Source organism: Cryptomeria japonica, chromosome 4, assembly GCF_030272615.1.
Source record: "Cryptomeria japonica chromosome 4, Sugi_1.0, whole genome shotgun sequence".
NCBI classification, from domain to species: Eukaryota; Viridiplantae; Streptophyta; class Pinopsida; order Cupressales; family Cupressaceae; genus Cryptomeria; species Cryptomeria japonica.
In genome coordinates, this window is record NC_081408.1 from 419688558 (window position 1) to 419760646 (window position 72089).

Genomic DNA, 72089 nt, shown 5'->3' on the forward strand with positions numbered 1-72089 from the left:
CTCTTTCAAGAGAAAACAGTATACATCTGATGGATTACTAGATCTTGTGCATACTGACCTATGTGGACCTAAAAATGTTAGAAGTATGTAGGATGATAGATACTTTATGTTACTAATTGATGATTATTCCAGGATGATGTGGGTTGTCTTTTTGAAGGAGAAATCAGAAGCATTAGATAAATTCAAGATATTCAAAGCAATGGTTGATAATGCGAAAGGACTGAAGGTGAAATGTCTAAGATCTGACAAAGGAGGAGAATTTTTTTCCAGTGAGTTTGATTCATTCTGTGAGAAACATGGGATTAGAAGACAATTATCTACTCCTATAACCCCTTGGCATAATGGAGTTGTTGAAAGGAAGAACAAAATAGTCTTGGATGCTGCAAGGACTATGCTGAGTGAAGGGAATATTTCGAAGATCTATTTGAGAGAAGTTGTTAGCACTGTTATTTATACTTTCAACTGAGTACATATTAAAGGTGATACCGGTTAGACTCCTTATGAGATATGGTTTGTTCATGTTCCTACTATGAGATATTTCAGAATTTTTAGAAGCAAGTGTTATATCAAGAGAGATGAGGATATAGGAAAGTTTGATGCTAGAAATCATAAAGAAATTTTCTTGGTATATTAAACAAAGAGAAAATCCTACTGGTGCTACAATAAGAGACTGAGAAAGATAGTGGAAAGTGCAAATGTGAAGGTTGATGAGAACTATGAAAAAGATATCAAAGCTTGTGGATATGATGATGGTCAACATGTTGTTCTAATGCCTATTTAGATTGAAGAATTGAAGAAGAATGATCTGGTAGAGACTGTTAATCCAGATGTTGCTGCTGTCGGTGGAGAGGTGCAGGAACCTAAAAATTAGAATAATCAGAAGACTCCGAGGTATGTAAGATTTAATCATAATTAAAATCAGATTATTGGAGATAAAAATAAAGGTGTGATGACTAGAAGAAGGTTAGTTGTTGAAGAGGTATGTTTGATTTCTAAAATTGAACCTACAGATTTTGTTGAGGCTTGCAAAGATGAAAATTGGATGAGGAATATGGAAGAAGAGTTGAATTAGATTGAAAAGAATAACACATGGGAACTTGTGCCTAGACCTAAAGATAAGAATGTTATTGGTACTAAATGGGTATTTAGGAACAAATTGAATGAAGCCGCTGAAGTTGTTAGGAATAAAGCAAGACTAATATACAAAGGATATTCACATAAAGAAGGAATTGATTATGAGGAGACTTTTTCTCTAGTAGCTAGACTTTAAACTGTTAGACTATAACTTGCATATAATGCCTATAAAGATTTCAAGGTGTATTAGATGGATGCTAAGTCTTCCTTTTTGAATGGTGATCTTGAGGAAGAAGTCTACATTGAGCAACCTGATGGATTTTCATTATCAGATGATGGTGACATGGTATGCAAACTGAAGAAAGATATTTATGGATTGAAACAAGCCCCTAGAGCCCGATATGCTAGATTGGATAAGTATTTGTCAAAATTAGGATTTAATAAAGGTACTAATGACAGTAATCTATATTTTAAGATTGAGAATGATAACATCTTGACTATTGAAGTCTTTGTTTATGATATTATTTTTGGAGGAGATGATAAATTGAGTATGAAGTTTGTCAGTGATATGCATAAAGAATTTGAGATGTCTATGATAGGAGATGAAATTATTCTTAGGTTTGTAGATTTCACAAGCTAGAAAAGGTATTTTATATCTCAAACTAAATATGTGAAGGAATTTCTGAAGAAGTTTGGGTTAGATGACTCAAAACTAGTTGGAACTCCTATGGTGACTGGCTGCAAATTATCTAAAAAAGATGAATCTCCAAAAGCTAATCAGTCTTTGTATAGATCTATGGTTGGTAGACTACTATATCTTACTTAGAATAGACCAGACATTATGCATGTTGTGTGCATGGCTGCCAGATATCAAGTTGATCTGAAAAATAATCATGTCACTGTTGTAAAGAGGATATTCAAATACTTGAAGGGGACTATGGATTATGGTTTGTGGTATCTCGGGAATGATGATTTCATACTATGTGCTTGCACTGATGCTGATTGGGCTGGTGATTTTGATGAATGAAAGAGTACCTCTTGTGATGCATTCTTTTTAGGTAAGAAATTGGTTTCATGGGCTAGTAAGAAACAAGATTCAATGTCCTTATCTACTGTTGAAGTTGAGTACATTGTTGATGCTAGTAACTGCACTCAAGTAGTTTGGATGAAGGAAATGCTGAAGGATATCAGAGTTATCTATGATGAGACTATTGTCATATATTTTGATAATTCTAGTGTTATTAACATGTCAAAGAACTTGGTGCAACACTCAAAGACTAAACATGCATCAATCAAATATCATTTCCTGAGAGGAAAAGCTAGTGAAGAAGAAGTAAAGTTGGAATATGTATCTACAAAGCAACAAATTCCTGATATTTTCACTAAGCCTTTGCCCATAGATACATTTTTCTACTTGAGAGACAAATTAGGGGTATTCACCCCTCCTGATGTGAACTAGATGCATTGAGGTGCATCAATCCAATGGACTTCACAATCTTATTTCTTTATCCAGATTGATGAGTTGGTGCTCTAGTGGAGTAGTCTATTGGATTGGTTATCTATTTGTGATGGAGAGAATAATGACTTGTTTATCGAAGGGGGAGAGTAAGTTTGGTTTTTTGTTTTCAGATCTTTGGCATTGTTGTCAAAGGGGGAGAGAAGCATGTGAAAAATTATTTTATCTGCTTGATCTTAGGGGGATCCTATTGGAGATGTTTTCTTTCTTTGCATTGATTGTTTTTCACATTCATACATTTCCATCAATGCCAAAGAGGGAGATTGTTAGACATTGTTGCTGCTAGGATATGTTGTTGTCATTGATGTCAACATATTCCTACTTCTGTGCTTGCGGATTGGTTTATTGTGATCATGGTTTGGTGTATGGAGTATTTCTAGTGTTAATACATCTTTCTATATTGGTTTTGGTGATCCAGAAAGATTAATTGATCATATCATATGATCTAGTTTGCAATTTGTTTTTCTGATCAGTGCTTTACAGAGTTTAGCATTTCCTCTGGTATATTACAGTGTGATAAGATCTTGAGCTAAGTTTCTGAGATATTGTTTGGGATTGTCTTGTGTATCTTCATTTTGGATGGTTCATGATTTGGTGCCCCGCAAGTTATCTTTCTTCATGACAGTTGTTGTTGTTTGACTATTCTTGAGGTTCAAATGTTGATCAATGAAGATTTGATAAGTGGTGTTCATGCAACTATTACTAATGATTCTAACATGCTTTCTAGTGTTTCCTGATTGTGTCCCATTTGTTTTGATCATTTTTATTGATCGTTGTGCGAGTTTTTGGTGATTTTGTTGATCTGGTGATGTTCTTCGTGTTATGCAGTTTTCTTGGTGGTGTAGCATGTTGCGGTTGATCTTGGTGTGATTACTGGTGATGTACATTTGGAAATTTGATCTGGGTCCATGTTATTCCATGTATATCATTATATTGGTCTGGTGGTTGATATTTTTATCATGTGATGTAATTTTGTAATTGTGAGTTGATGGTTTAGGTGACCTTGTTGTCAAGGTTGATGAATTGTAGAAATAGGTGATATTGTGATGTAATTTAGTGATCGAGGTTGTGTCTACATTATCAAAGAGTTATGTATGTGTGAAGAATGATTCCTCTTTCGGTGTGATGTATTGAGTAGAGGTTGGTGTTGCAGAGAAAACAAATGTTCTTAACCAAAACTGTCATCAAGCATTTTGAGATGTTATTCTTTTAGTTCATTACTTTTGGATTGTAGTCCGAATCTTGTTGTAAGTTAGTGAGACTTCCTTGAGGGTTGTAGCCTTATGGGTTATTATCTTTTGAGCAGTGATCTCTAGGTAGAATTCCTAAATGCATGTGCATTCCTCATTTTAATAATTTTCACATGCTACTGCAGAGTATCATATTATTGTGGGTAGATTCCCATCATAGTTTTTCCCTTAACCAAGTTTTCCACGTCAAAATATTGGTGTTGTGTGTTGTTCTATCTATTTTCTTATCTTTTTTGTTGCTACAATTTATCAAATTTGTGTTTGTGATAAGTTTCTAGATCTAGTGAAAATGGATTCACCCTCCCCTCTTAGTTTCACTTCATTGTTGTTGCCAACAGATACTCTGTTAGAAGTATGTGAAAAGATTACATAGGACACATGCATTCAGACACACTGTCTAGAGATAACTGCTCAAATACAATAAGGGTTACAACCTTGGAAGGCTCACTACCTTACAAAGGAATTACAAAAGGGTAACACCAAGATTGAACTATTAATTAACATATACAAATTCCTAGGATAGTTTTGGTTTAAGCACAAAGTACAACTATCTCACTGCACTGAGACTCACTACTCTATTATGTTGATCTGCTTCAATCGAGAGAAAAAATAATTTAATGACACATTAGAACTATGCATAATCACACATACACACCACTCACATACTTTCTGATATACAAAATGAACTTTTCAATCTCTTATATATGTCTATAACATGAATTTAGCTCACCAACAAGTCAACTTCAAAAATACTTGCAAAATATGAAACATGTAAGATGTGTTGGTTGAATCCATTCCCCAATGCATATGAAAACCAAAACAAATTGATTGCATGCTACCCACAGGTCAGATAATAAACCTCAAACACATAATGAACAACAAAAATTGGTCCACAATATCCGCATACCCGGATACCACACCTTACCATAGATATGCACTGTTCTTGCCAAAGCATGATTACTGAATCTTCTAACTTACACAAACTTAACATCAAAGGCCACAAACCTAGAATAAGGTAAATTGCATATCTACAACACATCTCCTAAATCCACAAAGAAAAATAATCAACCAAAACACTATACACTCTGCTAGATACACTGTTCTCATCGAAGCTCACCAATACTTGATCAATCTCCAATCAATCTTTCAAAATGATGAAAACATAATTGTGAATGCCAATTTTGATATGAGTTGCCATTATTGACAACATGTTAATATACATGCAGTGTCTCTTTCCAACAATCTCCCCCTTTGGCATTGATGGCAACACTTTGTGAAAAATGAGTAAGTGTCAGATCAAAACCAAAATATATACACTACAACCAAAAATCTAATCATGAGATTCCAAAGAGTCAAATAATCAAAGATATCCCCCTAAGATCAACATTTTTCACTCCTATGCACTCTCCCTTTGACATCAATGACAAAGGTAAGATATGAAAATGAAGGATTGAGGCCAAAAATGATATACGGTCCTCACAAAAACTTGAAAATATCTATATACAAATTCTTCAAAGAGTCCAAGTGACTATCCCAACCCTTTTGCAGATTCTCAAAAACTATTATAAACCCATTGAGAAGATAAAACTATGATTTTGTAGTCTTGAGATCAACTGGATCATCTGTCTTGAGAATACTTTGAGCATCTTGAAGAGCATTGAGCATTACATCCAACTTAGGGACAATATGACTCCTAAGTTCTCCAACTCTGCCAATTAACCTTTCTCGATCATAGCTCTGACTATGAATTACTTTAGTTTCATGTTGTCTTAATGAATTTTACAAAGGATCAACTGACTAAGATAAGCTTTCCAAGTGATCCTTGTACTCCCAAGACCTCTTCTAAATATCCGTAGTGAACTTGTTCAATGATAAGCATGATTTATACAAGTTTCCATCTACAGTTATTGCATCCTTCATGCATCTTATACAATTACTTAATGTGGGTCTTTCATTTGAGAGCATTTTCTTCAAGGTGTAGAGCCTTTTAGCATCAAATTCATTTTTGACCTTTACCTCTACATATTTCTCAAAAAATTCAAAATTGGAATAACAAAATCAATTAGAATTTTCAATTTCCCGGATGAAGTATTAGATGTATCTTTTTGGATGAGGGCATTAACTTCTCCAAAGAACTGACTGCCATGTTCATTAACAAGCTATCTTTAGTGTGAGATTTTAAAAGATCTTCACTAGCTTTGGCTTGAGAAAAAGATGCCAACTGAAGTTTTTGCATGGGAGATAGGGAAGAAAGGTTGATTGGTCCTTGTATAAAATATGGGTCATCTAAGACCTGCTTACCTTTCACAATCTTTGTAGTGTCTCTTGTTTGAGTTCCAACTTTATCTTTGATCTCTTTCTTCTCCACATTTTCTTCCGTAATTTCTTCCTTTATAGGTGTTGAAGGGAACTCAACTTTATCTATTTTATCAGCTTCACCCACTCCTGGATCATTCTGTACTCTACCTTTTCTCGGAACATTGGATTCTACATGTTCTGCTGATTGATCTTCTGAAATAGAAGTATCACCCACTACCTACTCAACTCGTAGCACTTCTAGAATTGAAGGCATATCCACCTTGGTTTTCTTAGTTTTTGGATGAGTGTCATCTTGTGTATTGTCCCTCCTTGACTTGTCTTTTGTTTCATGAATGATAGACTTCTCTAGATTTATTTATGATGTTTTGGACTAGGACTATGACTCTATTTTACATTTCAGATGTTTATGATGATGTTAGACACTAGATGGATATATGCTACTTGATGATCTATATGGTTGATGATATTTGCTATCTATGATCATGCTATATGATGGATATATGTTGATGGATCCTATATTCTTTTCTATGTGGAATGGATTATATTGATTATAGAATTGATGGCATTTTGGTTATACTAACCCTATTTCATGATATATGTGACGATTGACATTATGATGTAAATGTGTGTTTTGTGACTGCCTTCGTGATAGGGATGATATCACATCACTCATTGCGAGCATGATATGACATTGTGATTCTCTATCACTTTCTTGTCTATGATATATTTGCATATGTTGTATCATGGCTTTGTGAATGTAGGAACTACAGGTACTTGACATTGACTCCACCTAGCCTCATGGGTCTGAGCGTATCTTTAAATCCCAATGGCAAGCTGTCGGAGATGGCATGAGTTCCCTTCATATACTCTAGGATTAAGATATCTACCTTGGGTTGTCAGCTATCTTGGCATGATTCACCATGGCACTCAGTGAGGTGTGGTCCTTGTTGGTTTGTGAGTATGTAGTTGTTTATTTACTTGTTTAATTAATTGATGGATTATTATAGTTTGATTTGATTATTTATTTATTGGGGATTTAGTGTTTATTAATTATTGATTTATTGTTTAATGTTGCTTTTATATTTTAGTGTTGATTAATATTTTATTAATAGCTTTTATTTATTTATTTATACTTTGGTTAATTGTATTTAATTATTTATTTATTTAATTGGCTTTATTTTAATTAACAACCCTTGGTACTTTAATTGGGCATGGTTATTATTTATTCATATGGTGAATAATACTTTATATTATTTTAGTAATACTCTCTTGTTACTTGGTATATAGTTTTATTATAATTCCTACTGATCGTTAATCATTATTGGTTTAATATGTATTGGGAAATTAAAATATTATATGAGGATGGGTAGGTAAGATTTGTTGGTTTTTGGATTATTTTCATTGGCCGACTTTGAGGCTTGGTTTTGAATGTAATTCCTTTTATTCGACAACCCGTGCATTGTGTTGGGTTACCATCTAGTTCTAATTAATTTTAAAAATAGGTTTTTTAGGACCCGAAACCTTTAACACAAGATATTAAGATAAGACACCAAAAAGATCAGTGCTTAAGAACTACATACAGAAAGACTAGCAAGAAAGCCAGCAAACCAAAAGGAAAGCAAAACAAACAACAACAAAGAGACAAAGAATGCGCTACACAGTAATTTTCTTCAATGGGTCCTCCGCCTTTATCACTAGCTTGTCGTAAGAGGCCCCGACAGCTTTAAGGTCTTTCAGATCTTTGTTAGGTTTTTTGTCCTTCTTTTTGCCTCTGGTATGGGTTCTGGGGCCTTGAGCTTCCCTTGTTCGTTTAGTCTCTGGGTCAATGTCCAGGATTTCCTTTTCTTCATCCAGTTTACTAATGAGAGTGTTGGTGTTGTTAACTGAAATATTCAGGATGCTTAGGCTCTATTCAAAAATGTTCTTCAGACACTCCTCAATTTTACCCATTTTTCTAACAGTTTTTGAGAGAGTGTGGTCGTTAGTGTCGGCAAGAATTTTCCTTTCCAGCAAATCCTTCTCAATTATTTCAAACCTGGGGTTGAAAGCATCTCTTATGTCTTTGGCTTTGGCAATGGTGCTTTTCAGGTCCTCTATGTAGTTGGCCATGGTCTTCCCTTCCCCAATATTGATGGTTTCCAGGATCAAGATTCTGTTACACATTTTTTTATTTTTGTCCACAGCTTTCTTGTAACCATTAATAGGCCACTCCATGGTTTCCATGAAACCTTGCAAACCCTCGGAAGGAGGGTTAGAGGGGGGTCAACTTTTCTAGGGGTTTCCTTTTCCTCTTTAGGGGTGTGATGGGTGGTAGTTGTGTCAATAACCCTAAGAGCCTCTTCCATGGTCTCTTTTTCCAGATTCTGATCAGCTTCCAGGGCCCTTACTTGCTTGTGGACTTTTGGTTCCTTAACAGTCTCCTCTTTCTTCTTGTTCTTTTTCCTGGTCTAGGTGTGAGCTTTTGTCTTCTTCTTTAGTAGCCCTTGAGGGTTCTCCTCCTCAGAGTCGTCTGAAACCTCCTCTTCCAAAGAAATACTAATCAGGGGTCTACCTTTAGGCTTTTTTCCCTTAGAGGATGAAGGTCTAGTTTTGATGTATTTCCTTTTCTTCCCACTTTCATAATCTGAGACATCCATGCTATCCTCAGTGTCAGTCGAAGGGTCACTTTCAGACTTCTCTTCCTCTGAGAAGGTAGGGTCAGACCCCTCATCCTCAGAATCCATAGAGGGTTTCATCTGAGCAATTTGGTTGGCCTTAAGATGGTCATAAATTAGGACCATAAGGCCTTGATGCATGGCAGTATCACCCAGTGGGTTCTCTTTGTAGGCCTTAAGGGACGCATTCATCAAACATAGCAGAAAATAAGGAAAGTTAACCTTATCATTGTGCCTAAAGTGATTCAGCAGAACAAAGTGATAACCATAAACTTTTGTGAACCTACCATCTAGAGTGATATAACGCATTAAAACAAAGAGGACCTCCCGCCAGGGTTTGGCAAAATCCCTAAGCGGGTACTAGGTTTTTCTCAACTTTACCAATCATTTTTTCTCTTTCTCGGTATCTGGGTATCTTTCAATAGCTTCCTTACTGACTTTCCTATCTCTATAGAAGTTGCACCCTTCTCTTGTGAGGCCCGTAGCTTGAGCAATTAAATCTTTATCAATTTCTATAGTTTGGTCTCCCATTTTCAGCATTCCCTTTTTCCAATTTTTACAAAAAAAACTGGTGACCATGTCATCTCGACTGTGGAGTCTCTCCATGAATTTTGAGAAGCCACCCTTCTATAGAAAACCCCAAACTTCCTCCTTCTATTTCCATTCTTTACAACTACTTGGTTCATATCGCCTCCTATTACCACCCATGTTGTCACTATTCAACACCAAATTTTGAAACTTGCAGAGCAAATTAGCTAGAGAGCTTTTCAGAACAATCAAAGTTACCCCAAAAGTGTGGGAACTTATGGCATTGGTATTATAATGAGTGAGTATCTCATTATTATAATGACTTGAGGTACTCAAGTCAATTCTTTTCATAATTATCCTATCCATCAAGTATTTTTGGAGTACTTCTATAATGATCATTGTAAATGATTTGCCTGACATCTTCGGGGAGTCCTTGTTCCCCCGTCCACATGGTAATTTATTCTTTGTTAACCGCCACATTGGCAACCTAGTCAACAGAGACATTGGCCTCCTAGTAAATGTAGATTTTTTTAAAGGTGCTAATAAGGTCTATAGCAGAGATGATTATGTTGTAGATCAACCATGAAGGTTTTGAGACCCCCTTAAGACAATTTATAATATTGTTTGAGTCCCCTTCAATCCATAGGTAGGGACAATTCCATTTTTTTGCTAGGAGGATACCTTGGAGAGCTGCCATAGATTCAGCTTTATGGTTAGTTTGGGTTCCAATAGGGATAGCTACCATTTCCCTGCAAATTCCTTTGTCATCTCTTAGAACAGCTCCACAGCCTGAAGGACCTGGGTTACCTTTGGCAGCACTGTCAAAATTAACTTTGAACCAACCATGAGGGGGGGTTTGCCAATTGGCTTCAAGCCTTTTATTATGGTTGAGGTTAGGACTGTCAGTACTCTTCATATTCCACACCCTTAAGATATTTGATTCCAGAGAGTTGTTCGAAAAACAAGGACCCTCAATGATCCCTATATTTTCCTGAATTGCCCATTGGATTTTCTGGAACACAATGTCCTGATTGAGGGAGACATCCCTAAAGATTCAATTATTTCTTTCTTTCCATAGTCTCCATAGGATGTGAGGAAGAGAGAGCTACCACAAAGATCTCAAAAAAGAGTTAGTCCATTTTATGTTCCAGGAGGAAAATAGATCATTAATGGTTTTGGGAAACACCCAGACAATGCTAAAACTTTTGAGAAAACTTTCCCATATTGAGGCCGAGAAGGGGTAGTGGATGGCAAGGTGCTCCACAGACTCTTCTTCCTAAAGGCATGGAGCACATCTATTAGGGAAAGTAAAGCCTCTACTTTTTAGGTTGTCAAGGGTCAAGATTTTATTGTGGAGGATGGTCCAGAAGAAGAAATTGATCTTGGGGGTAAGGCCTTTAATCCAGACTTTAGACTAGTAAGGATTACCTAAAGGATTGGGGGACAGAACACAATACATAGAGGAAATAGTTAGGGTACCTTTGGGATCATGTTTCCAAATTAGGGAGTCTACCTCTTTGTTCAACCATACCACAGACAAATGGATCTTGAGCTTAGAAAGGCTTGTATGGATGCTTTCAATATTCTGCCATTTGTTTCCAACCCAGTACTCAACAACTAAGGAGCCAAAAGATCTTATACAAGAGGGAGCATGGGGGGCCCATTCATTGATTTCTATCAAAGGTTTATCAAAAATCTAGGGATCCTCCCAGAATTTAACTTTCCTACCATTACCAACTTTCTAGATCACTCCTTTGGCTATACTTTCTTTGCATTTAGAGGCATAATTCCACATGTGGCAACCATTAATGCTAAGATCTGAATTGATAAAAGAAGAAAGGGAGGAGGACTGAAGAGAGTACTTACTTCACCAAATTTTACACCATTCGGTATCTAAATGAAACATTCTTCAGACTTTTTTGGACATAAGAGCTTCATTTAGGGTTCGTATCCTCCTCAAGCCCAGACCTCCATGGCTCTTCGGTTTATAGACCTAGTCCCAGGCCACCAAGGATATTCTTTTCTTGTCCTCAACCCTAGACCAGAGGAATCTTCTTTGAATTTTCTCGATATCATCAACATACTTAACTGGGATTCTAAAAAGGCTAAGAGCATATATCAGAATACTTAGCAGAGAGGATTTAAGAAGTTGGAGCTTTCCAGCCTGACTTAGGAGGGCTCCTTTCCAACCAGCTAACTTTTTCTAGAATTTGTCCACAAGAGAACTCCAGAAGGAGTCAGGAGGAGCAGTACCCATTAGGAGGCCAAGGTTAGCAGGAAGATCAACAATCCTACACTCCAGGATTCTATTGATTCTTTGTTGTCTTCTATCCAGGGTATTGATGAAAAAAACTTCACTTTTTGTTCAGTTGATTAGCTGACCAGAAGTAGAGGAAAACTTGCAAAGAGTACTCTTCAAAATTTTAGCTTTAGAAATACTAGATTCCCCCATGATAATAGTATCATTGACAAATTGTTGATGAGAACAAACAAGATCCACAAAGGAAGGGTGGAGACCCTTAAAGGAGCCTTGCATAACCAAATTTTCCATACTCCTTCCAAAACATTCTATCATAATAATGAAGAGGATGGGTGAAATAGGATCCCCTTGCCTTAGACCTCTAGAAGCTTGGAAAAAAGGAGAAGGGGAGCCATTGATAAGGACAACAAAAGATGCTAAGGTGATAAGTTGGGTGATGAGATCCAAAACTCTGGAGGAGAAACAAAAGACATGAGAACCTTCAAGAGAAAAGACCAGTTAACCCTATCATAGGCTTTGGAGAGATCAAGATTTAGGATGAGACCCTGCTTCTTAGCTTTAACAAGAGAGTGGATGTTCTCATGGACAGTAATAATAGAGTCAAGAATTTGATGACCAGGGACATTGGGTTACCATCTAGTTGATTTCTTCTGCATTTTGGATTTTGGAGCTTGAATATTTTGGCTTGAGATTGCTTAGATTGTTGGACACTTCTTCATATTTTCATCTCCATCACTTCTAAATTTCCAAGTTGGAGGATTTTGCACTTTGTATTTTATTTTTCAGATTTTGTCTTCTCCATGTCTTCACAAAATATTGTCTTTTGGGCATGGGAATGTAAAGCGGAAAAATCGAACCCTAGTCATTCTCCCCTCCCCAACTCCAAGGAGAGAGAAGGGAGAGTCACTAGGGTTGATGGTTTTCACTTAGGAGAGACTTTACATTCAAAAGAGGGGTTGAAACCCACAAGATCCAATCCCATGCAATGCAAGATTGGATTCTAAATGAGTTTCAAGGGTTAAGACATCAAGGATACCCTCTTTTGTAAAGAAATGTAGAAAGAAAGATTGAACTAGGAATGCATGTAAAGTAGGAAAGATTCGCTTATAAACAAAGATAGGGATATGGGATGAAGCTATGGACCTGGAATTAGTAGTAAAATGTCGAGATGGTGCTGTTCTACAAATTTGAGTGAAAGTTGACGGGATGATGGCGCCCGACATGCACACAGTCCTCCGAAAAATCCGCGAAACGAAGGGGGATCTATTCATCTCTGCACAAGGATTCTAGATCTTCAATTACAGCCGCGTACCTATAACCTACACACAAAAAAGAGAGGATGATTGGGGGGTTAGGGATGAGGGGTTTTCCCTTAGGTCAAACCCCGGTTTTGAAATTAACCAAGAAATGAGAATGTTGTAAATGTAAATGTTTGTAATGTAAACAAGTACTGATACCTTGTTGTAAGAATGTTTGTATTCTTACATGCGAAGGTGTAATGTATGTAGTATGTAATGTGTTGTAAGTGATCTCCTCTTCAATGGTTGAATCCTTGTCTTTAATGCAACACTTAGCCTTGAATGGAGACTTAGAATGATCAATTGCTTGAAGGAATGCTTGAATGCTTGAATGTTTGAATATCACTTTCGCCTTTTCATACATCTGTCCTCTCCTTTTTTGAGAGAGGAAATGTAGTTTATATACTTGTCAATTAGGGCTGATAGACTAATTTTCCCGACCTTAGGCCGACCAGGAAATGTTATTTTCCAATTTGCAAACATAAAGACCTGAAGCCCCATAAGAGACCGGGCCCAAAATAGGGCCAGGGACCAGGGCGCTGGGCGCCATGGTCTTGGGGGACCAGGGCGCTGGGCGCCCTAGTCCTAAAGGACTAGGGTGCTGGGTGCCATGGTCCCACCTCCAGGGATAGCAAGGTGCAAGGAGGATCAGGCCAGGGTGCTGAAAAATGCAGTTTTTGGTGTCGTGAAATGGTTTCAGGGTCTCCATTCAAGTTCCGTGTTGCATCGCCATCATGAAGACCCAAATGCAGTTGAAATTGCAAGTGTCACAATTTTAGGATGCTACATTTAGCCCCCACTTTAGCGGGAGTATAAGCGTACGCCAATACTTCCGGTAAAGTACAAGGAAACAACATTGAAAAACTTTCACCACGTCAAGGAGGCAAGATACACCAAGCCCCCAGTGGACTAAGGATCTTACGACTTCGATTGACAAAGTAAAAGGGAAGATCACGAGGGAGAACCATGACTGTCAGTAGTAAGGCTCCCTCACTATGAGTCATGCAAGAAAGATATAAAAAATTTTCAAGGCAAAGCTAAATTTGTCAAGAAATTTTTAAGTATCTTGAAAAGATATGAACGGGATGTATGCCCCCCTACGTTAAAGCGATCGCACACGCCTCACCGGGGGTGATTTCTTTAAGGTAGTGATACATATAAGAATGAGAAGGAGCACGTTATCACAAGGATTTAGCCCCCAAGTGTGAGATAAGCTCAAGGATAATAGACACAGAACACAAAGCACAAGGTGACTTTGCTTTCCTCAGGGTCAGTATGTTGTATGATAATTCATGTATATCATATGTATGTATGCATAATTGTTCTTCATTCCCCAATCAAGGAAGGTCACCTAGAAGAAGGGAACACATGTGTCTTTTGAGTCAACATGACAGAGACCAAAAGAGATCTCAATGCTTTGCATCATCCTCAAGTAGACAACACTAAGGACAACAAATAGAAGAATGAGAGTAACACATAGAAGAAGTAACAAAAGAGAGGAGGAGAGAATCTGCTATGCTAATGAAACTAGTCTAGCACGTCATCTACCCCCCGATCTTGCTGATCAATATTTCGGGAAGGTAGGAAACACGCTAGAGGAGGAACATCCAACACAGCAGATGGAGCTATCACAAGATCCAAACAAGGGCTATGTTCATATCCCAAGCCGCGGTGTTCTTGTCTAGGAGCTAAGATAAGTGCTTTAGAAAATGCGTTAGATAAATGGTTATCAACATCAACATATTCATATTCACTATCAGAATGAATAGGAATATCATTTTCATCATGAATAACATTTTCATCTATATCATCATCAAGATTTATAAAAATAGGGTCTTTAACTTGCATAGGATCAAGACCATCATGCATCTTATGTTTAGGAGATTTCAGCTCAATCGTCGGCTGAGGAGAAAATGGAATAATGCTAGCTGAAGGTGTTTTTGGGGATTGCAAAGTTTGAGAAGCAACTCCCTGAGCTCTAAGATGACGCTTTCGTCGGTGTTCATGTGCAGAATGATTTCGTCTAGTCTTAGTAGGAAGTTGAGGAGAGTGAGGAGGAGGAATGTTCTCATCCTTATCACTTGGGTGTTTAGGTTGTGGTCTCTTAGGTTGAACAATAGGAGAAGAGGAAGGTCTCTTCTCTCCATAAGAGGAAGGAGGAGGAACTGCTCCATATAAGGGAGGAATATTTGGTTTAGGAAGGAGACCAAGTCCATCATGACGAGGAGGGATAGGTCTACTTTTAGAAAGTTTATTAGATATAGGCATAGTCACATTCATAGGAATGGGTTGGGAATCTTCTTGAGGAAAGACATTAGTTTTATCTTTCAAAGGAAGAACTTCCTTCTCAAGAACGATAGGAATGTCAAGTTTGGGTGTTCTAGGTTCACTTAGAGATAGGATCATATCTTTTTTCCACTTTTGATAAGATTTAAAAAGATGATCACTTCGCGGAGGAAGAGATTGAAATTGTTTAGGCCAAAAGTAATCAATAGGAACACTAGAAGTTCTTTCAGCTGGTTTAAAGAGACTATGATTGACAGTAACAACTTCACCATTATGGGGAAATTTCAAACACTTGTGAATAGGAGAAGCAATAGCTTTCATGGAAGATAGCCAAGGATAGCCTAGCTTCACACGAAATTGTTCGGATGATGGAATAATAGCAAAGTCCACATCAAGGGATTTGTTATGGACCTCGATAGGTAATGTAATAGAACCAATTGCAGGAGAAGAAAATGCATCAAATAGTTTCACAACCACATTTGTTTCGTCATAGATCACTTGATTCAATTGCAAAGTAAAAAGAAATTTTTAGTAATGACATTAATCATACAAGAAGGATCAATAAGCACTCCATGGCAAGGTGTATTCTTGACTTTTGCAACTATATATAAAGGACCATCAGGTACCCTGATAGTTTCACTGGAATCAAATGTGATGGAAGGTTCTTTAGGGATTTTCTGTTTCTCTACAAAGTTAATCACATTCGGAGCCATAGACACAAGATCATCAGGTGAGATAGATGAATCATTAGTATCAATCGCATTAGAGGTATGAGAAGGTAATGGATCAGTAAAAATCTAAAGATTTTGGTTAGGAGGAGCTACAGATGTGTTGCCTTTATCATTCACACCAGAAACAGAGATAGTATTATTATCAATCAAATCTTGAATTTTACCCTTTAAAGCAAAACATTTTTCAGTATCATGCCCAAGATGACGATGAAATTGACAAAAAGATTTGTTATCAAAATAGGGTGAATTAATCTTTGTAGGATCTATTTGCCTTATAGGAGGAAGAGTAAGCACATTTTGTTCCAATAACTTATTCATAATACTATGCAATGGTTCATTCAAAGGAGTGAACTTTCTTTCTTTCCTAAAAAACTTAGAAATAGGAGGCACACTTGATGCTGCATTCACATTGTTGTTGATGATGTTTTCATTGAATTTAATGGACTCTCTGTTCGGTTTAAACTTCCCAAATGGTTGTTGACTACTATCACCCTTATCACTTGGAGCCATAGGATTTGCTTGTTCCATTTGGCTCACAGTCAGTTGATAATGGTGAAGAGTTGCGCACAACTGTTGGAAAGAAGGAAACCCAGAAAATAGGAGTTTTTCTCTAATATCTTTTTGTAAATTAGAAATAAAGATTCTTTGAATGTCATTGTCAGGCACTAGAAAAGAAATTTGAGCATACAAATGCTTATATCTACCAATGAAATCAGTCACTTTTTCTTTAACACCTTGTTTACAATGCATTAAATCAATCAAAGTAACTTTAGGACTTATATTGTTTTGAAATTGTTGAATAAAAGCATTTGCAAGTTGTTCGAAAGAAGTAATAGAATAAGAAGGCAATGAGCAATACCATTGTAGGGCTTTATCTCTTAATGTTCTAGTAAACAGTTTTGCAAGCAACCTTTGGTCATAAGCAAAATCAGTACATATTGTTTGAAAGGTCTTAACATGTGTTAGAGGATGACCCTTACCATTATAAAGCTCCAAATGCGGAATTTCAACATGTTTAGGGGGGATAGCTCAAACAATGTCAAGAGAAAGTGGACTCGCAACATCAAATGTGGGCACACTAAACTTAGATTGATTCATAGAGGCAATTTGTTGCTGTAAAGAAGAGACAGTTTGTGCAAGATTGTTAATGGTCGCTTCAGTCGAAGAGTTCATATTAGACGTGTTAGATTGTGATGGAGGTGTTATGTTATTGAAAGAAGGTAGATAGTAAGGTGGTGGGACACTATGATAGTTAGTCATAGGAGATGATTGGATAGGAGGAACACTACAAGGAGGAATGGAATGATTAAACGAATTGCCCCCTTGCGTCATGTTCATTTGTGGTGATATAATAGGAACACTTATTGAAGGAATGAATGAAGAATTTGGATTGAATGAAGGAAGAGGGTTGATTGAAGAAGAAGGATTGCCCCCATGACTAGTGATCATAGGAGGAATGTCTTGTGTTGAAGTAGTCATTATGTTTGATGTAAAAGTAGGTATACTAGCAATAGGAGTTGTCAAAGGAATAGAATGATTGACTTGAGTAGGAGGTTGTGTATAACCTAAGGTTTCGGCACCACTTTTCATAGGCATCACATTCGAATCCACAATGTGTGCAATACCACGCAAAATATCAATTCCATTCTTATCACTTTGAACCATACGTTTTAGACCCTCAATTAAGGAAAGAGCTTCACTGTCGGGGTATTCTTGAGACATCCATTGTCGAAAATCATCAAATTGATTATCCAATTTTGAAAGTTGTTCTACAGAAACCTCATGGAGAGCTTCTTCATCATTAAGAGGATTAGAGGAATTACCCATGTCTTCGTTAAAAAGGCCATTCAAATTAGGTTCCATCTCCTCAGTAATTACACCTTGGAAGGACTTAATTCTAAGGCTTCGTCTAACGGGAATAGTGTAAGTAGGGCTTATTGTTGTAAAACTCATGCACTAAAGAGAGAGAGAAGATTTTGAATTTTAGAGGTAGCAAATTTCAATAAAATCAGCCAATCTCCTAGATTTAAGCTGTTAAATGCAATCAGGACAATCTCCCAAAATTTCGGAAAAAATGTTCGGGACCGTGGCGAACGGAGTGCACACGGTCCTTGCAACTTTTTCCGAAATTTTCAGGGATGAAAGTTATGATGATTTTAAAGCTAATCTGAAAAAATTGAGTGATTTTACGATCTGTAGATAGGCCAAATTAAAGTTGCAATCTCAAAATTGAACCCTACCAAGATTGTTGAAAAATGTAAAATTTGAATTTTGAAAAAGAGAGGGAAACTGAAATTTTGAATTTTATGATTTTAAAGGGAATATTGAAAGCAATGCAAGTTTTGAAATTTAAAAGTTGACTCGATTTCATGCAAAATTCAAATTTGAAAGTGGAAATCAAGGTTGTTGCAATTAAACACTTAATTTCAAAAGTCACAAACTGCAAAAATTTGAATAAAGCACTGAAATTTCGAATGAATGCTAACACACTTTTCAGATTTAGGACTGTAAGAAACACAATTTTGACATGAATTTTAATTTCAACAATTTTTGAATGATTAGAAGCCTCAAACCAAGCAATCGCTAGACCAACTTTGACTTTAATTTTGAAAGTGTTAAAATTGATAAAATCAGCCAAAATTCTGGATTTTAGCAGAAAAATACAGTAAGATCTAACTCCCGAAATTTCGGAAAAAATGTCGGGGACGATGGCGGTCGGGGTGCACACGGTCCTCATAACTTTTTTCCAAATTTTCAGGGATGAAAGATATTGTGATTTTATTGCGAAATCCAAAGTTACAGCCAATTTGGAGGTGTTTTGATCAGTCAAATTATCAGTCAAAGGTTGAATCAAGAAGGTTTTAAAAATTAGGGTTTTGACACTTAACCACTTAATTTTCAGAATTAAAGCACAAATATGAATTGACAATTTGCAATAGAAGGGTAGATCTGAAACAAGCATTAACAATTAAACATTTCACAAGTTTAATTACTTAAAAAGAAAATTTTAGGGTTTTTATGCGATTAGCCTCTAAAATTTGCAAAAAGATCAAACATGGAAATGTGATTAAGGAAGCAAATTTTTCAGATCTAACCATGAATAATCAGAATGAGGATGTTCACGTCGGGTTCACCAAAATGTAAAGTGGAAAAATCGAACCCTAGTCGTTCTCCCCTCCCCAACTCCAAGGAGAGAGAAGGGAGAGTCACTAGGGTTGATGGTTTTCACTTAGGAGAGACTTTACATTCAAAAGAGGGGTTGAAACCCACAAGATCCAATCCCACGCAATGCAAGATTGGATTCTAAATGAGTTTCAAGGGTTAAGACATCAAGGATACCCTCTTTTGTAAAGAAATGTAGAAAGAAAGATTGAACTAGGAATGCATGTAAAGTAGGAAAGATTCACTTATAAACAGAGATAGGGATATGGGATGAAGCTACGGACCTGGAATTAGCAGTAAAATGTCGAGATGGTGCTGTTCTGCAAATTTGAACGAAAGTTGATAGGACGATGGCGCCTGGCGTGCACACGGTCCTCTGAAAAATCCGCAAAACGAAGGGGGATCTGTTCGTCTCTGCACAAGGATTCCAGATCTTCAATTACAGCCGCATACCTGCAACCTACACATAGAAAAGAGAGGATGATTGGGGGGTTAGGGATGAGGGGTTTTCCCTTAGGTCAAACCCCGGTTTTGGAATTAACCAAGAAATGAGAATGCTATAAATGTAAATGTTTGTAATGTAAACAAGTACTGATACCTTGTTGTAAGAATGTTTGTATTCTTACATACGAAGGTGTAATGTATGTAGTATGTAATGTGTTGTAAGTGATCTCCTCTTCAATGGTTGAATCCTTGTCTTGAATGCAACACTTAGCCTTGAATGGAGACTTAGAATGATCAATTGCTTGAAGGAATGCTTGAATGCTTGAATGCTTGAATGTTTGAATATCGCTTTCGCCTTTTCATACATCCGTCCTCCTCCTTTTTTGAGAGAGGAAATGTAGTTTATATACTTGTCAATTACGGCTGATAGACTGATTTTCCCAACCTTAGGCCGACCAGGAAATGTTATTTTCCAATTTGCAAACATAAAGACCCGAAGCCCCATAAGAGACCGGGCCTAAAATAGGGCCAGGGACCAGGGCGCTGGGCGCCATGGTCCTGGGGGACCAAGGCACTGGGCGCCCTAGTCCTGAAGGACCAGGGTGTTGGGCACCATGGTCCCACCTCCAGGGACAACAAGGTGCAAGGAGGATCAGGCCAGGGTGCTGAAAAATGCAGTTTTTGGTGTCGTGAAATGGTTTCGGGGTCTCCATTCAGGTTCCGTGTTGCATCGCCATCGTGAAGACCCAAATGCAATTGAAATTGCAAGTGTCGCAATTTTAGGATGCTACAGGGAAAAATATTTGTATTGTTTTATATAATTTGGAAGGAAATATTTCATGAAATATTTTTGGTATATAGTTTTATAATATAGTTTGGGGAGAAATTTATTTATACTCTATGATTATTGTCTTGCCGTGAATGCACAGATCTGTGAATTTATATGTATGGATTTTGTTCTCATCTTGTGTTTTGAATCTAGATTTGCACTAGTTTTGAGAGTCTTAATGTCCTTGTGAAGATTTGAGAGTGTTTTGGTTTCTCTGTGAATCTCCTAAGCTAGCATTGTCATGAGAGAGGTACCTCAAAGTTTTATTCTTTTATTGAATGAGTTTTTTTGTTTCTTGGGGTTATTTCCTTAAACCTTTTATTTGAGTTTATTATCTTTGCGTTAGTATTATTTGTGTGTGTGAAAATTCGATAAAGTCTGCAAGTTGTAAGACACAACACTTCAATTAAGTCATTGCATGCATGGTTAGACATATATAATCATGAATATGAAAACCATAACAAATTGACCTATTTCCTTCTAAAATATGCAAGTATAGACTTTCTCTCAGATTTGTCTAAGCAATACTAGTGACTAGAGTACACCAAGACAAAGGATTTAATCTATATGGGCACAAGAATTAAGCTAAATGTATGCAAGATTAAGCTAGATATGCAAGATTAAGCTAGATGATTGAATATTAAGCTAGATGAATGAATATTAAGCTAGATAAATTCAAGTAATAATAATTAAACTAAATATGCAAAAAGATAAACTAAGATGCAGTAATCTCAAAGCACAATATGTTCGATGACTCCAGAGTAAAAACTGCATAATAACAATAAATCTCCAGGGTGTTTTTGAATGAGAGATGAAGGTTAAATTTATAGAGATTCAAAAGAGAGACCAACGGTCAAGATTGATTAACAATGAGCAGTTGAGATTCCTCAATAAAAAGCACATTTCAGGATAATTGAAATAATTGAGAGATTGGATTAAGTTAATCTTGAGATAGATTCCAATTATAGCTTGATTGAATGCATTCAGATTATAATTCTGAGTTTATATTAGAAATAAATTTAGTTGATTCCATGCACTTGAGATAAAAATAGGTGATTCCATGCACTTTTCTTTAATTTGCTCAAGTTTTAATTTTAGAGAAAATGATTAATTCAATTTAATTGCTTTTCTAATTTCTCAAGTTATCTCAATTTTAGAAAAAGAAATATCTTAAGTTTGATTTCTTCTTTCAATTTAATTATTTTCTTTTGTTTTCAATTTAACTCTTTCTTTTGCAAATTAATTCCTCTTTTTGTGATTAAATTATCTTTTTTTGTAAATTAATTCTTTTTTTGTGATTAATCTCTTTTTGTAAATTAATTCCTTTTTTTTAATGATTAAATGGCAAATTTATTTATTAATTGAATATGCTAGGATATTTAATTTAATAAATAGGATAATTGATCAAAATGATTTACCTAGAATGATTAATTAATTAAAGAAATATTTAATTAATATAGAGTGATTAATTTGCCATGTAACATTAATGATTGAAGAATTAATTAATTACATGCTCAAGGTTGATTTAATTGCCTTTGGTTAGGACCTTGGTGATGTTGTTGAGATTAGGGGCCCATGGTTTAGATTTGCCCCTCTTTGAATTAATGTGTGAGTGGTGCATTGGTTCAAAGAATAGTTGATGTCAAATAGATATCAATTTTGAGCTTGATGGATCACAAACCAATAAAGAGCAAGATGTTCAACTTGATTTGAAGTGATGAAACTGAACAGAGTTGATTAAAGCGATACCAATCATGAACTTGATTGAACAAGAATCGCAAAGAGCGAGATACCATTCTTGAACTTGATGGATCAAGAAACAAGCATCGATCTAGAACTTGATTGAACTAGATTGAGAAAAGAGACAAAAAATTGATTGCAAACTTGATTGAACAAGAATCGACTGAGCGAGAGATTAAACCAGTTCTGAACTTGACTGAACAAGAATCGACTGAGCAAAGCCAACCGATTCTAAACTTGATTGAACAACAATCGATTAGCAAGAGAAAATGTCCAGCTTGATTTGATGTGATGAAACTGAACATTGATTTGAAGATTGATTCAGATAAGGACAAAGATTGATATGGCCCTAGAGATTGCTTTATTTGACATCAAAGAATCTCAACTTGATACGATGTGATTTAGTTAAGATGCCCCTAGTAACAAGGTTTGGTTGATTTTCTTTGTTTGAAAAGATTTTTGCTCGACTTTAGATGAGTATTTGAAAAATAACTTGATTTTTAATGATGATGATCATTGAAAAGGTGTTATGAGTATGTTACCAGTTGGAGAGATGACCATTGCACCAGAGGATATATACAAGATTTTGAGGATTTTGTTTGTTGGAGATAAGGTTGATTATGATGCTACGCCTTGACAGGGTATTTTGGCTTTGAGATAGATATTCCATGATGAGACTATCCTTGATCGCACTATTATGTGGGATGATTTGATGAGCAGATATGGTACGCAGTACCCCCTGGCTTGCATTTTGGCTGGTATGATTGGTTGTTTTGTGATGCCTGATAGGGGACAACATGGATTTCTATGTGGTTGGGGTAGGATTATTGAGAGGTTATTAACTCATCCAGTGAGATTAGGGTGGGGATCATGCTTACTCGCTCATATGTATCATGAGATGCATGAGATTATGTATCAGGAGGGGAAGAGAATAGAAGTAGGTGTGTTAGTTTTACAGATATGGGCATGGGAGCATATCCCAGTATGTAGACCTATTGTAGATGATTCGTGGGAGGCACATCAACCTATTATATGTTATTATTTGGGTTATGTTACTCAGCCCCACCTAGGAAAGACCGATTATTGGAGGAGGCAGTTGGATGATTTGATCACTGCAGTATGGAAACCTTATAGGGGTGTAGATCTATGAGATGATTGGAGAGCATAGAACAAGGATATGTTTATGACTCAACCTCTCATTGGTAGATTGGTGTCTATTATTGAGAGATTTGTAGTATCTAGGGTGATCAGACAATATGGGAGACCACAGAGTATATCCCAGAAGTTCACAACCTATGCTCGATATGTTGGCATTATAACAGACAAAGGGAGATTGTTGGCATTTCAATAAGGATATTGAGAAGGTTGTTGATGACTATGGATATAACTGATCAAGGATGTTTACTGTCTTAATATTATTATTTTGTCATTGACCAGCGGAAAACTGAAGAAAACCCAAAAAATCCTGAAAAAGCCCGGAAAAAACCAGCAGAAAACCGAAGAAAACCCAAAAAAGCCCGAAAAAGCCATCAGGCCTTCCAGCATTCATATTTTTTCCAGGGCTTTAGCCAGGGTGTTGCTGATATCATATAGCTCTTTGATGTTGTCTTTGAAGTTAGGTGGATCCTTTACTGAAGCAGCCACAACTTTCCTAATACTAGCCCTGGTTCTCTTTGCAGTACCACCCACCAGATTAGCATCACCGCTTCCAGTCTAGATGGTCTCTCCCTCCAGGTCAAGATCCATGACCCATTTAAGAGTGTAGGTATGATCAACGACCTTGGTGATGTCCTCTAGGTTTTTAATGACAGCAAAGAGGATACTTGGGATAACTCCCATCAGATTTTTCATTGCTTCTTTTCCCTCTTCCAGCAATTTTACCTTATTCTCCATTTCCTGCTTCCAATTAATCTGCTCTTTGTTTTCATCCTCCCTCTTTTCATCCGTTTTAATCCCTTTCTTATCCAAGTTTTTTAGGGTCTTGTAGGTCCATCTATCGAAATCCATTCTGGCCTCAGAGAGCTTCTTGAGGTTATCCAGGATAAGTACTTTACTAGCACTTTCCTTGTCCTCACCATCCCTATCCTCAGTCAGGTCCTTCTCAGAATTCACTCTAATTTCCTCGTTATCCTTGGGATCTGCTTCTTCCATCAGATGGTTGTTGTCCTTACTAGGGTATTCGCTAAGGGTATGGCTTTCTTGACCAGGCTCATTGTTGCTGCTTTCTTCCTCGTTACCCAGCTCCTCGTCTTTCCAACTATCTTCACCGTTGGAGTTGTCTGTATCCATTCCGTTGCTTTCCTTAACAATGTCCTCTGTTTCCAACCCAAGGATGCTTTTCCCTTTTTTGCTGGAGGACGCCTTCTCCTTGCTAGTTTCTCCCTCTTCCATCTTTCTCTTGCCTAGAGAGGCGGAAATCCTCTTATTCTCCAGAAGGGTGAGGGTTTTGCAATGCTCATAGATGAGTAGTAGAAGCCCGCAATGGAGAATTGGGCTGGAAGGGTTAGTCCTGTGTTTGTTGAGGGACCCGGAGAGGGACTGAAAGAGGTAGTAGGGCAAGGACACCTTTTTGTCATGTCTGAAATGGTTTAAGAGTATGAAGTGGTAGGTGTGGGCCCTGGAAAAATGGCCTTCAACCGTGATGTACTCCATAATTGCATTCAGAACCCAGCCCCACAACTTTTTGATGTTTGTAGCTTCGTAGTAGCCCCCAGTAGCCTTGCCAATTTTAGCTCTCTCTTTCTCTTTTTGCGGGAATAGATTAACCACGTTGTTGGAGACCTTAAGGTCTCGAAAGAAATTAAGCCCAGAATGGGACATTTCGGTCATAGTGGAAATGAGCCCAGCGTCTAGCTTAAACTTAACTCCATAAAGTTTAAAAGAGCAATTAGACCAGTTTTCAAAAATCTTGGAAACAAATAAGCTAACCCTACCTTTGTCATAGTCCTCAAGTTTCTCCATGAAGCTGGTAAGAGAGCCATTCTCCAATTTCACCCAGACTTTTGGCATCGCTTTCCAGGTTGACGTATTGTCTGGTTCTTCCCGCCTTAGGTCTCCTCCCATCTTCAGATACGGGCTATCTGCTCTATTTCTCTGCAAGATATCACCTTCTTTTCTGATGTTGCTCAAGTTTTCAAACTCGATAACCCACAAAGCATGTGACACTTTATTAGAGATAATAGAAGATCTATCATGGCGCCAAGTAATGATGGCCTTTCCAGCGAGGAATAAATGATGCTTTTTACTTGTCATGATTAAATTGTCCTTCTCTCCCCATATAACGGTCCTTTTTAATGAACTCTTTGATATTTAAATTGAGATCCTCCTCATGCCAAATAATTTGGGAGTTAGAGTTAACTCCAGTATTTGCTAAGCAATCCGCCATGTTGTTTTGGTCTCTGAAGGCATGTTGAATAATGATTTCTTTGAAACTGGCAATGATCTCCCTAGCTTTCATGATGATATTTTCAATAGACCAGGAAGACTCTGATTCCCCCTTTAGGCACTTTATGATATTGAGTGAATCTCCCTCAAGTCATATTTTATCATAATTTAGATTTTTGGCTATAATTAAGGTATTCAAGGCTGCAGAGGCTTCAACAAAATGGCTAGTTTGATTCCCAGAGGACCAGCCACCGCCTTAAGACAACTTCTAGCGAAATTCCTGACAATGCCCCCATATCCAGCTTTACCCGGATTCCCTTTAGAGGCCCCATCAAAGTTAGCCTTAGTCCATCCCTATGGGGGAAAACACCAAACTAGACCTTCTCTTCCAGTCTCCTTACTAGTAGTAGTGGTAGAAAGGTTCCACCCGTCTTTAAAATCATCTTTAGCAGCAGGTCCCTGATCAGTGTAGTAGAGGCTTTCAAAGATACTCCTAAATATTTTATCTACAACCACTTCAGGAGAAGCCCTTTTATCCCTAAAAATCCTATTATTGCGCTCTTTCAAGATATTCCAGATAAAAATCGGCAAAGTAAGTTTCCAGGTCTCCATAATTTTAAGATTAGAATTAGGGTAATACCATTGAAGCCAGGTGTCACCAAGAGAGTTTGGGAAGACCCAACTCAGGTTCCACTTAGAAAGGATGATTTTCCAGATATCCTGGCTAAAAGTGCATTGATTGAGAATATGACAAGCTGTCTCTTCTTCCCTGCAGCAAAGAGAACACCTGTTATGAAAAATAATACCTCTTTTGTGAAGATTGTCAAGGGTTAATACCTTATTTTGGATGAAAATCTAGAAGAAGATATTGACCTTAGAAACTAACTTCTTGTTCCAGACTTTAGCCCAAATGGGAATTTCTTCCACCAGAACATTGTGAATAGCCACAATAGAGGAAACAGAGTATTTCCCATCCAGAGTTTCCCTCCATATCAATCTGTCATCTTTGTTGTCTCTAGGGATTTTGGTAGAGAGAGCTATTTGAAGGAACTTGAGTCCTGGACACTGCTGGCTAAAGTCAATCCATTTCCCATTTCTCCAGTAATCTCTTACCATTTCTCCATACCTGCTTTTGAATCGGTCTTTCCAATATTTAAGGATTGGGATTTCTTCCAGAGGTTTATCCAAGATCCATCTATCTTCCCAAAATCTTATTCTCCTCCCATCTCCAAGGTTCCAAGTTCTGCCAGTAGCAGCCCAGCTTTTAGCTGATTGCATAGCATTCCATATGGCAGATCCTTCAACATTAAAAGAGTTGTCAAAGAATTCTTCCTCAGAAGGTTGCATATAGAGATATTTGTTTTTCCAGATAGAGTTCCATTCTCTTTCCTCCCCTTTGAATCTCCATATTTGTTTGGCTAATAAAGCTTTAATCATAGAACCAATGTTCCTTAAGCCCAACCCACCAGAGGCCTTAGGGGAGCAAATTTTATTCCAAGCAATAAGGGGAATTCTATTTTTAGCTTCCACTCCCGACCAAAGGAGTTTTTTTTGGATTTTTTCAATGACTTCCACAAACTTTGAGGGGATTTTGAACAAGCTAAGAGCATACACAGGAAGATTTTGGAGAGTGGCTTTGAGCAGAGTGATTTTTCCTGCTTGACTTAGGACAGCCCCTTTCCAGCCAGCAAGTTTCAAGTTAATTATGTCAATTAGCTTGTTCCAGAAGGAATCCTCAGGCTTGAGACACAGATGAAGCCCCAAATAGGTAGAGGGAAACTCAGAGATGTTGTAGCCAAGAATCCTACCAATTCTTATTTGCCTTTGAACCGAGGTATTGATGAAAAATAGAGAGCTTTTATCCCAGTTGATTTTTTGGCTAGAGGCAGATTCATAGGTATTGAAAATAATCTTCATATTTTTAGCTTCCATGATGGTGGCTTCCCCCATGGTGATAGAGTCATCAATGAATTGTTCATGAGAGCAGACAACATTGGAAGAAGAAGGTTTTAGGCCCTTAAGATTGCCATCTTCCACATTTTTAAGGATGAATCTTCCCAGACATTTAGCAAGAATAGTGAACAGGATAGGGGATATGGGGTACCCCTGTTTGAGACCTCTAGAGCTTTTGAAGAAACTGGATGGGGATCCATTGACAATAACAGTAGAGGAGGAAGTTTCCATTAGTTGAGAGTAGAGCTAAATAACTTTGTCACCAAAACCAAACACTTTCATGATCCTAAGGAGAAACTGCCAGTTCACTCTATCAAAAGCTTTAGCCATGTCTAACTTTAAGAAGAATCCCTGGTTATTTGCCACTTTCAGGGAGTGGATGTTTTCATGAATAGAAATGATGGAGTCCAAAATCTATCTTCTAGGGCCAAAGCCATTCTGCTAGACAAATATAATCCTTGGAAGAATTTCCAATAACCTGGAAGTCAAAACCTTAGATAAGATCTTGTAGACAGAGTTACACAAGCTAATGGGTCTAAACTTGTTAAGAGAATCAGCTCTGGGGATCTTTGGGGTTAGGACAATGAAGGTAGCATTCAGTTCCTTTAGGAGTCTTCTAGAGCCAAAGAATTCCTTAACACCATTGCATATGTCAGCCTCCACTATGTGCCAGAAATTTTGGAAGAAAAACATGGGGAAGCCGTCCAAACTAGGGGATTTATCCCCCTGAAAGGAGAACATTGCCTTTCCTTTTTCTAGATTAGAGGGGATATGGGATAAAAGGTGGTTGTCAGCTTCCGACAGGATGGTAGGGATAGCTTGTAAAAGGGTGTTTTGCTTGTTGAAATCCAGGATATCCACATCACCTAGCAGGGTACTGAAATGCTCGAGAGCTTCCTTCGTTATTTCATAGTCCTCTGTTAAGATGCCTTTATTACAATTTAGTCTAGATATTCTATTGGTTGCCCTATGCTTAAGAGCAGTTAAGTGAAAGAAGTAGGTATTTTTATTGCCTTCCTTCAGAAACAAAGCTCTAGATCTTTGTCTCCAGTAAGTCTCTTCATTAGAAATGATGGAGTGGTATTTAGATAAAAGATCATTTTCAGCCGTCCTAAGATCTTCGGTCAACCCCACCTCTTGGATTCTATCCTGAACATACTTTATTTCAGATTTGACTTGAATTTTGTTCTTGAATATGTCCCCAAAAAACTTTTTGTTCCAGGATTTAATTTTGGCTTTTATGATGTTGAGATTTTTGGCAATTCTAAAAAGAGCCTTGCCCTCCACTTCAGAGTTCCACCATTCAGCAATGCAAGCTTCCAGAGAAGGATGGGAGAGCCAAGCTTTTTCAAATCTGAAAGGGAAGTTTCTCTTTGCTGAAGAGAGTTGGCAGTAAAGGAGATGGGGTAATGGTCTGAACCAATTTTGATAACAGAGGCAAGGGAACAATTATACTAAGAAAGCCAGTCAAGAGAAATTAAAGACCTATCAAGCTTGACTTGAATCAGATTAGCTCCAGTTCTTCTATTGGTCTAGGTGAAATTGATGCCCTGGAGATCCATATCAATGAGAGCTTGGTCGTTAATGAAGTCCATGAAGTCTTGTTTCCCATCAAGTTGTAAGGGGATACCTCCCATCTTCTCTTCATCTTTGAGTGGGGTATTGAAGTCTGCCATAATAATCCAGCTTTGATCAGCAAACTGGAGTCTGTCAACTGCAAGGCTTTTCCAATATTTAGCTCTCCCAAATTTGGTATTAGGTGCATAGACATTAGATAACACCCAGACAAAGTTGTCCTTAGTATGCTCAAGAAAAACAGAGATCCTATTAGTAGCAGAGATGATTTCCTTTCCAGTAATGGTTTTTTGGTTCCAAAAAATCGCAGTTCCTCTAGAATCTCCCTCCAAGTTTGATCCTATGACTCCATTTTCTTAGAAAATTCTAATCTTTTCAACTTTTTCTTTAGACATCTTGGTTTCCTGAACAAGGACTACATCCGGTTTATGATCTCTGATGATGTTTTGTAACACATCCTTCTTATGAGGGGCATTCAACCCTCTAATATTCCAGGATATTATCTTCATACTTTAACTAGGGATAGGGCTGACTCAATGGAACACTGTGTTCCATCAGCATGGTTCTTCCAACTTTCCTATTCCCTTTGATGTTTCAGGGATGGCCTACCCTGTTTTTATTCTTACCTCCAACATCTGCCTTTTTCTTGATCTTGCTTCTAGTTGATATTCCTCCATTGAATTCCTCCTTGTTCGATTTTCCTTCTCTAGATCCGAATATCCAGAGATTCCCATGCAACAAATCCACACTGTGGGAAGGGGTTTTACAGAGGTTGGGCTTTGGGCTTCCATTGGTTAAAAGCAATAGAGGCTCAGTATCAGAAGGGACTTGAGCTTCATAAAAGTTTTCTTCAGCCAGTTTTGATAGAGATAGGGCTGGAATGGTCTCTTCCTTCTCCTGACTCACTGATCCAGCCTCCTGGTCTAGAGTGGAGTCTTCCTTCTCTTGACTATCAGATCCAGTCTCCTAGTCCTCTGGGTTTTTTTAATTGTTCAACTCAGTTCCTTGCTCTGCTTCTTTAGTTCTCTCTAGTTGGTCATTGGAGCAAACACAATCTTGTTGGTCATTGCTACTACTCCCATTCCTCTTGGCTTTATTCAAAAGTTCCATCATATCCTTATTTTGGTTACTCTTAGTTGTAGATGAGTCTCCTTTTTTATTTATCATTTGCGAAGTCTTTTTGTTCTTGTTGTTGCTATCAATCTTGTTTTCCTTGTTTTTCTTGAGCGGACATGATTTAGCCCAATGCCCCAATTTTTTGCAGTGGAAACAAGCAAATGGTAGAGATTCATATTCAATAGCTTGGGACCATTTTTCAAGTTTAGAAATGATGTCTATGGATTGAGGAATATCTGTCATTTGATTAACATTTACGCAGATGCGAGAAAAGACTAACCTTGATTCAGCCACCGTCATTGGGTCGATCGACAAGAGTTCTCCAAGGGATTTCACAATACCCTTGAAGACTTCCTCATTCTAGTGTTCCAATGGAAGACCCGGGAGCCACATCCAGACTGGCACCAAAACAAAGAAGGATTCATTGAGGACAAGATTCGGGGCCCATTTCTGAAGAGCCAGGGATGATTTGCCAAACATCCAAGGGCCTTCACAAAGAGCTTTATTCATGTCTTCTTCAGAGTTGAAAGCGAAGGTAAAAAACCCTCTGGGTAGTTACCAAGGTTGAATCTGTTGTTTTTATGGAAGATTAAGGTTGTATGATTCACCCCCCCTCTCATCTTATTGGCTTGGCATATGTACTTAACATTAAGTATTAGAACTATCAATTGGTATCAGAGCTTTGGACTCCGGAAGAAACGTTTAAAGATACTTGAGGAAAAGATCCAAAGATGTATAAGAGGGATGCACCAAAGTTGAACAAGTCAAGTTTCTCTACATGGCAGAAAAGGATGAAGCTGCACCTATCAAGAGTTGGAGAATATGTTGTATATTATTTGGAGAATGATTTCATTACACTAGGCACCTATCCATTGACAATGGAAGAGATAAAGGCAAAACAAGAACATATCCAAGCAATGATTCAAATAACATCTGCATTGACCGACTCAGAGTTTAATGATCTAGAAGGCTGCAATGATGCAAAGGTAATGTGGGACAAGCTCATATCTATGTATGGCGGTGATGAACATATTCAAAGAGAAAAAGTGGATAGTCTTAGAGGACAACTTGAATCTATGAGGATGAATGAAGGTGAGAACATAACCCAGTACAGTACAAGACTAAAGGAGATTGTCAATCAAATCAAAAGAGCAGGTGGAACTATTGAAGAAAAGGATATAACAAGTAAGTTGTTAAGAACCCTTCTACCAGCTTATGCAATCTGAGTCTCTGCAATCAATGAATTGAGGTCTATACCCAATATGTCAGTTTCTTTAGATGCTACTATTGGTAAGCTACATGCATTTGAGTTAAGTAATTTTGATAACAGTGGGTCATCGGTAACTAAAGTAGAATCTGCATTTAGTTCTTTTCATATTGGTGAATCTAATGATTACAATGATAGAATGAGTAAGTACACTAAAGGAGATCACAGTGGAGCAAATGAAATATTTCGTAAGAACATGGAGGAAGTACACAAACTATATGAGGAAATCAGAAAGAAAGAAGAGTTTGAAGCACTATTAGCCAGAAGGTTACTGAGAGGCAAAGGTAAGTATAAAGGAAAACTACCTTTGAAATGTTTCAATTGTGATAAGATAGGACATATGGCTTCTAACTATCCTGACAAAAAATCTACTGAAAAGAGAGATTACTGAGATGACAGATAGAAAGATAATCATTACAAAGGACACCAAGACTTCAGAAGAAGAGATAGAAAGTCATGCTTAATAGCTGATGAGGAATCCAATGATGATAAATTAGATGAAACTGATACAGAGGAAGTAGTTTATGTGGCTATCAAAGATGGATCAGATGAAGAAAGGTATGAAGAAAAAGCCCTAATATCTCACATAAATACTAATGATTCTTGGATCATATATAGTGGATGCTCACATCACATAACAGGTGATAAACACAAGTTTGTTATGTTAGAAGATTATGATGGAGGCTATGTAAGATTTGGTAATGATGCACCATGTCCGGTAAAAGGTAAAGGATCCATAACACTTCTTGACAATGCAAAATGTAATGATGTTTATTGGGTTGAAGGTTTGAAATACAATTTGTTGAGTGTAGCATAGCTAAACGACATAGGATACCGAATAGAATTTCAGAAAGGAATTGTCAAAGTTCATGACAAGCATGGAAAGTTAGCTTCTACTGGGACATAAACAAAAGGTAATACATTTCACCTTGACTCAACTCAGAACAAGTGTCTGTATGCAAAGATAGATGATACCTGGTTATGGCATAAAAGGTTTTGTCATGTAAATTTTGATAATCTGATCAAAATAAGAAAGAAGCACCGAGTAAGAGGTCTACCGAGTCTTGAAAAACTTGAGAATGCTATGTGTCGAGGATGCTAGATGGGTAAGATGACAAGATCAAGCTTTACAAGTAAGTCTTACACTTCTAAGGGAATTTTAGATCTTGTGCACACTGATCTTTGTGGTCCTATGAAAGTTCAAAGTTATTATGGTGACAAATATTTCATATTATTTGTGGATGATTATTCAAGGATGATGTCAGTTATGTTTTTAAAAGAAAAATCAGAAGCTTTTCAAATGTTTAAATGGTACAAGGCAAGAGTTGAAAATGAAACAGGAAGACAACTGAAATGTCTTAGATCAGATAGAGGAGGAGAGTTCACATTTGATGAGTTCAACTTATACTGCAATGATCATGGTATAAAAAGACAAGTCTTTGCACCAAGAACTCCACAACAAAATGGAATAGCTGAGAGAAGAAATAGATCTATTGTGGATTGTGCCCGAACCCTGATGATTGAAAAGAAAGTGCCACAACCATTTTGGAGAGAAGCAATAAGCATAGCAGTTTACACCTTGAACCGAGTAAAACTAAAGAAAAGAACTTTGAAGACACCATATGAAATCTGGTATGACAAGAAACCTAATGTAAGTTATTTTAAAATCTTTGGAAGTAGATGCTATGTACACAAAGATGATAGAAATGGAAAGTTTGATCAGAAAAGTGAAGAAGGAACATTTCTTGGTTATTCTTTTAGAAGTAAAGCATTTAAATGTCTGATCAAATCATCTAACAAAATAGTAGAAAGTGCAAATGTGAAAATTGATGAATTTGCAGAAAGAAATGATGAAGGAAATTCCAAGGAACCAGAAGACTATGATGAATTTGTCTATGTTCAACTGACAAGTCTTACCGAGAGAACTGTTGAAGAAAATGAAGAGAATATCTAGTTACCGAGTGATGAAGAAGATCATACAAAGCCTACCGAGCCTGTATTAGCCAAGTATGTCAAAAGACATCATGCATCAAGTCAGATTATAGGAGATAAGGGTGGTCCAGTGATGACAAGGAACAAACTAAGACAGAACACATGTCTGATATCTGAATTTGAACTGAGAATAGTGAAAGAGGAATTTAACAGTGAAGATTGGATAAATGCTATGACATAAAAGATTGATCAAATCAAGAAGAATGACACATGGACACTGGTCCCAAGACCGAAGGACAAAAATGTAATCGATACGAAGTGGATTTTCAGAAACAAGCTGAATGAAAAAGGTGAGGTCATTTGAAATAAAGAAAGACTAGTTTGCAAAGGTTATTCCCAAGAAGAGGGAATTGATTATGGTGAGACTTTTGCACCTATGGCTAGACTTGAAGGAGTAAGAACATTGTTGGCATACACTGCTTACAAGAATTTCAAGGTATATCAAATGGATGTCAAATCTGCATTTCTGAATGGTATATTAGAAGAAGTTTTTATTGAACAATCTGAAGGATTTATTGAAGACAAGAATAAAGATCAGGTATGTAAATTGAACAAATCTTTATATGGCTTGAAACAAGCACCTAGAGAATGGTATGAAATATTGCACTCTTATTTAATCAAGATTGGTTTTATAAGAACAAGTGAAAACAACAATATGTACATGAAGAATGATGAAAATGGAATACTGATCTCAGCCATATTTGTTGATGATATTATCTTTTGTGGAAATGAATCTCTATGCAAGAACTTTGGAAATGAAATGAGCAAAGAATTTGAGATGTCATTAATCGGTGAGATAAAGTATTTTATAGGTTTACAGATACTACAAATGAAAAATGAGATTTTCATTACTCAATCCAAGTACATAAAAAATCTTAAAGAAATTTGGAATGGAGGATTTAAAACCAGTAAGTACTCCTATGACTACCAACTATAAATTATCAAAGAATGATGAATCTACATCTGTTGATGAGACACTTTACCGATCCATGATTGGAAAGATACAATATGTTGTTCACAGTAGACCAGACATAGCACATGCAATAGGTATAGTTGCAAGATTCTCTGCAGATCCCAAGGAAACACACATGACAACAATCAAGAGAATTTTGAGATACCTGAAAGGCACTGAGGATTATGGCTTAGTATATCAGAAAAGAAATAATTTTGATTTAAAAGTTTATACTGATGTTGATTGGGTAGGCAACAATGATGACAGGAAAAGCACAAGTGGAGGAGCTTTCTTTTTAGGAGAAAGACTCGTGAGTTGGCTTAGCAAGAAACAAGGATGTGTTTCACAGTCAACAACAGAAGCTGAATATGTTGCTGCAACATTGAATTGTACCAACATAGCATAGATCAAACAACTATTGGATGGTATAAATGAGAAAGTTACCGAGCCAGTAACTATATTCTATGATAGTTTACTAACACAAGATTTACATTACTCTACGGGATCGAGAGAGATGGAAGGCGAGCGGTTCTAGGATTCAAATTTGAGCGGGAATTCTGGATTGGCATCAGGACAACATGCGGTAGATGATTCAGAGATTCCTACGGAAGGAGAAGGTTCAGATGGTAAGGACCCCAATGATCCCATGAACTTGGGGGACCCAGGGGGAGGATCAACACCACGTGAAGAGCAGTTAGCACTAGAGAGTGGGAAAGGGCAGGTTCAAACTTCAAAAACAGAAGATGACAACTCAGAAGGAGCCCAAGGACAGCAAATGACTTGTGTTTTAGAGAATACGATGGAAGGTAAAGATCATCTGGAAAAGGTTCTTTTGTCAACAGACCCTAAAGGGGGACCCAATGGACAGACATGTAAGTGGTCCTTGTTGTTTGGGGTCAAGCCCAAAGGTAAGTCTTCATCGCCTCCTGTTAAAAACTCCTTGAATGTGTCTCAGGGCAAGTTTGCTATCGTTGTTCCTAACCAAATCATTGATCAAAACATTGCTAGAATGGAAAACATTTTGATTGGTTATTTCTTTGGATCTAGATCTAACATAGAAATAGTTCATGGATTTGTAAAAAGAAAGTGGAACCTAAAAGGTTAGGTAGATGTGGTAGCAATGAACAAAGGTTGTCTATCCTTCTCCTTTTCTTGTGATGAGGATAGAAGAAACGTTCTATGTAGTGGCTCTTGGGCAATAGGCAAATACATCATGTACATCTAGAAGTGGTACCCTAATGTAGCGAAAGGAAAGAACTTTTTGGCCCAAGTCCCGGTGTGGGTCAAACTCCCTGGGCTCCCAATGGAATTATGGGAGGAAGACATTTTTGCAGGAATTGCCAACACCTTTGGGGAGCTAATCGCCATTGATTAGATCACGAATTCTAGAAGAAGGCTAATCTATGCAAGGATCTGTGTTGGAGTAGGACCTGACACGAGCTTGCCAAAGGAAATAGAGATAGAATCAAAACTAGGGAAGTGGAAGCAGAACATTGTTTATGAAACAATCCCCTTCACCTATTATCATTGTAAAAAAGTCGGACACTGGGCTAAAAAATGTCCATCTAAAGAGGATAAACCCCATACCCAAACTAAGGTTTGGAAAAAAGTGGACGAGCCACTAAAAGTTTGGGATTCCAATGATCCTAATCAAGAGAAGCAGTCCCAGATAGTAAGGGTGGAGGAAGAAATCACTAGTGAAGTGGGTAATGAACCAAAGATTCAGATGTTGGAACAGGGTGTTGAACACAAAGAAAAAGACAACACTCAGCAAGAGGATCAGAAAGAGGACAAGACAGAGGTAGAGAAAATAGATAAACATCCCATAGATAATAAAGAGGAAGGAGATAACTTCAACCTTGTTTCAAAATCTCAAGATCAAGATAAAGAAATAGACTGGTTCCAAGAAGCCCAACCTGATACCATTTTGGGCCAAGGGCTATCAGAAATCTCATTAACCACCCTAGTAAAGGGAAAGCTGGCTAATTCGAAGGAACAAGATCCAAAATGGGGAGATGAAGAGGACATAAAAAAGGCAATGGGGAAGAATGAATCAAAGCAAGGGGACGAAGAAGTTGCAGAGGATAAAAGAAATAACAAGCAAAAGAAAAAGAGTAACAATAACCCAGTAAATAGTACACTGACTAGAAACACCAGAAGTAGGCTTGGTGATGTGGGAGTGCAACACACTTCTCTAGGAAGACACTCAAATGCCAAAAAAAGAACATTAGAAACAAGCAGGAATTTAGCAAATGGTACCCAAAGAACCATCTTTGAGATAGGTATTTCTAAAAATCCATGAAAATCATCTCCTGGAATATTAGGGGACTTAATAGTCCTCATAAACATAATTTAGTTAGAAATATGATTAGAGACAAAAACCCTGACATTTTTTTGATTCAAGAAACTAAGATGGTGAAAGATAAAGTTGAAAGTTTGAATATTTTCAAAAATGGAGTCAGTGGAGGTAGTTCAGAAGGTGCCTCGAGAGGAATTGTTACATTCTGGAACAAAAACAATATAGAAGGAGAGGTGTAAATTTAGGACAACAACCTGGCCTGTATTAGATTTAAGCACATGAAGAATTGCACTACATGGGTCCTAACAAATGTTTATGCTCCTAACACTAAGACTGGTCGTAGCGAGATGTGGAGATATCTCACTGGGCTGAGAAGATGATTGCTAAGGACAGCTGGATAATTATGGGAGATTTCAACACTCCCCTGAAGGAAAATGAGAAAAAAGGAGGGATTCATGCTAATCTGGATAGCAGATTGGACCTAATGGACTTTATAAACAATAATGTCATAAATGATCTGGAGTTGCAAGGAGTCAAATACACCTGGACTAATCGAAGAAGTTGTGAGAATTTAATTCAGGTCAGACTGGATAGAGCTCTACTTTCCTTAGACTAGTTTAATCTTCATGAATGTTCTTTATCATCTCACATAAGGGCAGGATCAGATCATTACCCTATAACCCTAACAGCTGAAGTATAAAATTGAAGGAGACATTTCCCTTATAGATTTGAAAAAATGTGGACTAGACACCTAGATCTGGAAAGTAAGATTAAGGACTAGTGGCAGGTCAGTATTGAAGGCAATGCCATGTATAAAGTGGTCAAAAAGTTGAAGAATGTTAAAGATAATGTCAAGAAGTGGAATAAGGACTACTTTGGGAACATCTTTACCTCAAAAGCATCGACCCTCTTAGAACTCAAGGAGATCTAGGATGCGATACAACACAATGGTTATACCTATATGTCTAGAAATACTGAAGATTCTATTTTGATGAGATATCATGAAATAATAGCTAAAGAGGAAACCTACTGGAAACAAAGATTGAGAAATCTCTAGTTAAAGGGGGGGGGATACGAACACTAAATAATTCCATATGTCCACACTTAAACATAAGGCTATAAATAGAATTGTACAGATTAAAGTGAATGGTAGATGTGTTGAAGATGATGATTCCATGAGCAAGAGTGCAATGGATTTTTTCTCTAATGGATCATAATCTGAATAAATAGGCCCAAAGGGAACTTCTTGACAGTATACCTACCACTTTGGGGGAAGATCACAATGACCATTTAACTACCATTCCCTCCCATGATGAAATTCTGACAGCTGTTAAGTCCTTTGAGGGCAACAAAGCGTCAGGTCCGGATGGCTTTCCCATGTTCTTCTTCCAAATGTACTGGCATATTATTGGAGATGATGTTACAAGAGCTATGAAAGAGTTTTTTGGTGTTAGAAAACTTTTGAAAGAAGTTAATGGTACTTTTATAGCTCTTATACCCAAAAAGATGGGGGTTGATTCAATGGATCTTTTCAGACCTATAAGCTTATGCAACTCTCTCTATAAGATTATCTCTAAGGTCCTTACCTCTAGAATTCTCAACTTGCTTCCTTCCATTATTTCACCTCAGCAAAGTGGTTTTGTCCCGGGGAGGCAAATTTTGGACTCTATCATCTCTGTTCATAAAAATATCCATTCTCTGGCCTTTTCTAAAAATGAAGGTTTTTTTTTTAAGCTTGACCTTTCTAAAGCCTATGATAGAGTGGATTGGGATTTTATGATGGATGTTCTTTCAGCTTTTGGTTTTAATCCTAGGACTCTTGGACTTATCATGCAACTTGTTTCTTTGGCCACTTTCTCTATGCTAATGAATGGCTCCCCCTCTCCTTTCTTTAAAGCCTCAAGAGGTCTCAGGCAAGGGGACCCCCTATCTCCAGTGATCTTTATCATCATGGTGGAATGTTTGGGGAGATGTATTGGGAAGCTGGTTGAGAAAAGGGAGTTTTGTGGTTTGAAACCTTCTTCGACAGATCAAATATGCTATCATCAGCAGTTTGTTGATGATTCTATAATAATGGGAAAAGCCACTGTGAAGGACACTAGAAGACTAAATTTTTTTTGGATATCTATGGAGAGGCTATTGGTCAGCTTATAAACTGGTCTAAAAGCTTTGTTTATTTTATCAACACCCCAAAGAGAAGGAGGATTAAAATTAGTAACATTTTGGGTGGCCAAATTGGTAGCTTGCCTGCCTCCTATTTGGGGCTCCCTTTAGGTCAGGATCCTCCAGATACCTTTGGGGAGCCTTGGTGGATAAATTCCTAAAAAGCTATCTGGATGGAAGGGAGCTCTACTTAGTCAAGTAGGTAAGGTTCAAATGCTAAAAACCACTCTTCAAAGTATCCCTCTCTATGCCATCAGTCTGTTCAAGATTCCTACTAAGTATGTTGAGCCCTTTGAAAAAATACAGAGATCCTTTTTATGGATAGGGGTTGAGGAGAAGAAGAGAATGGACTTAATTGCTTGGGAGAAGGTCTGTAAGCCTATGAATAAAGGTGGTCTGGGCCTTAGAAGAATAAGAGACATAAATGAATACCTTATGGCTAAGAAGATTTGGAGAGGATATAGAAATCAAGGAGAGTAGAAAAAAATATGGGACAACAAATATAAAAGCCAATGTCCAAATCTTCAAAGTTTCCTCAAATTGGAGATTATCCCAATTGGATCCAATATTTGGAAAAATATCTCTAGGACTAGAGACTTAATTATAAAAGGTACAAAATGGAAGTTGGTGAAAGGGAATCTTATTTAGTTCTGGGAGGATCCTTGGCTTATGGAGACCCCTTTAAATGAAAACCTTGAGTGGAACAAATATCAAAACCAATGCAAGGAAAGATTTGGAACCAAGGTGGAGGATTATTGGAAAGATGGACAGTGGAAAGACTTATCTCAAGTGGATCAGTCTTTGGGTAGTTTGAACAAAGTCATGAACTCAATGGCGAGGATTGAAGAAGAAGACTAGTTAATTTGGAAACTCACTGCTAGTGGTACTTTTACTGTGGCATCTCTTTATCATCAACAGTACAACAACATGGAAAGTCCTTGCTGGGCTAAAGCATGGATGAAAGGCCTTACCCCCAAGATCAACATTTTCTTTTGGATAACCCTCCAAGACAAAATTCTAACAACAGAGAATATAAGAAAAAGAGGTATCAGTATACCAAGTTTCTGTACACTCTGTAAGAAAAATGAGGAGACAGTAAATCATATGCTCTTTCATTGCCCTTTCTCAGCTGATGTTTGGGGAAGTTGTCTGCATCAATTCAATATTAGTTGGAGCTTCTCCAACTCGATTCAGGAGATTTTCAAGTCATGGCATCATCCTTCAAAAAATAGAACTACTACCTTGCTATAGAGAATTGCTTTACCACACATGTGCTGGGGTATATGGAAAGAGAGAAATGGCAGGATTTTCAGAGAAAAGTACACTAAGGCTAACATTGTGTTTGAAAAAATAAGAAGAAGCATAGTGGAAAATATGAATATTATAGGTGGTATTGATAATCCTAACACTAAGGAGGATCAATTTGTCTATAAAAAATGGAGATTAAAAGCTCAAGAGAGTATCCAGAGTAACCCTAGAGAAGGAGTGATATGGACCAGCCCACCTAGGGGATGGATGAAAATCAATTTTGATGGGGCCTCTAAGGGAAACCCAGGGGTTGCAGGATGTGGACTGGTCCTAAGGGATGAATGGGGAATATGTAAAATCATAAAATGTATTCCTATAGGAAAAGAGACCAACCATGTTGCTGAAGCCATGGCGGCTTATCATGGGATTATCCTTGCCAAAGAAGCCAAATGCACTAAAGTTTGGTGTGAAGGAGACTCCTTAAACATTATGAATTGTTTAAATATGAAATTCCCACCATCATGGTCGATTAGTAATGCTATTAAAGCAACAGGAAAATCAGTGAAGAGTTTGAAATGTGTGTTTTTACACATGTTTATAGGGAGGCCAACTCATGTGCTAATTGGGCAGCCAACCTGGCTTGCCAATCGGAAAACATCATCACTAATTATGGTGAAAAGGAGATTGCAAGTGAAATGAAATCCTTACTCAATCAAGACCAAAGCTATATAAGGAAACATGGTACTTTTAATCATTATTTCTAATGACCTTTCCGCCTTTTTCGATGCAGGGCTTGTTTGAAGATAATGAGCTATTAAATAGGTGTCATATCATCATTATTTGGCACGAATTATGGGTGCTCCTACAGAATAACCACAAAAACCAGAGGAAAATTTATCAAAATGAGAGAAGGCATTGCAAGGAAGGTTCTGGAAAAATGGGAGGAAACAAGAAGAGATTTGAACCTGCTTCATGCACTGAATGGAGAAAGAATGAAGAAGTCTGGAGTATCCTTCAGCAGGGGGGGCTCAATGTTTTCATGGAATGACTGAATGGGAAGGACCCCACAAATACTAGCTACTTCATGAAGAACTGGAAAAATGGAAAAGTTATGATTGGATCACATATGATGAATGTAGACGAAGAGGTTATCGCTGAGGCCACGGGGATGACTACCGAGGGTATGAAATTTTACAGGGACAGAGGGATATCAGATAAGGCTACAGACAAGTTTCCTATTATGGATGGTGAGAGAAGAAAGATGATCAAAATTGACAACTCCTACCACTCCCGGAAGAGAATTTGCAGGCCATGGAGGTTTGTCTCATTTGCTTCTATTGTACCTTAGATGGTAGGTTTACCAGGGCTTATGGGCATCACTTCATCCTTCTTAACCATTTCCATCATGGTGAAAGGGTTAGCCTTCCCTATTACCTAGCCCGTTCAATGGATCATACTATAAAGGAGATCCAGAAGGACCCTAAAGGTGATCATACCCTCCACTAGGGGCTCATGGTCCTGGTTTACAAAATGCTAAAGGGGAAGTGCATTGAAAAGCCTATTAAAGGTAAAAATGCCAGAGACGAGACTACATAAAGTAAGGATAGTGGTTTCAACTTTAATTCTAAGACCGAGGGAGAGTCAGAAGAAACTAGCAAAAAAGGGAGGATTAGGGCTAAGAAGAGGAGGATTATTGTGGAATCTGAAATGTCAGACTCTGTAATTGATTCCATTGAGGAAAAACCTGTTAAAAAGAGGAAAGGGAAAGCCTCTAGAAAGAAGGCTCAGAAAAAGAATACTAAAAAGGGTAGCAATTATGATCTCAATTATGTTCTAGTTGAGTCTAAGGAGGAGGATGATGATAATAAGAGGATTGATAGGCGGGACAAAGAAGGGGAGCGTAACCCGGTTAAGGATAGTTTGGAAACCGTGGAGACTGTGAATACCACTGGACTGCATAACGAGGAAAAAGGGGGTAAAAGTGATAGTGGTGACAAAGATACCATTAAGGCCTTCTGTGAGACCATCACTAGTCTGGTGAAAGATATTAATAGCTTGAAAATAGATACACAGGCCATGGCAAGAATTACAGTTGGTGACAAGCCCTTGGTGGAGCATGTTAAAGAGTTAGTGGTTTTTCTACATAATGCGCAAGCTATTGAATGTATGGTTGGAAAAATCTTAGCCATGAAGAAAAAGGTCAATGAGATGGGAGATAGAAAGGAAGTGGACAACAAACTAAAATATTTTGGCAATAGAATTGACAAGCTGGAGCACAATGTCAAGTAGATTGCTGATCTAAATTTCCAAATTCTTAAATCTTCGGTGGACAACATGAACATCTTTATCAATAGGTTGGAGAACAATGCAGAGAAGGAAGGTGATAAAGAGTAGGTGAACAAGAAGGGTCATGAAAGGAGGACCAGAGCCAACACAAAGAATAAGGTTGACATCAAAGGTTGTGAGCTGGAGGATATGAAGACCTCAGCAAACAACATGAAACAAATGGTTGTTCACACTGAGGAGATCCTGAATAGTATTTAGTTCCAGTTGTTGTCCTTGGTTATGTCTCTTTGCTATCTTTTGCTTTCCTGTTGCTGTCTGTTTTGAGTTTTATGTAATTATGTAATGATGTTTTAAGCTGGGCCCATTTGGTGGGTTCATTTTGACATTTTGAAGTGATCAGGTACTTTTTTATGATTTTCTATTCTCCTGGCTTGTAAAAGGTTCAGGTACCTTTCAAATACCTATTTTTACTTAATCAAAACTATATTCTATGATAATACTAGTGCCATTAACATTTCAAAGAATCCTGTTATGCACTCTAAGACTAAGCACATCTCTATCAAATATCATTATCTTAGAGAAGAAGCTCAAGAGAAGAAAGTGGTGTTGGAGTATGTTAGCACAAAAGAAGAAATAGTAGATATCTTCACCAAGCCACTACCAAGGGACACTTTTGAGTATCTCAGAAGTAAGATAGGGGTCCTACCTCTATCATCCACTCACTGACCGAGTTCGGTGAAAGCATCAATTCGATGAATTTACATAATATCTTTTAGGAGTTGATGCTGATTTACACACTTTAGAATGTTTTCTAAAGGTGTGCAGGAAACAAATACAGGAAATAGGAATTGAAGACATAAATGCTCTAACCGAGACCAATTTGACACACAACAGTAGGAAATCACTTCATACAGGAAGAAATTATGTTTTAGTTCTTTACTTTTTGGCATTGTTGTCAAAGGGGGAGAAGACTAAAGAAAAGGGGAGAAGACTAATGTATGGGGGAGAAGACTGATGACAAGGGGAGAGCATTTCAGCATTTCTGAATCTCATAGCAATCCAAATCGAATAGGTCAAATCAATTGGTTTTGCCATCAATGCCAAAGGGGGAGATTGTTGGCATTATAACAGACAAAGGGAGATTGTTGGCATTTCAATAAGGATATTGAGAAGGTTATTGATGACTATGGATATAACTGATCAAGGATGTTTACTGTCTTAATATTATTATTTTGTCATTGATGTCAAGAAATTGATTTTCTAATTCAGTATGATTTTGCCATATCTTAAGAATTATGATTTGATGAGTATAAAGATGTTGGTAAAAGACACAAACAGAATGTTCTGAATAAGGGGAGGAATAAGTTATTCAATGGGCAACTATTACTAAGTTAGACAATGATGAGATCATGATGTTTAGATTGTTTTGATATCATACATATGTTATCGATTGTAAGGTTAATACTATACTATGTTACTGAGAAAAGAACCTAGTCGATAAACCCTAAGGTTATCGATGTCGGTTAATGAAGGCAGAATGTCTATTGAGTGAAGTTTAGTATTTACCAAGTTGCAACCGAGTAGTAACAGAAGGCATTGAATGAATAAAAGCATTATTTAATGAAGGAAGTTGATGAGCTGGAACTAATTAAATGATTGGTATGCCATGCATGAAGTTTGTTAAAGAATCTATGGCAAAGGAAAATCGACAGGAAGATCTACAGTGCAGATTGAACCGCAATACCCTAGTACAAGTTCCAAGAAATGTATGCAAGTTCCAAGGTGGGGTAAAATATTTTCAGATCGAAGGATACATTGAACTTGGTCAAGCGTGAAGATCTGATGGCTATGATTGATCATGGGAAATGTGATCAAGGAGATTAAGCGATTGGCAAATTGTTTATAAATAAGGAACTATTGATAAACAATGGATGTAGGCAAGTGTATGCACAGGGATGCTACATAGTGATTACCGAGAATTGAAGCTTGAAGACCTATTTGAATAATAGAGTATAGAGCCCAGCAGATGGACAAGATAAAGTCCTATGACTATATTGTATTGAGAAAATAAGAATCTGCTTTAGCATTTTAGATGTGAAGTTGCAGATAGATTTTTATTACTGTTATTTTGTAAAGTGATAGAAAATCTCTTAATCGAGTGGACTTAATAGTCTTATTTGTAAAACCCTCTAGCAAGGTGACATTCTGATTGAGTGTTTGAAATCCTTTAACAAGGTCACTTCTAACAAGGTGAAGATCCTAATAGATCTAAGGGAAATCCCTTAACCAGGTCACATCTAGCAATGTGTTTGTAATCTTTAACAAGATTTGCTTTTAATCGAGCATACTCTAGAAGAGTATATTTCTTTGTGGTTCTGAAATCCCACAGTGGTTTTTCCCTATTTGGGTTTCCATGTTAAATCTGGTGTTATGAGTTTTATGATGTTTATATGCTTTTGAGTTTGCATGTTTAGTAGTTTTGGTTATATTACTGAAGTATATGTTACCGAGGTTGAATCTATTGTTTTTATGGAAGATTAAGGTTGTATGATTCACCCCCCCCCCTCTCATCTTATTGGCTTGGCATCTGTACTTAACATTAAGTATCAAAACTATCATGATATGGGGAGGAGGAGAGATGAGGATGGGCACCAAGACTGTCATATGCACTGAGCATGCAGGAGTTAGCAGGTTTACAACCACAAAGATGGGATTATCTAGAGGATGTAGCAGACGCGGGGGCATTGCCCTAGTATAAAGATTGGTTTCAAAGACATCCATTCCCTCAATTCATAGATCTAGGAGAGAATGTGCCTCTTATAGAGGAGATTGAGGAGGGTACACCAATAGAGGCACATGTACTAGGTTAGGTACAGGGATGAGGGCAGGTACAGGGACAAAGATAGGATGTACCTAGGTAGATAGGAGGTGATCTTGGTGCTAGTAGTAGTAGGGCAATAGTGGGAGGTTGACAACAACAAAGAGGGGTGAGTGAATCCTTAGGAGATGTTGGGGTTGAGGCTGGTAGTTCTATGGCAACAGAGGTTGGAGGTGAGGAGGAGAGAGCGGCTCCTAGGAAAGTTAGGTAGCAGAGAAATGAGCAGGGAGATGGAGAGGGGGATGTTGGGAGAGAGCAGGAAGTACCAGATATAGTACGGTCCTTGAGGTCAAGGTTGGCAGGTTTGCAGTCATAGTTCATAGTGGCGTAAACATAGCTAGCGGAGCGAGATCGAAAGATTGCAGAGGTGAGAATAGAGCGAGTTTTTGCATCAGATGAGCTGTGCAAATTATTATGTTGCATCTTATAGTGTAGCGGTCCCACTAGCGCAACAGGTTGTTTTGTATTCTCAGTATATGGCTTGATCTGGGGGAGCTAGGGCACCTAGATAGAACGTCAGTCAGCAGGTCAACAGGCACCACCTCCTCCACCCAATGATGAGGGAGAGGTAGAGAGATATATTTGTTACATCTCCTATATTTTTTTATATACCCCATTTTGTAGCCTATATGATTCTTTCTTCGATGAGACATTGTATTTGATAGTTGATATCATTTGTACTCTTAGACACTGAGATTATGATGAGATATATGAGCTCTTGATTTTATTTCATTGTACTTGTGTTGATTGATTATGAGATGTATTTCTATATGCTTTATTCTATATGTAGGCATATCTTTTCAGTATGGATGTATGTAATTTAGATAAATATGGATGTTTTTTTGTTGTTGTTTCTTTTCATATGCAAATAAATGATAAAAATGAGTAACTAGTAATGCAAATGTTTAGTTTTTTTTATGCAGTAATATGAATGCCAATAAATACATAATGAAATGTATGGATCTATATAATATGCTCATGTATGTAGCTAACATCTCAATACACAAGTACTTAATGAGAGAAACAATGATGAAAAAGAGACCACTTAGCTGAGAAATGATGATTGCTTCAGACTCTCATTCAAAAGATAAAGAGATCATTGTTATCATGTTGAAATCACTTAAAATGCATAAAATCTAGAATGAATGCAACCTAAACTTAGTCACTGGATTTGGTATGCTTAATTCTCATCACCGAGCATTTTGCAAACACAACAAGAAAAATAGAGTTCATTTATTTTGATATGCAATATTAATTATCTTGTCCACAATGACCCTTTTATCGTTCATATCCTTGGACAAATTACGCATGCATCCGGATTGCAAATTAAATAAATTCCCTCAAAAAGACAAAGAAAGGACTCCAACCTCCTTGTAGCATACAAATAAGTGGAGTCGAGGTATGTGTGGCAATTTCACCTTGATGTGAAGGCACTTATCACAGACACCCAGCCTAATAGATATTTCCATATCATCGAAATCACTCTTACAAGTAGAAAACAAAGAAAAGTATTATGCCCCCAATCCTTGCTCCTCTTAGTCAAGATAGACTTCCTCGAGCTACTCAAAGGGAAAAATAATCGAAAACCAATGTAAAAGATAACACACAAATAAAATTTCAATCATATCTCAAACAATTTAGTGATTGTTTTCAATAGTCTTGTTTTTCTTGTTTACTTAGTGATAAAACTCTTCAGTAGTTTGGAGATAGGTGACTGACTCAGATTGGATGGCCTCATACTACCAACAAAAATATGACTTGGTTGATACTTCTTAGGACATGTAAATTGATCATTCGATTACCCTAAGACTAGGACATTGATCGATTTCAAGCCATGAAGGTTCCAAAAGAACCTAGATGTCACAAAAGCGACTAAAAGATATTTACAAGCGAAATCAAAGATGCAAGAAAGCATGAATGAAAACAAGAAATGCCAAATTTGCATTGATAGATGGAGCGCTTGAGTACAAGAGGTGCCTATTTACCAGGTTTTCACCTACTTGGGAAAGAATTTCTTTTTTCTTTTTTCTACCAAGGTTCCTATTTACCAAGTTTTCACCTAGGCATTTGATTTTTCCTTTTTGGGTTTTTTTTTTTTTTTTTTATTTATTTATTTTTTTTCAAGACTTTTTAGTTGTACAGTTTGTTGGAGCAGAGAATACTAAGTGAAGGATTTCTTCAAGTGGATGGTGTTGATCGGTTCATGAATCTGTTCTCCTTCTAATGTTGAGAGTTGATAGGCACCAAAGCCAAAGACTGCAGTAACAATGTAGGGACCCAACCAGTTGGGTTCAAACTTCCCTTTGTTATCTTGAAATTATTGATTTTTAGGATTTTGTCTTAAAACAAGGTCACCAACCTGAAATTCTCTTTGTGAAGATTTCTTGTTATAACCTCTAGACATTATCTTTTGGTACACTCTCAAATGATCAAACGCCACTTACCAACATTCATCCAGCAACTCGAGTTCTTGCAATCTAGATATTCTATAGTTTTATCAGTAATAAGACCTTGCAAAGAAACTCTTAAAGAAGGTATTTCCACCTCAATAGACAAGACTGCTTCAGATCCATACACCAAAGAAAAATGTGTAGCCCTAGTAGGTGTTCTGATACTTATTCTATAAGCCCATAGTGCAGGATTGAGTTGCAGATGCCAATCCTTTCTAAATTTGTTTATTGTCCAGTGCAAGATAGCCAACAGATTTTTGTTAGATGCTTCAACTTGTCCATTACCTTGAGGGTAGTATATGGATGACCAGTGTTGTTTGATCTTGAAATTTTCACAGAGCTCATCTAGATCTTTGTTTTTGAACTGCCCCCCATTGTTAGTCATTACTGAAGAAGGTATCCCATACCTGTAGATGATATAGTTAAGGATGAACAGAGCTACTTGTTTACCAGTTGCTTTGATTAGTGGAACCGCTTCAACCCACTTAGTAAAGTACTCAGTGAAAGTTATGATAAAATTGTGTCTATTAAATGATGCAGGATAGATTTGTCCAATGAGGTCAAATGCCCATTGTTGAAAAGGCCAATGTGTGATGAAAGGTATTAGATCCCTTGCTGGAGCATGCATGAGGTTCCCATGTAGTTGACACTTCTCACAAGTTTTAGCAAATTTAATAGCATCTTTTTCCATATCTGGCCAGTAGTAGCCAACCCTTAGCAGATTTTGAGCTAAAGTTAGACCGTTTGAATGAGATCCACAAATACCTTCATGCACTTCATATAATGCATGTTGGGACTCTTTAGTTTCTAGACACCTAAGCAAAGTACTATCCAAACCTTGCCTATATAGATCATTAGCGATGATGACATACCGTGAAGTGTTTAGGATTAGGTTCCTTTTCTCATTATGGGTAAGATTAGAAGGGATAATTTGGTCATGCAAGTAAGAGTAAATATGGCTATAGAGAGATGAATCATGTCCAATAATAGAACAGACCATCTAGGACTCAGGGTAATCATAAGCAAGATAATGTAACTCTTCCACCAGGAATTCATAGCCGAACTCAGATTCTTGTAGCCATGGTATAAATGCCAATGTAGCCATAGCATCTACTACTCTGTTTGCTGATCTAGGAATATTCAGAAATGATACAAAGGTAAAGTAGTTCTTGAGGTCATCAACCATTCTTTTATAGGGCATAAGTTTCTCATCCTAAGTCTAATATATATCATTGATTTGGTTGATAATCAGCTGAGAGTCTCCATAGATGTGTAACTCAACAACCTTCCATTCAATAGCTAGCTTGATTCAATTTACCAAAGCTTCATATTTTGCAATATTGTTTGTGCAAGGAAAGAGAATCTTGTAAGCCTTTGGGATTGAATATCTTTGAGGAGTGATAAAAAGTATTCCAACACTAGAACCTTGTTGAGTGAAATACCCATCAAAGAATATTTTCTAGGATCGTTGAGTAAGGTGCATGATGGATCCATCCATAAATTTTGTGTGCAAAGGATGATTGTCTTCAAGCGGAGCATTAGCAAGTTGATCTGCAATGACCTGTCCTTTGATAGATTTGTGTTCTATATATTCAATGTTAAATTCTGTGAGAATCATGACCCATTTAGCCAATCTCCCTATAAGTGTTGCTTTTCTAAGAAGGTATTTGAGTGGATCAATCTTAGCCACCATCTTGATAGAATGTACTAGCATGTAGTGTCTTAACTTTTGCAATGCAAAGACTAATGCCAAACAATCTTTTTCTATGATAGTATAGTTCATCTCATAGGACACCAATGTCCTGCTAATATAGTATATAGCTCTTTCTCTTTTGTTCTCATCCTGTTGTGCCAAAAGTGCCCACAATGATGTATCAGTAGCTAATAAGTAGAGAATCAAGGGCTTGCCTTGAATTGGTGGCATCAATATAGGTGCATTAGAAAGATATTCCTTGATTTTCTTTAGATGTTGTTCACAATCTTTATCCTAGTTGTATGTAACTCCTTTTCGTAATGCCTTTGTGAATGGTTGAGCCTTATCTACTAGTTGAGAAATAAAACATCTTATTGATTGGAGTCACCTTTGTAAACTTCTCATTTGACTGACATTCTTTAGAGGTGGCATTTCCATGATAGCCTTAACTTTTTCTAGATCCACTTCAATTCCTTTCTCTAAAACAATATATCCTAGGAGCTTACCAGATGTAACCCCAAATGCACATTTCTTAGGATTTAATCTGAGTTTGAATTTTTCCATCCTATCTAATATTGGACCCAGTTCTGATAGATGTGTTGATCTTTTCATAGATTTAACTAGAGTGTCATCAATATAATCCTCCATGTTTTTGTGCATCATATCATGAAAAATTGTTGTTACAACTCTTTGATACTTAGCACTTGCATTCTTTAAACTGAAGGGCATTACATTCCAGTGAAAGGTTCCCCATGCATAGGTGAATGCTATTTTCTCTTGATCCTCATGTGCAATTTTGATTTGACTATATCCAAAAAAAACCATCAATTAACTCTTAAGTAGTGATGTTGAGATACCCTAGGGGAAAAGATGATATGATATGTTTTATACTTGTGTAAATTGTGTTATGATGTATTATCTAATGTATTAATTAAGATTAGATGTAATTTGTAATGATGCATTTAGTAGATGAAGTATATGATATGCATTAGATGTATGTTATAGATGTATGTGTTGTTTAGTAGATGAGCTTTACAATTTTTTTTGTCTATTTGTAGTTAGTTTAGGTGTATTTCTCTATGGTATTTTGGCAGGCATTACATCTAGTATCAGAGATCATGTTCATGCACGGGGTACTCTGGTTTCACATGAGCCCATTGTGCATGTTGGCACTTAGTATGGGGTAGCCCAGCGGTTTATCCTACTTGTTATTTTATTTGCATTTGTTGCTTTAGCATTAGCTTATGGTTCTTTTGTGTCTTGCTTAGATGAGATGCCTGCTAGAGGTAGAGGTTATGGATGTGGCCATGGAGGTCACATGGGTACTCATAGGAACCCTTGTTCTGAGGTTTCTGAGGAGTCACACCACGAGGAGTAGCAACAACATGAGAAACCTGGAGGTGATGCGGTTCCATAGTTGGTCACAACATTGCAGAATCTTCTTGATCGATTAGAACCAGGTCAAGAGGGGAACCGTCAGGAGGATTCTCATCATTATCATCACTGAGAAAGATAACATTCATGTTCACCACCTAGAAAAGTGGATATGAATCCAAATGATAGTTCATCTAGCCACATGAGAGATCTCTTGCAAGCTTGTCCTCTTACTTTTGATGGTCTCTGCAGTGGCATGGAGGCAAAGACATGGTTGCTAGATTTGAATAGGTGACTTTCTATGTACCCATATAGCAGTAACACCAAGGCAAGATGTGCAATCATGCATCTTCATGATTTTACATCGACATGGTGGCAGACAAAGGAGCATACGCTATGTATTGATATTGCTACTATTCCATGGGAGATGTTTTTGGAGCATTTTTGTGCTCGCTTTCTATCGGACCACTGGAGGCAGAGGAAGGCTAATGAGTTTCATGACTTGAGGTAGTAGGATTTTTTAGTTGAGTAGTATGAGAAGAGGTTATTTGATCTTAAGCAATATGTTGGGATAGATGATGATGAGCTGATGTTGATTCACCACTTTGTTAGAGGTCTCAGTGACTGCATCAGAAGTGAGATTTCAGATGCACGAGCCTAAGTCATTGGAAGTAGTTGTAGAGAAGGCACGGTTGGCAGAGGAGAACTTGACTTTAGCATTAGGATGTGTTTTGAGTGTACAATCATTTAGTTCTCCATTCTTAGTTGTGAGCAGTGCATAGCCACAGTCATTGAGCATTGCCAGGAGTCATCCTTCTTTTCATAGTGTTTCATGCTATCGAAAGAAGTATCCTCAGAATCAAAATTTTGCACACAGTTCGAGATCTTAGCAGGATAGAGACCTTGGTAGGAAATGTGATAGATGATCAACTCCTTCTCAGCTAGCTTATAGTTTTCAGTAGTCGAGTAGACGCAGTATTCAGCAGTCAAGTGTACCTCTAGAGACTCGCGGACTCACTAGAGGGAATTGCTTCACTTGTGGGAAACTTGGTCATTATGCATCTCATTTTCCTCAGAGATCCACATAGATGTTGGGATAGAGACTAGCAGCTTCTGAGCCTATAGTAGGCGATGTAGGGAGATCCCATCATGTGTTTGTAGTGGTTGATAACCGTCAGGTTGAGCACCAAGCTATAGTTGTTGAGACTATAGGGGAGATAGGTGGTATCTCTTGCTCTGTTCTATTTGATTCAAGTGCTTATAATTCTTTCATTTCTCCTTTAGTAGTAGACTGATGCAGGATTGCTATGATAAAGCAAGGTGATAGGTGGCAATTTGAGCTTGCTACAAGATCCAAGGTGGCAGTTGATTCCATGGTGCATGGTTGTGAGTTGGATTTGGGAGTTTGTACCACCTTAGTAGATCTTTGTGTTCTTTCTTTGGGTTCTTATGGAGTTGTTCTTGATATGGATTGGCTTGAGTTTCATCAAGCTAGTATTGATTGTCATGGCAAGTGAGTGCAATGTTTGGATGATAATGGGAAGAGTGTGGAGATAGTAGGAGTTCAGAGACCTATTTCCTTCACATGATTTCTGCTATGAAGCTAAAGCGGTGTGCCCGATGAGGATGTCAGTTATTTGCAGTTATAGTGAATGAGCTAGATGAGGAAGGTAATCATGATGATCTCCTTCATTAGCATCCCATTCTTTAGGAGTTTGCAGACGTCTTTCCTAGTGAGATTATAGGTTTGCTACCAAAGTGCGACATTGATTTTTGCATAGACCTGGTTCTAGGTGCAAAGCCCATATCAAAGGCTCCTTATCGGATGACTACTCAGAAGTTGAGTGAGTTGAGGTTGCAGCTTGAGGATTTGTTATCTAAGGGATTCATTCACCTCAGTGTCTCACCATGGGGTGCACCAGTATTGTTTGTGAAGAAGAAGGATGGATCTCTTAGGCTATGCTTTGATTACAAGCAGCTTAATAAGGTGACAATGAAGAATCGATATCCCTTGCCTAGGATTGATGATTTGTTTGATCAAATTAATGATGCAAAGGTCTTCTCCAAGATAGACCTTAAGTCAGGGTATCACCAGCTGAGGATTCATAAAGCATATATTCATCGCACAACTTTTTGCACTAGATATGGTCACTATGAGTTCACAATGGTACCTTTTGGTCTCACTAATGCTCCATCATTTTTTATGAACTTGATGAATGAGGTTTTTAGGACATATCTCAATAGATTTGTTCTTGTATTCTTGGATGACATATTAATTTTCTCAAGGTTAGTAGAGGAGCATGAGCGACACATGAGATAGGTGTTACAGTGTTTATGAGATAATCAGTTGTACGCCAATGTGGCGAAGTGTGAGCTCTTCCAATTGGAAGTGGGATGTCTTGGACATGTCATTTTAGGAGAGGGCATTGCAGTGGATCCTTCTAAGATACAGGCTATTATGGATTGGCCAGCACCCACTAATATGGGAGAGGTCCATGGTTTCATGGGTCTAGCAAGATATTATCATAAATTTGTACAGGATTTTTGAGGATTGTTCATCCCATCACTTCTCTTTAGAGGAAACAGAAGAATGGTCAGATCAGTGTGAGATAGATTTCAGGATCCTTAAGGAGTGTCTGACTAGTGCACCTATTCTTGTAGTACCATATCCTTTAGGTGATTTCATGGTGTGCATAGATGTGTCCTTGGAGGGTCTTGGAGCGGTCCTTATGCAAGATGGTAGAGTGATAGCATATGAGTCACGCAAGCTTAAAGATCATGAGTTGAATTACCCTACTCATGATTTAGATATTTTAGTTGTGGTTCATGCTTTGATTCATTGGAGGCACTTTTGCCTTGGGAATCAATTTGAGTTGGACAGTGATCACCATTGCTTGTAGTATATTTTCACATAGCCAAATTTGAATACTAGGCAATGATGCTGGATGGAGTTCTTATGTGAGTATGATTTTAAGGTGAGGCACATCCAGGGTAAGGAGAATGTGGTGGAAGATGCCTTGAGTCGCAGGAGGCATGAGGCTTCATTGGTGTCTCTTAGTGTTGATTTGAGGAGCAGGATTCTTAGTGCTCTTCCTTCAGATAGTTGGTATCAGGAGGTCAGTACAGAGATTACATCAGGGAGAGCTTTGGATGGCAGATATGTAGGTTATTCCTTGGAATCAGATGGTATTCTACAACACTTGGGATGCATATATGGTTCCACCTTCAGATGGTCTTTGAGCCTTGATCTTATCTGAGGCCCATCGTGCACCTTACTCGACACATCCATGTGTCAAGAAGATGCATGCAGATTTATGATAGCTGTATCATTGGGCAAGTATGAGGAGATACATAGTTGATTATGTTGCATATTTCCTAGAGTGTCAGCGCGTGAAGGCAGAGCACCTACATCCAGTAGGTTTGTTGTAGTCGAACCTGGTTCCAAGGTGGAAATGGGACATTATATCCATGTATTTAATTGTTGGTTTGCCTATGTCTTTGCATCGGCATGATGCTATTATGGTTACCACTGATAGGTTCACCAAGGTGGCATATTTCTTACTGATCACATCATCCTATATAACAGTGTCAATGTATCATGTGAGGCCCTACCCCGACTCATCCTAGCATTTCAGTGATTTTCATGTTGAGACTATTATGGATGCTTTATTTTTATGCATTATGGATTTAGAACTTATATGATTCCATGATTTGGATAACATTGATATATATTGATGCTTCATTTCTATGCATTATAGATATAGAACTCTATATGATTCTAGAATAGGATAAATTTGGGATGATGTATGTCATTATTGGATTTGCAGGACTTTACTATGATGATAGAAATAGGATGCATGTCTTATCTATGGATCAAATTATGAGGATTATGATAATTAGGCATGTGGATTTATTTTGATACAAGATATATTGATTTTTTTTAATGTCAATTGTATGTAGAGTGTTTGGCGTGTATTCTTATTCATGTGTTTAAATATCATATGAGGTTATTTGGAAGTACTAATGCCTAATTGAGATGCACAGGAAAATTATCCATGTGACCATGGAAATATTATGGAGAACCAAACCTAGACCTATGTACGTTCGTAAAACCAGGGGTTGTCTATTTGGAGAGACAACAACCCGTATGTATCGTATTTTATTTGTAATAGTAAATGATGCATGTGTGTTAAATTTTATTTATTGATTTATTTAAATCCAACAAGAGACAATTTCCATGTGTAATTTTGTAATGAATTTTATTATGTCACTTGATACATGTGTTGATTTATGTCTTGATTTTTGACTTGTCTCTTGGAGGGAGATGTTTCAAACATAGCTTTTTCAAACATTTGAATGTGGTTCTAAATTTTCCTTGGGTAGAGAGTCTTTGGAGTGGTCAACAGAGGTTTGACACGAAATTTAACTTCAGATGGGTTTATAAGGGGTCAAATGGACTCCTAGGGGTAGTTTAAAGGTGTTTCCTAAATCCATAAGGTATACCTATGGGTTAGGAGTATTTTTAGGCATGTGTCTACTCCCATTTGACTGTTTAGTCACCTCAAAAAGTGGGTTTCCAAAGGTGAGCGAAAATTGAAATTAGAAGGTGTCATCTAGGTTAGATAACCTTCCTTTTCTATGAGAGACCCTTTTCCACTTTTTATTACTTTTTCCTTTTTCAGTTTTAGAAACCTGTGAGAACTCTCACTGAGGTCTTTTTAGGCAAGAATGAGAGATTTTGTGGGTACTCACCCACTCTCCATTTTTGGAGATCATGCAATTTTGAAAAATATAGTTTTGGGATAGAATTTTGGCTAAGTGTAGAAGGAAGATTTGTGGATTTGGGCTGCTCATCCTCAAACTAGTTCTAGCAAACCTTTGGGCAGATTGAAGGTTGGTTCATCTTCTTCTTTTGTTTCTTTTTAAGTTGCATGTTTATGTTGGAAATATTGTTTGAATGAAAAAGTTGTTGTCTTGTATTTTCTTTTGTAAAAATTATTATGCGACCTTTCTTTTATTCTTTTATGCATTTATTGTGATTTGGGAGTAACCAAGGCCTTCTACTCTTGGGAGAGTAGGATGGCCTTGCGAGTGGTAGGAGTTTGACAGCCCTTGAGTGAAAGGCTCTCGTTATGAGAGTGATCTCAAGGGGTGTATATGTGACCCTTGCTGCACGGCCTGGTTCGTGAATTTGGGGGTCATAAGGGGAGAAAGTATGGGATGAATGCCTTGGGGGGACATAAGGAATGTGAGGTTAATGAACTTATGATATATCTTTATTTTCCATGAGGTGGCTTTGTGATCTACCATTCTTGCAGTCTCCTTAGGGTATTTGGTCCACTACCACCCATGTAAACTCATCACATTTTGTGATGAAGTGTAGCCTTGGATGGGAAAGTGTTGTGTGTTTTTCCCTTGATTTTTGTGTTTGCATGTGTGTAACCATTCTAGGGCTTGGTTCTCCAAGATCGGGGGTGGCTTCTAGTAAGCCTAGGCTGGAAGGTGAATACTCCATGGTCAATCCTTATGATTGATTTGCAGGTTGCTTGGAATGGAAGGAAAAAGTCAAGCTAGGAGTTGTTGTTTTTACTTAGGTTGCAAAAAAGGATTAAGAAAAGGGATGCCATATTTTCAGTTGCAGGAATGTAAATAAAAAGTTTCATGTTGTAGTTACCTTAAAAAGAAAATGTATCTATTTTATTTAAAGTCCTCATTTAATAGAAATGAGAGACTAGTTGGGTATATCACCCATTTGTATTGTTGGCTATATTGTATTTTAAACACACTTTAAAGAAATGCATTTTTTTTTATTAAGTATTATTTTGTTGCAAAAAAATGAAATGTGTATTTCTGAATTTAGTTCCTATAGTTCTGAAAATAATATTTGTTGTGTATTTGTTATTTTGAAAATCAAGAAATTCATTTTATCCTCTTATGCATTTGAAATATTGGAAAAGAATGAAATAGAAAAACATGTATGTTAGTAAGCTGTAAATAGAACATTTAGTCCTATTTATGGAAATGCAAATATAGTTTATTAAATTCTGTCATTTTCCCTTTTATTTATTCACAAAAAATAAATCTAAAAATGAACATGCCTTTCAATGTTTTCTAGACTAATATAGTTGTTGCTCAAATTTAATTAATTCTGTCATCTTCTCCTTTATTTATTGCATAATCAAAATTAAATAATTGCACTATAGAATTATGTCTAGATCTAAAAGATGAAATAAAAATATTGGTCTAATGCTATGATGCTAGTTATTTTAATAAGTTCTTGTAAATATTTAAAGAAAAAAGAAATTAATATATATATATATATATATATATATATATATTTAAATAAATATATTTTTTTGTTATATTTTAAAACCAAATTAAAAAAAAAATTGGTTTTTTTTTTGGGGGGGGGCAACCCACTGTGTGTAAACACAGTGGGCCGGTGCGGCTTGGGCTGCCACTGTGGCTTCCCATAGTGTCAGCATGGGGGCCGCCACTGTGGGCAACCACAGTGGTCGGCACGGGGGCCTCCCACTGTGGGTAACCACAGTGGAAAGGGCCACGACCACCACTATGTTTACCCACAGTGGGCAGTGCCTGGTTGCCACTATGGGGAAACCTAGTGGCACTCGGGAAGGCCCCCGCCAACGCACCTCCATCCCTCCTCCACTCCTCCGTCGAGACCCTCCATGGTCGCCGCCTCTCGTGACGAGTAAAACCAAACACTCCTCTGCCCTGCACAATAAGAAAAAGATAAAACCCTAACCCAGTTCGGGTTAGGGTAGCATGAAAGTTGTAAAGGAAAAGAAATGGGGTTTAAAAGGAGAATTTTATAATATTTTTATTAGGTTTCATTGGTATCTTTATAATAAGGTTGTTTAAAGAATATATATATATATATATATATATATATATATATATATATATATATATATATATATATATATATATATATATATATATATATATATATATATATATATATATATATATATATATATATATATATATATATATATATATATATATTCTTTAAACAAACCTTATATATAGTTAAGAATATGAATGTATACATCTAACTTAGTTTAATTATTTTATTTAATCATTCATATTGTTTGAACATTTAAATGTGATGTTTTAAATCTTAAATTATTTTGGGGTTTAATTTTTTAGGAAATTATAATGACTTTGTAATATTTTTGGCCTTAGGGTATTACTTTTAGTCCACCTAAATTTAGGCTATTCCAGACTAAATTTTATAGGGCAATTTACATCATGGATTTAATTGACCCTTTAGTCGAATTAGTTTAATCACATTTAAATTATTGTTAAAATAAAATATAGGCATAAAAAAATTGAAGTGCTAGGACTAATATATTTAGTTCCTAAAGCAATTAATGGTTATTGGAGATTAATATTATCTTCATCAATTAATTTAGAGAGTTTTGGTTTTATTAAGTTATTAACTAAAAGTGATGAGATAATAAAATGATTCTTTTAGTATTCCGCATTTAATTTAAATTATTTTCGCTTACTTGAGTTAGTGGTTTGAGTTAACTCAAAACATAGTTAAGACAAAACTTGTTAGTGCGTTTCGTATTAGCAAATTTAATGTTATTAGGTTGTTATTTAAAATTTTTTTTTTTATCCCATTCGTGCCCAAAAGTTTGGGCATGACATTTTGGTAACAGAGCAAGGTTTCCAGCACTAGGAACCTTTCTCTATTATGTTTCACTTTAATTAGTTAATTAATTAATTTTTATTATATTTATTTTTAATTAATTAAATATTTCTCCAAAAAATTATTTTTTTATTTTATTTTATTTTAATTTTCTCATAAGGATGCCTCCGACTATGCAACAAGCTCACAAATGTGGTAGAGGTCCTAGGTGTGAAAGTGGCACGCAAAGAGGTCAATAGGGAGGAATCGGTTCCAGAAAGGAACCTAGGGGTCCCTCCCGAACGGTTGGTTGACCCAAACCGAGACATCTTAGAAGCACTCCAGAACTTGATAGGGATAGTCTAGGAAAGGCTTCCAGTAGAGGATCATCATGTTGAAAACCAGAACTCAGGGAGCCATAGATCGACAGATAGGGAACGGAGTAGGAGTCCACCTCCTAATCCCATAGAAAGTTAGGCTGGGCATGACCCCGAGTCCATTCACCTACCAAGACCACCTCCAATAGCAGAGCCAGTGTATTATGAGAGATCACGTCAGGATCCAAGGGATCTAATCAGAGAGGTTATGCACCTCTAGCCACCATCTTTTGGGGGATCTATCAATGGGGTAGAAGCTGAGGCTTGGCTTTTGAGCCTAGATAGGTGCTTTGCATTGTGCTCCTACGAGAGCAATCTAAAGGCATATGTAGTAGTCCACCTATTGAGAGGAACGACCTCCACATGGTGGAGCAGGAGGAATACAAGTGTGGTTTAGTTGCTGATACTCTTACATGGGAGATTTTTACAGAGAGGTTCAGGGAGAGGTACTTGTTAGAGCATTATAGACAGTGTAGGATAGACGAGTTCCATGACCTCTAGCAAAAGGGTCTCTTAGTGACCCAGTACGAGAGCAAGTTCTTCAAGCTCTTTCCCTACGTGGACTACCTGAAAGATGAGAAGCTTCTCGTCAACCGTTTCATCAGAGGGCTAAATGCCGACATAGCAGGTGCAGTGAGGATGTCTGCTCCAGGGAGCCTTCGGGTTGCCGTGGAGAAGGCTTTGATAGTAGAGGAGATTCAGGTCAGGCCATAGGATACAAGGGATCGGTTCCAGAACTGAAACCCTATACCCCAGACATATAGGTTTCAGAAACCCCATTGGAAAGGTAATAATAGACACACATCGGGGTTCTCCAAACCCCCTCCTCCGCAACAGTCACAACAGAACTAGAGGCAGAGGCCTCCATAGAGTCAATAGGGCACAAAGCCCAAGTCATGGTAGTCTCAGGGTCAGAGGTGAGATCAGCAATCTTAGGTTCCTTACACACCTCCGACGAGGACTCAACAATCCTCCAGGGGTGGGTACAATGGTTCTAGCAAGACAGGGGGACAGTCTTTCTCTAGGCCTCAAGGCATTCAGTTTCAGGCACGCGGTGCTTGTTTCACATGTGGAGCCATGGGGCACATGGTGAGAGAGTGTCCTCAGGGTCAAATGGTAGGAAATCAGAGGATGGTAGCATCAGAGCCTAGTTGGAGATATGGGCAGGTCCCATAGAGTCTTCGCAGCGGTTGACAACTGCCAGGCAGAGCACCAGGCCACAGTCATTGAGACTGCAGGTATGATCAGAGGTAGCAGTGTATCTATATTATTTGATTCAAGAGCTACTAACTCCTTTATATCTCCATTAGTTGTGGAGCATTGCGGGCTAGTGGCAACTAGATAGGGTGTTAGTTGGGAAGTGGAGTTAGCTTTAGGGGCTAGAGTGTCAGTGGAATCAGAGGTTAGGGCATGTCAGCTTTAGATTGGCAATACCACCACCTTAGTAGACCTTAGAGTTACACCACTTGGATCATATGGCATCGTACTTGGCATGGATTGGATTTATGCCCACAGAGCCAAGATGGATTGCTGCCTAAAAAAGATTGAGTGTGAGGATGATCGTGGTTCGCCCATAGTAATCACCGGGATTCAGAGACCCGTGTCTCTTCGTATGATTTCCACAATGCCGCTTAAGAGGAGCATGCGAAAGGGATGTCAGTTATTTGCCATCACTAGCAATGATAGAGAGGAAGAGGATGAAAAGGAAACATTGATAGATGACCATCCTATCCTTAAGGGATATTCAGAAGTGTTTCCTTCAAAGCTACCTAGAATGCCACCCCATAGAGAGATTGAATTTCATATAGACCTTATACCAGGAGCTGAGCCAGTTTCAAGAGCACCTTACAGGATGACCACAAACAAGCTTAATGAGCTTAAGATGTAGCTTGAGGAACTCCTAGAGAAGGGTCACATTCATCCTAGTGTATCCCCTTGGGGTGCACCAGTCATCTTCGTGAAGAAGGAGGATGGATCTCTTCGGTTATGCATGGATTATCGTCAATTGAACAAAGTAACCATCAAGAACCAATATCCCTTGCCTAGGATTGAAGATTTATTCGACCAACTTCAGGGTGACAAATTATTTTCCAAAATTGATCTGAAGTTAGGATACCATTAGTTGAGAATAGTGGAAAGTGATATCAACAAGACCGCATTTCACACTAGATATGGCCACTATGAGTTCACCATGGTTCCATTCGGTCTTACGAATGGTCCAGCTATTTTCATGAGCCTCATGAATGGGGTATTCCGCACATTTCTTGACCATTTTGTGATTGTGTTCCTCAATGACATATTGATATATTCTCAGAATAAGGAGGAGCATGAGGAGCACCTGAGATAGGTTTTGTAGTGTTTGAGGGACAATCAGTTGTATGGCAGTTTGTCGAAGTGTGCCTTCTTTCGTTCTGAGGTCAAGTACCTTGGGCACATTATTTTCGGTGATGGGATCTCAATAGACCCATCCAAGATCAGAGCTATTATGGATTGGCCAGCACCAACTAGTGTGACAGAGGTCAGGAGCTTCATGGGCATAGTAGGTTATTACCGACGCTTTGTTGAGGGATTCTCTAGAGTCGCACATCCTATCACTTCTCTTCAGCGTAAAGGGAAGAAATTTGAGTGGACAAAGAAGTGCGAGAGAACCTTTCGTGCGAGAGAGCCTTTCAAGAACTTAAAAATGCACTTACTAGTGCACCTATCCTTGTAGTACCAGATCCCTCAGCTGACTTCATGGTTTGCACTGATGCTTCCCTAGAGGCTTTTGGAGTAGTCCTTATGTAGGATGGTAGGGCTATAGCTTTTGAGTCTAGGAAACTTAAGACTCATGAGCTTAACTACCCTACTCATGACCTTGAGCTTATAGCAGTAGTGCATGCACGTGTGAGGTGGAGACACTTCCTTTTGGGTCATCATTTTGAGCTTCATTCAGACCATTAGAGCCTTTAGTAAATATTCACTCAGCCGAACCTTAATGCACATCAAAGAGATGGATGGAGTTCTTGTGCGAGTATGATTTTGATGTTCACTACATCAAAGGGAAGGAAAATGTAGTTGTAGATGCTTTGAGTAGGAGATGTCACGAGGTATACACCATATCTATGGGCACAGATCTGAGAGATCATATATTGCAGCAGTTTTTAGAGGATGGATGGTATTTAGAGGTTTGTTAGGTAATACGATCTCAAGAAACTCTAGAAGGGAAATATGTGGATTATTCATTAGAGTTCAATGGGCTATTACGCCATAGAGGGTGCATCTATGTACCTTCTTCTGGGGGATTGCAAGAGTTCATTGTCACGGAGGCTCATAGAGCTCCTTATGTAGCACATCCTAGAGTTAAGAAGATGCATGCTGACTTGAGGCTATTATATCATTGGCCAGGAATGTGGCAGCTCATTGCTGAGTTATTAGCCTAATACCTCGAGTGTCAGAGAGTCAAGGTGGAGCACCACCATCCAGGTGGGTTGCTCCAGTCTCATGCTATACCAGAGTGGAAGTGGCATACTATATCCATCGATTTCATCATTGGTCTCCCTATGTCATCTCGTCGCCATGATGCCATCTTAGTGACAATTGACAAGTTGACCAAAGTGGCCCACTTTTCACTAGTTCGAACTACCTTCACAGCACCAGCAGTAGCACAAGTGTTCTTGTGAGACATTGTCAAACTTCATGGTGTTCCACACAAGATTATTTTTGACAGGGATTCCCTCTTCACTTCTTCCTTTTGGAAGGCATTACAAGCAGCTATGGGCACCAAGCTCAATTTTAGTACAGCCTATCATCTGGAAATGGATGGTCACACATAAAGGGTTAACCAAGTGTTAGAGGATATGCTTTGCATGTACATCATGGATCATCAAACTAGATGTGAAGAGTACCTTCCCTTAATGGAGTTTGCCTATAACAATGGGCATCACACTTCGTTGGGGATGCCATCCTATCAGGCATTATATGACAGGCCTTGTAGGACACCGTTGAGTTGGGACCACATAGAGGACAGAGCTGCTATTGGTCTTGAGATAGTTCAAGATATGGAGCAGCAGGTGGATTTGATTAGGCAACATCTTAGAGAGACACAGGATAGACAGAAGAAGTATGCAGATGCGAAGAGGCTAGATCGTAGCTACTTGGTTGGAGAGAGAGTCTTCTTGAGAGTGCGGTCGCATAAGAGTCCAATCTGTTATGGAAAGGGTTCTAAGCTTGTACCTCACTTTGTAGGACCATTTGAGATCCTTGAGAGGATAGGACCAGTTGCCTATCATTTAGCATTGCCACCTAGCCTGTCACGCATCCATCATGTGTTTCTTGTATTAGTTTTGAGGAAGTATATCTATGATGAGTCTCATATTTTAGATTGGGATGCCTTGGAGGTGGAGTCAGATGGAGAACTAGCTTTGGAGCCCATTCGCATTTTGGCATGCCGAATGCAGGCCCTTTGAGGTTGAGAGCTAAACCAAGTTAGGGTCCAGTGGGATTGCTATGATGAGGTTATGACTTCATGGGTGGACGCAACACGTATGAGATCATAGTACCCCCATCTTTTTTATGAACTCCAGGAGGAAGTTCCTACCTAGAGGGGGAGGGTGTGAGGCCCTACCCTAACTCATCCTAGCATTTTAGTGATGTTCATGTTAAGACTATTATGGATGCTTTATTTTTATGCATTATGGATTTAGAACTTATATGATTCCATGATTTGGATAACATTGATATATATTGATGCTTCATTTCTATGCATTATAGATATAGAACTCTCTATGATTCTAGAATAGGATAAATTTGGGATGATGTATGTCATTATTGGATTTGCAGGACTTTACTATGATGATAGAAATAGGATGCATGTCTTATGTATGGATCAAATTATGAGGATTATGATAATTACGTATGTGGATTTATTTTGATACAAGATATATTGATTTTGTTTAATGTCAATTGTATGTAGAGTGTTTGACGTGTATTCTTATTCATGTGTTTAAATATTGTATGAGGTTATTTGGAAGTAATAATGTGTAATTGAGATGCATGGGAAAATTATCCATGTGACCATGGAAATATTATGGAGAACCAAACCTAGACCTATGTACGTTTGTAAAACCAGGGGTTGTCTATTTGGAGAGACAATACCCTGTATGTATCATATTTTATTTGTAATAGTAAATGATGCATGTGTGTTAAATTTTATTTATTGATTTATTTAAATCCAACAAGAGACAATTTTCATGTGTAATTTTGTAATGTATTTTATTGTGTCACTTGACACATGTGTTGATTTATGTCTTGATTTTTGACTTGTCTCTTGGAGGGAGTTGTTTCAACCATAGCTTTTTCAAACATTTGAATGTGGTTCTAAATTTTCCTTGGGTAGAGAGTCTTTGGAGTGGTCAACATAGGTTTGACCCGAAATTTAACTTTAGATGGGTTTATAAGGGGTCAAATGGACTCCTAGGGGTAGTTTAAAGGTGTTTCATAAAGTCCATGAGGTATACCTATGGGTTAGGAGTATTTTTAGGCATGTGTCTACTCCCATGTGACTGTTTAGTCACCTCAAAAAGTGGGTTTCTAAAGGTGAGCGAAAATTGAAATTAGAAGGTGCCATCTAGGTTAGATAACCTTCCTTTTTGATGAGAGATCCTTTTCCACTTTTTCTTACTTTTTCCTTTTTCAGTTTTAGAAACTCGTGAGAACTCTCATTGAGGTCTTTTTAGGCAAGAATGGGAGATTTTGTGGGTAATCACCCAATCTCCATTTTTGGAGATCATGCAATTTTGAAAAATACAGTTTTGGGATAAAATTTTGGCTAGGTGTAGAAGGAAGATTTGTGGATTTGGGCTGCTCATCCTCAAACTAGTTCTAGCAAACCTTTGGGCAGATTGAAGGTTGGTTTATCTTCTTCTTTTGTTTCTTTTTAAGTTGCATGTTTATGTTGGAAATATTGTTTGAATGAAAAAGTTGTTGTCTTGTATTTTCTTTTGTAAAAATTATTATGCGACCTTTCTTTTATTCTTTTATGCATTTATTGTGATTTGGGAGTAACCAAGGCCTTCTACTCTTGGGAGAGTAGGATGGCCTTGCAGGTGGTAGGATTTTGATAGCCGTCAAGTGAGAGGCTCTCGTTATGAGAGTGATCTCAAGGGGTGTATATGTGACCCTTGCTGCATGGCCTGGTTCGTGCATTTGGGGGTCATAAGGGGAGAAAGTATGGCATGAATGCCTTGGGGGGCATAAGGAATGTGTGGTTAATGAACTTATGATATATCTTTGTTTTCCATGAGGTGGCTTTGTGATCTACCATCCTTGCAGTCTCCTTAGGGTATTTGGTCCACTACCACCCATGTAAAATCATCACATTTTGTGATGAAGTGTAGCCTTGGATGGGAAAGTGTTGTTGTGTGTTTTTCCCTTGCTTTTTGTGTTTGCATGTGTGTAACCATTCTAGGGCTTGGTTCTCCAAGCTCGGGGGTGGCTTCTAGTAAGCCTAGGCTGGGAGGTGAGCACTCCATGGTCAAGCCTTATGGTTTATTTATAGGTTGCTTAGAATGGAAGGAAAAATTCAAGCTAGGAGTTGTTGTTTTTACTTGGGTTGCAAAAAAAGATTAAGAAAAGGGATGCTATATTTTCAGTTGTAGGAAAGTAAATAAAAAGTTGCATGTTGTAGTTACCTTAAAAATAAAATGTATCTATTTTATTTAAAGTCCTCATTTAATAGAAATGAGAGACTAGTTGGGTATATCACCCATTTGTATTGTTGGCTATATTGTATTTTAAACACACTTTAAAGAAATGCATTTTTTTTATTAAGTATTATTTTGTTGCAAAAAAATGAAATGCGTATTTCTGGATTTAGTTCTTATAGTTCTAAAAATAATATTTGTTGTGTATGTGTTATTTTGAAAATCAAGAAATTCATTTTATCCCCTTATGCATTTGAAATATTGGAAAAGAATGAAATAGAAAAGCATGTATGTTAGTAAGCTAGAAATAAAACATTTAGTCCTACTTATGGAAATACAAATATAGTTTATTAAATTCTGTCATTTTCCCTTTTATTTATTTGCAGAAAATAAATCTAAAAATGAACATGCCTTTCAATGTTTTCTAGACTAATATAGTTGTTGCTTAAATTTAATTAATTCTGTCATCTTCTCCTTTATTTATTGCAGAATCAAAATTAAATAATTGCACTATAGATTTGTGTCTAGATCTAAAAGATGAAATAAAAATATTGGTCTAATGCTATGATGCTAGTTATTTTAACAAGTTCCTGTAAATATTTAAAGAAAAAAAAAATATAACATTATACATTTTTGAAAATCTATATTAAACCTACCTGTGATTTAACCATGGTTCGGTTATATATATATTTAAATAAATATATTTTTTTGTTATATTTTAAAACCAAATAAAAAAAAAGAGAAAAAGAACTTTTAAATTTTTAAATTTTTATTTAAAACAAAATAGGGTTTTCGGGGGGGGGGCAAACCCACCGTGTGTAAACACAATGGGCCGGCACAGCTCGGGCCACCACTGTGGCTTCCCATAGTGGTCAGCACGGGGGCCGCCACTATGGACAACCACAATGGTCGGCACGGGGGCCTCCCATTGTGGGTAACCACAGTGGAAAGGGCCCCGACCACCACTGTGGGGAAACCCAGTGTCACCTGGGAAGGCCCCCATCGGTGCACCTCCATCCCTCCTCCACTCCTCCACTCCTCCATTGAGACCCTCCATGGCCGCCACCTCCTGTAACCAGTAAAACCAAACACTCCTCCGCCCTACACTATAAGAAAAAGATAAAACCCTAACCCGGTTCGGGTTAGGGTAGCATGAAAGTTGTAAAGGAAAAGAAATCGGGTTTAAAAGGGGCATTTTATAATATTTTTATTAAGGTTCATGGGTATCTTTATAATAATGTTTGTTTAAAGAATATATATATATAGTTAAGAGTATAAATGTATATATATATATAGTTAAGAGTATAAATGTATACATCTAACTTAGTTTAATTATTTTATTTAATCATTCATATTGTTTGAACATTTAAATGTGATGTTTTAAATCTTAAATTATTTTGGGGTTTAATTTTTTAGGAAATTATAATGACTTTGTAAGATTTTTGGTCATAGGGTATTAATTTTAGTCCACCTAAATTTAGGCTATTCCAGACTAAATTTTATAGGGCAATTTACATCATGGATTTAATTGACCTTTTAGTCGAATTAGTTTAATCACATTTAAATTATTGTTAAAATAAAATATAGGTATAAAAAAATTGAAGTGCTAAGACTAATATATTTAGTTCCTAAAAGCAATTAATGGTTATTGGAGATTAATATTATCTTCATCAATTTATTTAGAGAGTTTTGGTTTTATTAAGTTATTGACTAAAAGTGATGAGATAATAAAATGATTCTTTTAGTATTCCGCATTTAATTATAATTATTTTCACTTACTTGAGTTAGTGGTTAGAGTTAACTCAAAACATAGTTAAGACAAAACTTGTTAGTGCATTTCGTATTAGCAAATTTAATGTTATTAGTTTGTTATTTAAAAAAAAAAAATTATCCCGTTCGTGCCCAAAAGTTTGGGCATGACATATCGTAACTTCATGTAGCAGATTGTGAGGTTGCATGGTATTACTTGATGGATCATTTTAGATCATGATCCAATGTTCACCTCAGCATTGTGGATGGCTCTTCAGCATGATTTTGGAGCACAACTGAACTTTAGTAGGACATATCATCCAAAGAAAGATGGTCAGACAAAGAGAGTGAATCAGGTGTTGGAGGATCTGTTGAGGATGTATGTCATGGATCGATAGTCTAGGTGGGAGGAGTATATTCATCTAGTAGAGTTTGCCTATAAGAATGGGTATCATAGTTCGATTGGCATGTCTCTTTTCCAAGCATTATATGGTAGGCCTTCTCATACACCCTTGAGTTGAGACATATTGGAGGATAGAGTACTACTTGGTTCAAAGATGTTGCAGGACATGGAGCACTAGGTGATGCGTATCAAAGAGCATTTGGCAATGGCACAAGCTAGACAAAAGAAATATGCAAATACTCATTGTGTGGATAGACAGTTTGCAGTTCGGGATAAGGTGTTTTTGAGAATGCGTCTGTGAAAAAATCCAATCCATTATGAAAAAGGGTCTTAGTTTGTGCCTCTATTTGTAGGACATTTTGAGATTTTAAAGCAGATTGGTCCTATAGCATGTCACCTTTCCTTGCCACCCAGCTTGTCCTATATCCATGATGTATTTCATGTGTCTATTTTGAGGCTTTATCATCCTGATATATCACATATTTTGGATTGGAATGCATTGTATCTCAAGGACGGGCAACTTTATCTGGAGCCCATGCGTATTCTTCAGCGTCGAGGGTTGATCCTCAGGGGTCTGGTCGTGGAGCAGTTTAGGGTCCAATGGGACCCAAGTGATGATTCTTCAGTGACATGGGAGGATGCAGCATGGATGAGAGAGTTGTACCCCTATTTGTTCTTAGGCTTCTAGGAGTAAGCCTAGGCAAAGGGGGGAGGATGTAGTGTCCCTCTTAGATTTACATTTTGATTCATGATTCGATAGACTAATCTAGACTTATGATGATATTCTGATGACGATTATGGCTTTATTCCTTTGCAGTAGACATTTATGATGCTATATGGACATATGATATATTGATGACTTTTGATGATCAATGTGATGGATGACATATTATGATTATTTGATGGATGGTATTTCTAGACGGACTTATATGTATTCAATATTCTTATGTGATTCATATGATTTCATGATATATAATGATGATACTAACCCTACTTCATGATGATGATTACGTGAGATGTGTTTGTATTGGGTGACTGTCTTTGTGAAAGGGATGATGCCTTATCACTCATCACGAGCATGATAAGGTGTTGTGATTCTCTTTCACTTGCCTGCTACTATGATGTTGTATATATATATGTTCTATTGTGTTTATCAGTGGATGCAAGATTGCAAGTACCGGACATTGACTCCACCTAGTCTCACAAGTTTGAGCATGTCCTAATCCTAATGGCAGTTTTTGGAGATGACTTGGTTTTCCCTCACCTACTCATGGTCTATTATGTTCACCTTGTCAGTCTTGTTGGGTGTAAGTGTTGTCCAATCTTGAGTTGGTATCTCGTTCTATCTTTGTGCAGTTGTGTGTGTGTATGATTTATCATGGATTGAATTAATTATCCTATAGTTGGATAATATTTATTTAATTAAATAATTAATTTGAGTAATAGTTAATAAAGTTATAATTAATTAATTAATGGATATTTGATTTATTATTATTGAATTCATTAATGTTTGTTTATTAATTAATTGTTTTATTTTGGATTTAATTGATTGTTATTTATTTATTTTATTCATTGGCTATTGTTTTATTTAATTATTTTTATCCTTTTGATTTATTGTTGATTGATTAATCTTAATTTATTTTAGATATACTTATAAAGTTGATTTTGATTAATAAATAATTATAAAAGTATAAAGCCTATTTCTATTCCTACACTCCTAAAAAAGTAATAATATTATTATATTGCTTTCACTATGCATGGGAGGTGTAAAAATAAATAAAGTTAATTTTAACTACCCTCCTAATTGATTGGGCGAATTTAAATTTGTTGGTAGAAAATATAATAAAATATTCTTACCTTGGAACTATACACGGTAGGTAAGAAATGTTATTTTTATGGATTTATTTGATTGGTCGAGAGTTTTTGCTAGAAATCATTTTATTTGGCTTCCTGTAGCTATTTGGGGGTTACCAACGGGCACTATTTTGGATTTTGGATTCACATTTTTTATTTAAATTGAAGATTTTGGAGTGGTTTTGAATTTAGCATTTCTTCTTCTTCGATTCGACTCTTTTGGATTGCGATTTTAAGGTCGGTGGATTTTTTATTTTTACATTCATCTTTCAAAGAATACTTCCTTCTTGAAAAAATATGTTTGTCGTGTCTGCAACTTAAAGATTTTTGGGGGATTGGTTTATTTTGGTTTTGATAAGGGAATGGTTAGCTTTGTAGGGAAAGATTGATTCTCTTCTGTAAATTGTTATTGTGAATTTTCCTTGTGAAATTCTCTTGAATGCGTTTCTTGGAAATGTTACATCTCTAAAATATTGTTAAAATGTATAATGGATCAGGAGAATATGTATTTATATGTTTCTTGTATGTTTTAAGTGTGTTCTTGGTGGTATTGGATATCTATTTGTTTCTCTTTAGAACTCCTTGTTGAGATAGGAGTTGTTTTCCTTGGTTTGAATGTGTCAGTAGCATTGTAAGATCTCCTAAAGCTCACAGTGAGTGTCCATGTCATGTTCAAGGATTTTTTATCTTTTTGTTAGAGTATTGGAGTGTTTGTGAATGTTTTAGTTCAGTTCTTTTGGCCTATGCAGAGTCTGGGTTCCCCCCTTTGCTCTTTGAATCTAAAATGTAGTTTTAGCCAAAATGCTTATCCACTGAGTTGCAAATTCATCCATGTGAGTTGAATTTGATGCATAAAAAATATTTACACCCCTTCTAATTCTTATCCAACCTCTGGTCATGCCCTTGAGGTCATTTTTGTCTTCTAAGTCAATCTGGGTAGTTACCTTACCTTCAGGATCCTTCAAACTTGAGATATTGCACACTTTATTCAAAACACTACCAAAAATACCAAAAATACCACCATACTAACCATAAATGTGACCCTATCTACCAAGAATGCTTCTATGCATACCAGGAATGTCATAGTTCAGACCTAGAGACTTGATAAACTGTCTAGGAGAGCTAACCTATAGATTGAGAAAGTTGACCTATGGACCCAAAACATTGACCTATGGACCAGAAATGCTATGCAATGAACCAAAAATGCTAGGAAATGTCCTATAAACATCATTTTATGAACCAGGAATGCCATTATGCATACCAAGAGAGCTAAACTACTCCGGGAGGCCCATAAAGGTCAATTTTAGTGTTGTATAGTCCTAATATGGATTGTGTGAGTTCCCAGAGGCATGTGAAGTTTGTGTTGATAAATTTTGATTGGTTCATAATGTTACATGATGTATTTTATTCTCTAGTAAGTGGGATCATGCCCTACCATTGAGGAGTTTCCTTATGCAAAAGTTTTCTCCAACAAGAGGTTCTTGCCTTGCTATTTGAGGATTGTTTCTATGACTCTAGTGGGATGTTTTGTACCTTATTGTTGAGTATTTGTAGTAGTTTATGATATTCTTATATTTCATGTTCTTAATTTGGTACTATTCCTATTGGGAATTTGTGAAGGCCCTATGCTTATAATGGTTCATATGTATGCTCTATGTGTAGTATGTGCTCAGTGATGTTATGTGTTCTTGAAGGACTTTTGTTAACATTCATTCATGTGTTGTGATGTCATTTTATGTGTTTCCCTATGGCTTGGACTATGATTAGGGGGAGTGGGCTTCCTTGTGATGATCGGGGTCACGTGAGTTGGGTTTCTTGGCACCTAGACCACCGGGGCATAATGGGAGTTTTCCTTTTTGTAATTCAATGATAACATGTAATAATTGATTGGGGTTGGGTTTCACCTAATAAGATAATTCTATTTGGTTGGGCCATATGAGATGGAAATCCAATCTCCCTTGTACTCACATAGGTTGAGATGGCTCCACATGTCTGTTAAGGGATTGTTTTCACCCTTCTTTTGTGAGGGTAGCTTGTATGACTATTAGGAGTATGGATTGCTCTTCTTTGTGAGGATAGCATACATGTCTACTATGGGTGCATATTTACCTTCTTTGTGAGGCTATCATGTAGGAGTGTGACTAGTAAGGATGGCCATATTCCCTTCTATATGAGGACAACATGTGATGACACTCCATTCCTATATTTGACCATGTCCATATGCCATGATTTTATTGTACGCCTCTGGAAGAGTCTATTGTTGATTTCAACCTTGTTTTTTCATGTGATTATTGTTATGCTGACTTAATTAGGTGCTAAGTTGAGTCCCATGGTTGTTAGGTGTCATCCTAGGTCTTGAGTGAGTGTTGGAACCTCATGTCATCTTCTAGCACAGGGGGTGGTTCCTATTTGGTTCCACATGGTTGGGTGGTTTGATGCCTTCTCCCATTGGGATATCCTTCATTGGATTTGTGTGTGTGGATGTGGATTCTATTTCTCTTCATTATGTGAGAAGACTTCAACTGATTCTATGTATTGTATTACTCATGTATTCATGGTGGAATTGTATTAAGTAAAGGATCATATACCTTGTAGAAGTGAATCTATGTAATGTGACATTGTAAGACTAGAAATTATATGTA